The sequence below is a fragment of the Drosophila serrata genome, unplaced genomic scaffold (genome assembly GCF_035046125.1).
Source record: "Drosophila serrata isolate PLE 108 unplaced genomic scaffold, ASM3504612v1 contig_95, whole genome shotgun sequence".
In the NCBI taxonomy this organism is placed as follows: domain Eukaryota; kingdom Metazoa; phylum Arthropoda; class Insecta; order Diptera; family Drosophilidae; genus Drosophila; species Drosophila serrata.
The window spans coordinates 1-72,089 of NW_028256993.1; the positions used below are offsets into that span (position 1 = coordinate 1).

Here is a 72,089-nt window from a genome sequence, read left to right on the forward strand (position 1 = left end):
ATATAATTAAATACTTGTTATTTTGTAAGTTAAAAAAAATATATTTTATTTTTATTTAACCAAAATAAGTTACAAGATATTTGTATGTATGAAGAACACCGACCGAATAATTTCGTGTCTCAAACTGAACTCAACTTATTGAACTAGGATGGGTGACGATCAAACCTCGGTTTCGAGCTTTTGTGGATCTTGATTGATTTCGAAAGATTCTAAGAGAGAGCTTAATTGATTATTTAATTTCTCTTGGATTCAAGTGCATTCGCTCTTGGATACAAGTGCTCTTTTGAAATTTGATAATTTTGTTTTCGAGCTAACGGGTCCGAACTTTGAGCGTGTGAACGCGACAAATAGGAAAGGATGTTTAGACAATAAAATTGTTTAGTCTACTACTGGGGACTTGTGTTTATTCTACTGTCGAACTCGTGTGGAGTTGTGGTGTCCAATGACTTTATGGTCATTCGATGATGATTCATGGGTGTACATATATGTGGAATAAGTAGGCATGTGCTAAAGTCTATGGGATATGTGGATATGTCACTCCCCCAACCTTTGAATTTAGCCTGTCCTCAGGCGGATAACGTGGGATAAATCATAATGTTATTTTCCGGTATGATCTGATCATTTACAATTTGTTCCGGGATCGGTTGTTCTTCTTGTGTTTTCTTATATTTAACAATGAGTTTCTTAGGTATACTCTTAAATTTATAACTGACATACAATATTAAACTTAGGATTGTAATAACAAAGGATGTAAGACATATGATTTGAAACATGCTGTAATATTTTACATGGGATTCAATTATATCTCTTGTCTGGATGTATGCCAAAGGTTCTATTTTGGTAATGTTGTTTACAATATAAATTGACTGTGTAAAATCTGCAAGGTTGTTTGAAATTATGAATTCATCTATTTGCATAGTACAATTCTTTATTTTAATAATGTTGTTTCCATGTATAGAAACTCTATTGTTGATACAATTTTGATTAACAATTGTTTCCGGAATGTTCCAAGTGACTAATATGTTTGGTTCAACATAATTGATTTGGAAATCTTTGTGTGTTTTAGTGTATTTACATTCAGTAGGTTCTTGTTTAATAATGCCTATTAAACACTTATCGAAAATAGGTTTACCTGTGTGTGTATTATAGACCTTATCTTCGTAAATATAAAACTTATCAAATATGGATTCAGTAAGGATGTAGTTGGACTCATCAGGATATGGAACTATATTGAATATTGGGACTTTTGTTATCTCGGTAGGAACATGGGAAATTATTAAAATTTCGTTTGTATCTGTTTTTAGCCAAGTGGATGTTTTAATCTTTAGCATTTTCTCAGAATTTACTTGTTTTAAATAATCATGCTTAAGTAATTTCGGATTGAAAATTCCCAGTCTCGTGAGTTGCATACCCATTTCTATGTCTTCAATATACTCAGTGAATTGTTGTAAATTGAAAATAAGTACTGCTACCTGTTGTTGTTGTTTGTTTTCAATTTCCAATTTGTTAATGATATCTATCCCGCTGTTAATTACATCAATAATCATATTCAAATCATGATTCTGAACGGAATTTTCTGACAAGTTATTAATTTTGCTTTCTAACTCATCTCTGTCGTCTTGATCTAGTGTACCAAATAAATATTTGTATGCTGTTCCTACAATATTTACTAGACCTCGTTTGGTTCTCTTGATTATTCTCAAACCATTTATTTCCCTTTTTAGTTTTTCAACTAAGTAATCTATTTGGATTACGTCAGGAAAATGTTTCGCTTCATCCAACAAGTTTTCAAACATTAACATGGTTTTAGTTATGTTTATGCTTAAGTAATGATATTCGTAACTCGTGGGTATCTCCGTAACTCCTGTCTGAAATAATAGGTATCCATTCTTAGCACTTATTGTGTTTACTTCTATGCTATTGCCTTGGACTACGGTGATGAGAGCGATGATTGCCAGACTTATAATCATTATGGGGAATACGGGGCATCTTTTAATCTTCTTCGACGGGTCTGGAATTATCGTATTTACTTTTGTTAATTTTCTTTTGTTTTTTGAACTTGGACTTGTAATGTACGATTTTCCTGCCTCTGTTTGTTTCCTCGAAGTGTTTATCGTCCACTTGTCTAATCTGACCTGTTTTCTTAAACGGGTTGGTCACCTTACTTTTGACTAATGGTGATTGCCTGTATTTTGTATCAACATCATAACTATGTCTGTTTTTGTTTAGCTGGTCAATTTTGTTAATTTTGTTTTGTTGTACGTTAAAATCGGGGCTACCTGCGTATAGAAAAATGTCTGCTGGAGTTCTCTTGGTGGTATTGTGCTTTGTTTTGTGATTATAAACGTATAGGATCGTTTCAAATTTTGTGCATCGATCTTCTATATTTTGTTCACTACCAATAATTCTCAGCTTCTCATTTACTGTCTTATGGAATCTTTCTATATCGGATACGCCGTTTTTGCTTGTTGTGATGGTTATATTTACACCTTCTGATTTTAGCCAGTTTTGCAATGCTATACACATAAACGCTGAATCTTTATCTGCTTTTATTTCTTGCGGTTTTCCCATGTCATTAAATATCTTCATGAGGGCTCTTTTTGCTTCTAGCCAATCTCTACTCTTTACTTCGATTAGGGTAGCAAATTTCGAATACATATCTATGCAGGATAGGAAGATTTGGTTTCCTGTTAGATAAAAATCAATCACGTATTTTTCTCTAGCGTTTAGGACTTCGGGTGTCGTTTCGAATACAAGTTTTGTATTTCTATGTTCAGTTTTAGCTATATTGCAAACTTCACATTCATTGATAATATTCTGAATGAGTTTCTGACTGTCAGGATAGTAATATTCTTCTTTAAACCAATTAATGGTTTTTTCTATACCTGGGTGTAAAAGTTCCTTATGTTTCTTTAAGATTAGATCTTTAAATTCTGCATACGTCAGAATATCAGTTAACTTCTGAGTACATCGCAGCAATTTTGTGAAACAATTAGGGCTTATGATTTCGATATATGCCCTTTGGAATATTAGAAAGTCGCCGTCATCTGGGAAATAAATAGTGCTTTTCTTTGTGCAAAAATATTCCTTGATGAGGTTTTTAGCTAACTCGACTGTCATTTCTTTATATGTGATTTTAATTTTTAATTTCTGAAAGTAATGACTCGTGTTAACTGCGTCTACATCTCCTTTTACCATTTCTATTTGTCTGGAGAAATAGTTTAGTGGTCTTTCGGTGATGGAGATGTAATTTAAGTTATCTTCGGCAGCGCTATGAATTGTTGCATCCATGCTATCAGCAATTTCGCCAACCATGGCTTCCTCTATTACTGTGCGGGAAAGAGCATCCGCTACATAATTTTCTTTGCCTGGAAGATACTTAATTTTGTAATCAAATTCATTCAATTTGATTTTCCACCTTTGTAGTTTCATGCTAGGTTCCTTTATGTTGTTAAGCCAGACCAATGGTTTATGATCACTTAATATTTCAAATGGCCTTCCGAATAGATATGACCTAAAATATTTAGTTGCCCAAACTATAGCTAACAATTCTTTTTCGATAGTAGCATAGTTTATTTCGTGTTCGTTAAGCGTTCTACTTGCGTAACATACGGGCTTATGGTTTTGTGACAAAACAGCACCAATTGCTATATTGCTAGCGTCAGTTGTTAAGGAAAAAGGTTTTGAGAAATCAGGGTAGATTAAAATCGGGTCTGAAGTTATCAATACCTTTAGTTTTTCAAATGATTCTACATAATCTCTGCATTTGGTGTCGATTACCGCTCCTTTTTTCAACTTTAGGGTCATAGGTTTAACTACCTTAGCAAAGTTAGGAATGAACTTGCGATAGAATCCACATAATCCTAGAAATGATTTTATTTGTTTAGGAGTTTTTGGTAATGGGAATTTTGTGATTGCGTTCGTTTTGTTTGGGTTAGGCCGAATTCCGTTAGTAGTGACAATGTGTCCTAGGAATTCTGTTTCCTTCTTCATGAACTCACATTTATCTAATTGCAATTTTAAATTCGCGTCCCTTAATTTTCCAAAGACTTTCTTCAATGATAAAATATGTTCCTCCAATGAAGTGGAGTAAATTATGATATCATCCAAGTATACCAAACAATCCTTGTAGATTAAATCTTCTAACAAGTTGTTCATGCATCTCTGAAAAGTTGCCGGTGCATTTTTAAGGCCAAAGGGCATGCGGGTATATTCGTAATGCCCATGTTTGGTTGAAAACGCTGTTTTTGCAATAGATTTTTCCTCCATCTGAATTTGATGAAAACCTTTAGCTAGATCGATAGTAGTAAAATACTGACATCTTCCCAGTTTGTCAAGTATTTCGTCCATTCTAGGAATCGGAAATTTATCATTTATTGTTATTTCGTTAAGATTCCTATAGTCGACTACTAATCTGAATTTCGGTTTACCTGAGGCGTCTGCCTTCTTTGGAACTACCCAAATGGGTGAACAATAGGGGGACTTAGATTTTCGGATAATGCCCTGCTCTATCATTTCCTTAATTTGTTTATTTACCTCCTGATCAACACTCTGGGGGTATTTGTATGGTTTGCGATAAACTGGATCTTCATGTTGAGTTTGGATAACGTGTTTAATAGTACTAGTGAAAGTCAAATTCTCACCTTCTCTGTACTGAATGTCTCTATATTGGTATAGGACCTTCTTTAAACATTCCTTTTCTTCAACATTGAGGTGTTCGAGCCTAAACTCGTTACATTCGCGTAATTCATTATTGATTGCGAAGTTAATTGTTTCGTCAGCAATCGATGTAGGGTTGGATTGCATTGCATCTAAATCCTCAGCATCTTTACTGCTTTTGGGAGTAAGGCACTTTAGGGGTGCGGTCTTCTCCACTTTTTGTTTGATTTTGGGGTTAACCTTTTTGTCTTTTAGACTGGGACACTTTTTTAGTGTGGTCTCACCCTTTTTGATTGGGTCAAGGCATCTATTTGATGCGGTCTCGCCCTTTTTTATTGGGTCAAGGCATCTAGTTGATGCGGTCTCGCCCTTTTTGATTGGGTCAAGGCATCTAGTTGATGCGGTCTCGCCCTTCTCATCCTCGTATCTGAATTTATAGGTTTTTGAACCTAAGGTTACAGTCTCCTTCTCATAATCAATCTTTGCTTTGGTATCTTCTAAGTATTGACGACCTAACAGGAAATCATATTTTTGAGAAAAATTATGCACATAGAACTTTTGTTCGAACGGACATACTACATTGGGTTTAATAATTATGCTTTTCGTTAGTATTATTGGACCCTTAATTGTGTATACCTTGAGGTTTTCTTTAGTTTCCTTCAAATTTGCAAAATTCTCCCTAATGATATTGATGGACGAACCTGTGTCAATCATACCTTTGTAAAGATTGTTCTCATATGTAATTCTTACATATGGACTGATTCTACCTCTTCTCCCGTGTCCGAGATTTCCGAGGCAGTTTGATGAAAATTTACATCTACCTCCATTTTAGTCTGTCCACTACTACTTTCTCTTTGTCTTTTAACGGGACCGTTACTACTCGGGTGGTGTGAAGTAGAGGGCTGATGGTTTAGTGGATTATTCTGCCTACCTTGATTTAACTTGTTCCTAAAATTGTGATAGACTTGTGGGTCAACAATAGTAGAATTATTTCGATTCTGGGTGTTTCGATTCGAGTTACTGGCTTGATTATTATTTTGATACGTAGACGAATAATAAGAGTTTGTGTTATGTTTGTTATTGTAATATCTTTGATTATTATTTAAATTTTTATTTCCCTTATTCCTGCGATTATTATCGTGAGATTTTTGAAAATACATATCTTCTGGATTTGCGTCATAAAGACCTAGTTCCATAGTGGCTTGTTTCAACTTTGGGATAGTGTCAATATCCTTGCGAGCCAACGACATGTACATTCGATCTGGTAATTTCTTATCGATAGTAGACTTGATAGTCCATTTTAGCATATCGGAATAATTGCTCTTAATTACGGGATTACATTCTAGTTCTAGCTTATCGAAGATATTACGATGCTGTGCTTCCAGCATCTGGATAAACTTACTGATACTTCCTGAATATGATGTCTCCTCCAGTTGTTTCATCAGTGTTACGTATGGCCTGTGATCCTTGAACGAAGTAGAAAGGGCTTCTCGGATCTCTCTCCATGTTGTTGCTCCTGCTTGGATTACTGCTTCTAAGGCGTTGTCCACTATAACTCGTTTTATAGCGCCGTAGATTATGTGAGCTTGCCGATTATCTTGTGTTGGGTACAGACTTAGCAGCTGATCCACCTGGTTGATGAATATTGAAAGTTTCCCTGGTGTGCCATCATAATAATGCAGTTCCTTAATTTGGTGCAGCAATTGATTTAGGTGTAGTTCGGAGAGTTGTTGCACTGTTGCCATTTTGGTTTAGTTTTAAAGTCACAGAATTAAAAATTCGGATTTGAACTTTATTTCTGACCTCACGGGATTTTGGTTTGGTTGTATTAAAAGTCACAGAATTAAAAATTCGGGTTTGAACTTTATTTCCGACCGCACGGGATTTTTTTTTTTCGATTTAGAATGCTACTTGCACGTAGATTCTTTTGCGGATCAATTTTTTAATCACTATATCAATTCGTTGGTCTGGATAGCTAGTTGTATAGCTTATCCTTTAAGTTGACCAATACCGTACTGAAAGGATTATTTTAATTTTTGATCCTACCGACTGCGCCAATTAAATACTTGTTATTTTGTAAGTTAAAAAAAATATATTTTATTTTTATTTAACCAAAATAAGTTACAAGATATTTGTATGTATGAAGAACACCGACCGAATAATTTCGTGTCTCAAACTGAACTCAACTTATTGAACTAGGATGGGTGACGATCAAACCTCGGTTTCGAGCTTTTGTGGATCTTGATTGATTTCGAAAGATTCTAAGAGAGAGCTTAATTGATTATTTAATTTCTCTTGGATTCAAGTGCATTCGCTCTTGGATACAAGTGCTCTTTTGAAATTTGATAATTTTGTTTTCGAGCTAACGGGTCCGAACTTTGAGCGTGTGAACGCGACAAATAGGAAAGGATGTTTAGACAATAAAATTGTTTAGTCTACTACTGGGGACTTGTGTTTATTCTACTGTCGAACTCGTGTGGAGTTGTGGTGTCCAATGACTTTATGGTCATTCGATGATGATTCATGGGTGTACATATATGTGGAATAAGTAGGCATGTGCTAAAGTCTATGGGATATGTGGATATGTCACTATATCTATATATTGCAATTCTCATTGCATATTTTAACAATATTTTAATTGTTAGTGATCCAACAAAATTTAAAAAATATTGTCAGAAAACCATATTACTATATATGCCTTTGTATTCATGGCTTTCAATGTCTGCAACAGTCCATAAAGTGTTAATTTTCGGCTACCAAAAAAGAGGAGCATCAATTCTTCCATTAGGTGTTCTCGGCGAGAACGCCTCAGAGGCTCGTAACAAATACTATAAGAGTGACAGGAGGTTACATGTTTGGAAGAGTTGTCGGCAGAACAACATAGCAGACGTTTTCCACAGAGCAATGGATTCCTCAGATCCTCTTGTGTCGAGCATCTATCTAACAAAAAGATTATGTCAGCAAAATAAACTACCCCTACCAGGGAGTCGTAATCAAATTTTGGAATCACCAAACTTCCTATATTGTTGTTACATGAACAATAATAAAAATGTTCCCGATTTTGATACTATCAATAGTGATAGTGATTCAAATTCTGACTCTAAAAATCCGTTTTCAAAGAAAATTAATTTCTACTAACTATAAGGACTGTTTTTAAAACCATTTTTAAATAAAAATACTTATTTATAACAATTTTGAATGCATTGTTATTTTTTACCTATTAATATTAAGGTTTTTTTTATTTATTATCTTAGAAGTATCAATAAGAGGAAACCTATTTCATATGGGCGGCTAGGGAGGCGTGGTCAGATCGTTCTGAAACTTGGATTTATTTGTATTTGCATCGACAATATCATATGTACCAAATTTGGAGAACCTAGCTTTTAAAAATCAGCTCGCTGGCCCAATGTCCATTAGTTCAATATCTAAATTATCATCATCACTGTAGTTCTCCGTTGAAGCCAATGATCTTCGTGCCTCACACGTTTTCTCAATAGGGCTCTTTCCCTTATATTTTTTGTCTTTCTTTGTTTAAGTTCTGTGAATACACGTCGTCCTTTTGGACTATAACCTCAAATGCACGATCCATATAATTAACACATTTAACTTACCACCTTAAAGACAAATGCCTACACTTTATTTATTTTATTGTTTTTAATTGAAATTTTAGGAAACGACTACTTGATATATTGGTTTGTAGTAAATGCTATATATCAGCGATGGATATCCCACTTTTCTGTCGAACGGGATAACAAGTATTCATATGTCCGTCTCCTGGCTCTAAGCTACCTGCCTACACTCATAAAAATATTTTTCTAGATTTAAGAAAAATCGCCCTAAAAAATAATCGCCTTTAAACTAAGAAAAATTTTCTAGAATTAAGAAAAGGTTTTCATACATTTAGGGAATGGCACCATAAAATCAAGACAAGCCGCCATAAACACAATTTTTATACCCTTGCAGGGTATTATAATTTCAGTCAGAAGTTTGCAACGCAGTGAAGGAGGCACCTCCGACTATATAAAGTATATATATTCTTGATCAGGATCAACAGCCGAGTCGATCTAGCCATGTCCGTCTGTCCGTCTGTCCGTCTGTCCGTTTCTACGCAAACTAGTCTCTCAGTTTTGAAGCTATCTGAATGAAACTTTGTAGTTAGCCTTCTATATACTCTCACTCGTATATATGTCAGAACGGGCCGGATCGGACGACTATATCATATAGCTGCCATAGGAATGATCGTAAAATGTTTAACTTTTTCAGTTTTCAATAGAATTGGATCAAATTTAAGATATAGCCATTTTACTATACTCTACAATTTTGTGTAAAATTTTATGAAAATCGGACTAATATATCATATAGCTCCCATAGGAACGATCGAGAAATTAATACAATTATTTATATTCGGACAATTGTACTACGTTTCATGGGGCTAAACGAATTATATGAAATGCAACGGATCGCAATTGCCCAAAGTCAAAATGAAAAAATTTCAAGCTTTTTCTCGACTCATGAAATTAATTGGCATTTCATCCCACCTTCTGCACACCATTTTGGAGGGATTTGGGAAACTGGAGTGCGATCTATAAAGCTGCACCTAAAACGAGTTACTGGCAGCAGTGCATTAACATTCGAGGAATATTCGACCCTGTTAATTCAGATAGAAGGACTTCTGAATTCTCGTCCTTTGTGCGCACCCAGCGATCACAGCCTTAACCCGCTAACCCCTTCTCATTTTCTAACAGGTCAGCGTCTTACTTCGGTACCAGAGCCATCTTTCCTGGATGCACACATTGACAGACTGCAGCGCTGGAGACAATTGCAGGCCAAGGTTCAAGGGTTCTGGAAATGCTAGAACTTAGAGTATCTCAGCACCCTTCAAACTCGCACGAATTGGCAACAAGAGGCTCCAAATGTTGCATTGGACACCCTTATGGTTTTAAAGGAGCCGAATCAGCCGCCAAGCAAGGGGCTGTTGGGAAGAGTTATTGAGGTTCATCCTGGCCAGGATCAGAGGGTTCGTGTGGCCACAGTTAAAACTGCCAGAGGACTTTACAAGCGCCCCATTACAAAAATTGCTGTGCTTCCTTTGAACTGAACCGTCGTTCAGGGGGGCCGGTATGTTGAGGAATTAATCGGTCGTTAATTATTACTTCTTTACTTGTTATTATTTTGCATATTATCGTACCTAGTTTAATGAACATAATTGTCTTGTTTACAACATAAAGCTTTAAGCTCACACTCATAGCCAAAATGCAGTATATGTGCATGAGTATTGGCACATCACGCGATCTTTATTTTTCTTCTGCACGTTTCTATATTTTCGCCAGTTAGATCTAGTTGGAATTTACCCGCAACCGCTCGCTTATCGCACCCGCTTATAAAACTTATTCTAGAATGCTACATGAATTAATAAACATAAAACACCTAAGACAAAATCAATACAGTCCACTGCATTTATAAACACGAGGAGAGTATGGTTAACAGAGTCAAATGCTTTACTGAAATCAGTATAGATTACATCTGTCTGAAAATTATATAGGAAGAGAGCTGCAAAAGAATTCTTCTTGTTGATCTTCGCATAATAAAACCATGTTGATATGGAGAAATAACTGATCTACAAAGGTGCTACAAGTGAGGGGTAATATTGTTTTTAAATAGTTTAGAGATGGCCGGTAACTTAGAGATTCCTCTATAATTGCTGGCATCCAATTTTCTACCTTTTTTGTGGAGAGGAATAATAATTATAATATATATATATAATATATATCTATATATTGCAATTCTCATTGCATATTTTAACAATATTTTAATTGTTAGTGATCCAACAAAATTTAAAAAATATTGTCAGAAAACCATATTACTATATATGCCTTTGTATTCATGGCTTTCAATGTCTGCAACAGTCCATAAAGTGTTAATTTTCGGCTACCAAAAAAGAGGAGCATCAATTCTTCCATTAGGTGTTCTCGGCGAGAACGCCTCAGAGGCTCGTAACAAATACTATAAGAGTGACAGGAGGTTACATGTTTGGAAGAGTTGTCGGCAGAACAACATAGCAGACGTTTTCCACAGAGCAATGGATTCCTCAGATCCTCTTGTGTCGAGCATCTATCTAACAAAAAGATTATGTCAGCAAAATAAACTACCCCTACCAGGGAGTCGTAATCAAATTTTGGAATCACCAAACTTCCTATATTGTTGTTACATGAACAATAATAAAAATGTTCCCGATTTTGATACTATCAATAGTGATAGTGATTCAAATTCTGACTCTAAAAATCCGTTTTCAAAGAAAATTAATTTCTACTAACTATAAGGACTGTTTTTAAAACCATTTTTAAATAAAAATACTTATTTATAACAATTTTGAATGCATTGTTATTTTTTACCTATTAATATTAAGGTTTTTTTTATTTATTATCTTAGAAGTATCAATAAGAGGAAACCTATTTCATATGGGCGGCTAGGGAGGCGTGGTCAGATCGTTCTGAAACTTGGATTTATTTGTATTTGCATCGACAATATCATATGTACCAAATTTGGAGAACCTAGCTTTTAAAAATCAGCTCGCTGGCCCAATGTCCATTAGTTCAATATCTAAATTATCATCATCACTGTAGTTCTCCGTTGAAGCCAATGATCTTCGTGCCTCACACGTTTTCTCAATAGGGCTCTTTCCCTTATATTTTTTGTCTTTCTTTGTTTAAGTTCTGTGAATACACGTCGTCCTTTTGGACTATAACCTCAAATGCACGATCCATATAATTAACACATTTAACTTACCACCTTAAAGACAAATGCCTACACTTTATTTATTTTATTGTTTTTAATTGAAATTTTAGGAAACGACTACTTGATATATTGGTTTGTAGTAAATGCTATATATCAGCGATGGATATCCCACTTTTCTGTCGAACGGGATAACAAGTATTCATATGTCCGTCTCCTGGCTCTAAGCTACCTGCCTACACTCATAAAAATATTTTTCTAGATTTAAGAAAAATCGCCCTAAAAAATAATCGCCTTTAAACTAAGAAAAATTTTCTAGAATTAAGAAAAGGTTTTCATACATTTAGGGAATGGCACCATAAAATCAAGACAAGCCGCCATAAACACAATTTTTATACCCTTGCAGGGTATTATAATTTCAGTCAGAAGTTTGCAACGCAGTGAAGGAGGCACCTCCGACTATATAAAGTATATATATTCTTGATCAGGATCAACAGCCGAGTCGATCTAGCCATGTCCGTCTGTCCGTCTGTCCGTCTGTCCGTCTGTCCGTTTCTACGCAAACTAGTCTCTCAGTTTTGAAGCTATCTGAATGAAACTTTGTAGTTAGCCTTCTATATACTCTCACTCGTATATATGTCAGAACGGGCCGGATCGGACGACTATATCATATAGCTGCCATAGGAATGATCGTAAAATGTTTAACTTTTTCAGTTTTCAATAGAATTGGATCAAATTTAAGATATAGCCATTTTACTATACTCTACAATTTTGTGTAAAATTTTATGAAAATCGGACTAATATATCATATAGCTCCCATAGGAACGATCGAGAAATTAATACAATTAAATTTATAACTTTTTCAGTTTTAAGCTGATTTTCATCAAATTTAAGGTATAGCCATTTTATATTAGTCTTAAATTTTGTGTCAAATTTCATGAAAATCGGATGACTATATCATATAGGTGCCATACAAACGATCGTTTGATGTAGAAGAAAAATGCAAGTCTGTGTATGTAAAACTGCAAATATAATATGTATAGGTGAATGAAATGAAAGCAGCTATTACTTCATTGTTTTTTAACACAAATATATATAATTTATATTGTTTGGATTCCTATTCATAGAAGTTCTATCTGCAAGGGTATATAAACTTCGGCGTGCCGAAGTTAGCTTTCTTTCTTGTTTAGGGTTAATTTACTTTTTTTTCTAAAATTTAGGGCGATTTTTCCTGATTTTGTTCGTTTGGCGTCTTTCTCAATATACGGGCGAATCGCCCTAGTTTTGACGGTCAATTTTTCGTGTAACCAAGTCGAACTCGCCCTAGAAGTACAGGATACAGATGTAAGTTTAAAGGGGAATGCATGAGAATGACGGAGACGGAGATATTTTCGGTATTCTTCGGGAGGGCTTCGGGTTTTCAGTTCGTGTAAAGGGTTAGCTTCGGGTTTTCAGTGCGTGCAAACAGATCAAATAGTGAAGTTGCGTGTAAAAAGTCCAGCGATGGAGACATTTAAAAAAAATTTGAACGGGGATATGTTGCTCAACATTTTTGAAGGTAAGTTTATTATTATTGTTTACTTAAAGGAATTTATATACATAGATATCTAATCCTAATCTAATAGAAGATGAAAAACGGAAATTCACAATTAGTGCAACTTGGGACCAACTTCGAGGGGAAATTTCAACGGAGCTTGTTAGTGTGGCCGTTGAGTTTTATAATCTTGAAAAAACTCAGGCGTAATGTAAGTAATTCAATATGAACCATATTATTTGTACAAATTAGCAAAAAAAAACATGTACATACATATACATGCATATATACATATATATGTACATGCATATACATACATATATACCTACAAACGTGTTGGTGCATGATTGCATCATCTTTTTTTGACACATGGAACCCTAACCAAAGACAATAGAATTTAAAATAAGCGTGCACACACACACACTCACACAAACACACACACGCGCGCACACACACAAACACATATTCACACACACATGCACACGTGGTCCCCTTATAAAACGTAAAAACTAGAGGAATATACAGTTACATACATACATGTACATATGTATATATACATATATATATAAAATTAAAAAATTTGTTAAGCCAAAATTGTATTTTAAGATTATATATTAATATCTGTACTTAATGTAAATAGCTAAGTGTAAATATCTTTATATAAGTATATATATGTAAATATTAATATAGTAAAATACAAATAAAAAAAACAGCAACAAAAAAATTGTGTTTTTTTCAAGGCCTTTAAAAATTAAAAATTCACCCCAAAATCAAAAAAATAGATTCTTATATCTTGGGCCAGTTTTCTTAATTCAAGATAGCTTGCCCTTAAATTTAGAAAAAAAAGTCGCATTTTAGTGGTCAAATAACCCTAAAACTAAGAAAAATCTTTCTAAATTTAAGAAAAATGTACCTTTTATTACAGAAAAATTTTCACATACTTAGGGCAAGTCGCCCTAAAAACAAAGACATTTTTTTCTAAATTTAAGAAAAATCGCCTTAGATTTGAGGAAGTTTCTTTCCCGATTCTAGGGCAAATTTTTCTTAAATTTAGGGCGACTCGCCTTTGGAGCCATTTTTAGGGCGAATTTCTAAATCTACGGGCGAAAAGTGTTCTTTTTAGGGCGATTTCGGGTTAACATTTTTATGAGTGTACCAGCTTTCACCCACGTATGACCACCCTAATGATGTACAACCCTTAGGGTGTCTGGGAGCTGAGCCAGCGAAGTGCACCGCTATGGGCCGTGCCTCTGTACCATTGGTGGCCAGAGATCGTATGACTTTAGCGATTTTGTGCATGGTCAGTGCAGATGCCACGGGCATCCGGCCACACGGTTTACTTTTTGTCAACGTAGTTTTAGTTCAATTTATGTTCCCAATGAATAAAGAGCCAAAGCTCCATAAATGAAACTCCGGCAACAGCCGTTAAAGATTTATTGATTTGATACCCAGTCTGAGTCTCAAGGCCAGCGGGAAATACAGGGCAGCTACCCTCTCAACCTAATCAACTAATCAATTTTTTTGACTGTTAAAACGTTAATTTTACCACTACTACTATTCGAACTACGAGTGACAAAACGGTCTACTCCACGCTATACCCCTATTCTATGGGGGCAGCAGATTTTGTAAACAAAGAAATAAAGGAGCAGCTGGAAAATAGCATAATTTGGCCGTCCAGATTCCCATACAAAAGCCTTACTTGGGTGGTTGACAAAAAAAGGGACTGACGATAATGGCATTACGAAGAAAGCGATTAGTAATCGACTTCAGAAAACTGAACGAGTGAACAGTCGCCAATCGCTACCCCATGCCAAGTATACCGATGATTCTAGCGATCTTGGGGAAAGCTAAATTCGTTACCACCCTAGACTTATAGTCAGGGTATCATAAAATATACCTGGCTAAGAAGGACCGAGAAAAGACCTCGTACTCAGTTGATGGTGGGAAATACGAATTTTACCGACTACCCTTCGGCCTAAAAAACACAGGGAGTATTTTCCAAAGAGCCGTCGACGATGTGCTGCGGGAAGAAATCGGCAAAATATGTTACATCAACGTTGAAGACGTTATCATTTTTCTGAAAATGAAACGGAACATGAAAAGCACATTGACACAGTGCTTAAGGGCCTACTCGATGCCAACATGAGGTTGGCACGGGAAAAGACAAAGTTCTTTAAAGAGATCGTAGAAGTTTTAGGATTCATTGTCACCAGAGGAGGAACAAAAACAGACCCAGAAAAAGTTAGTGCAATAATACAGTTCCCCGAACCAGAAAATCTGTTTAGCCTCAGGTCCTTCCTTGGTCTGGCATGCTATTACAGAAGTTTTGTAAAAAATGTTGCCTCCATTGCTGACCTCTTACCGCCATACTGAAAGGGGAAAACGGAACGGTCATCAAGAATATGTCGAAAAAAGTAGCTGTCAGGTTCAATGAAATCTAGCGAAATACATTCGACTACCTTTGTAACATATTGGCATCAGAAGATTCATATTGACTTACCCCGATTTCAAACTACCGTTTGACTTAACCACCGACGCCTCAGCGAGTGGAATAGGCGCGGTACTATCCCAAAATAAAAGACCTATTACCATGATTTCGCGCACGCTAAAGGACTGCGAACTAAACTACGCAACTAGGTTAGATTAGGTAACATTGATGAGGCCCGATACGAGGGTCTTCAATTAGAACTAAGCTGCTTTTTGTTCCACTTTCTCTGTTTGTTGTTGGTGGTCCAGATCGCTATCAGTACCAACCAGAGTCAGTGAAGAAACCTAGGATTGCCGAAACTTTCAGCTTTCCTATACTTCCCAGTGACTCCATTTGGTAGGCACCAATGTGGCGAAGTCTGATGTGATTCAGCGCTGGGCAGAAGCAGAGCATATGTTTCGGTGTCTCTTGCTCTGTAGTTTGCTTGTAGCTTCTACAGATTGTATTGTGTGGTAGTCCCATCTTCATTGCGTGCGATCCGATCACCCAATGTCCCATGGTGACTGCCGTGATTGTGCTGATATCCCGTTTTCTGTTGGATAGCAGTTCACTGGTGCGTTTTTTGACGTACCTCGGCCAACATTCTTTTGACCTTCTGCGCTCGCTCTTACTTAGCCATTCTTTGTTAGCTATCTGCTTTAAGTGATCATGGATCCTTGTCTGGATCGCGTTTGGGGAGATCGGTAAGTCGAAGTCTGTACTTAGCCCTGCCGAGTCTGCACGGGCTAGTTCGTCTGCCTTATCATTTCCCGGGATCTCATTGTGCCTCGGTACCCAGTATACTTGTACCTTATTTTTATCAGCAAGCCAATTAAGGACCTTCTTGCATTCTGCCACTTGCCGTGAGTTTGTTTTCACGGCAGCTAGGGATTTTATAGCCGCTTGGCTATCCGAGTAGATCCGAACTCTGGTGTCCCTGAAGTCCAGCCTTAAGGAGAGATCGACTGTTTCCCTAATGGTTAGTAACTCAGCCTGAAAGACCGTCTCTGAGTTTAAGGCATTGAAAGCCTTAAATTCCCAAATTCTCAGCGTATATCTCAGCCCCTTCGCCGCAGCTCATCTTGGAGCCATCGGTGTAGAGGGACACCTCGTCTTCTACCACCACTTTGCCCCTGTTCCTGTCTTCCCTTGGTGGATATGAGGTCGAGAATGCGTTCCCGAAGTTTAACTCCGCAATCGTTTAGTCAGTATTTCTATTTGTATTTATGCCGTTGCTCACAAGAATCTTGCCGTGCCCAGCGCCGTATTCCCTCCAGCAATTGCTTGCCATCAGTCTCACCACGCTCTGTGCTGCAATGTCCTTTACAAACAGTTCTATCGGCATTATATTCAGGATGGCGTTGAGGGCAGCCGCAGCGCAACTCGCTGCCCATTCTATCCGTATCAGCTTCGTTCTGTTGCATGCCCTAGTTAGTGCCGGTCACGATACTAGGGCCCCGTATGTTAATATTGGCCGTACCACTGCAGTGTAGAGCCATATTATTATCTTTGGGTGTAGTCCCCGTTTGTTCCCAATCATTTTCCTGCAGAAATAGAATGCAATGCTTGCCTTGAGAGCTTTTTGTCCTGAGTTACTCCTAGATACTTAGCTCGCTCCGCTAGTTTTAACTCCATGCCGTTTACACTATTCATGTTGAAGGGTAGTATCTTCGTTCTTCTTGTGAAGAGCATAAGTTCCGTCGTACGCCACTAGCGAAAGAGACTTGTTGGCGATAGCCTGGGCAATAGGGAAACTCCAAAATTACCTATATGGTACCAAAGAGGTACGGATCTTTACCGACCACCAGCCTCTCAAATACGCGGTATCCGACAAAAATACCAACGCCAAGATTAAGCGATGGAAAGCATTTGATTGATGAGAATAACGGGAAAGTGTTCTACACACCCGGAAAACAAAACCTGGTAGCTTACGCGCTCTCCCTGCAACCCCTAGATGCTGAGGCCCAGTCCGATTGGAAGAAGCAGGCCAACCGCTTCGGCGAGATTTTATAGTGTTCGGAAATAGAGCTTGCCATATCATTAACTTTAATAACAAGGACTCGCTTGTTGAATCCGCTTAAGACTTTATCCGTTTTCCGTTATCAACGCCAACGTTGTGAACGCGATTCATTTCCCTACCCTGTCTCGTATTTAACATACCTTGAGGCAAGAATTTCCTGCGTCAAAGTTTTGGCATTGTAAAACCTTCGTCAGCTACATTACCATCGCAATTAAACGGCTTGAAATCGCTTACACCGAGCACAATAGCGCCCATCGGGCTGCGCAGGAGAACGTAAAACAAATCCTCCGTGATTATAACTTCCCGAACATGTCTAAACTAGCTAGCGAAGTGGTCGCAAATTGCAAAGTCTGCAAGAAAGCCAAATGCGACCGTTATCCTAAGAAGCAGGAATTAGGAAATACGCATATCCCTTCATACGTTGGAGAAATGTAGCATATCGACATTTTTTCAACTGACAAAAAAACCTTAACCAGTATTGACAAATTGTTCAAATTCGCTATCGTACAGCCTTTAGTTTCTGGGGCAATAATAGATGTACGAGGACCTAATTTCCAATTGGTAAACTTCTACCCAAATATTAAAACTATATACTGCGACAACGAGGCCGCGTTCAACTCCGAAACAATCACATCATTGCTGAAAAACCAATACAGCATCAATGTTGTCAATGCGCCACCGCTACACAGTAACTCCAATGGCCAAGTAGAAAAATTTTACAGTACCCTGGCAGAAATCACCAGATGCCTTAAAATTGATAAAAAAAAATTCGGGGGTACTGTGGAACTTATATTGCGGGCTATGGTAGAATACAATAGGTCGCTACATTCGGTCACAGAGTTTAGGCCAGTGGAAGTCATCCACGCCAGCAGTGACGAGATCAAGCTGGCAATTAAAGCTAAAATTGGCAAGGCACAACAGTCTAATCTGGACAGGATAAACCCTTCGTGACAAAAACGAGTCTTCAAGTTGACGAAAAAGTACACCTACGTAACAACAAAAGATTAGGGAACAAATTGACGCCGCTTTATTTAGAAGAGCGTGTGGAAGCAGATCAGGGAACATATATTTGCTATAATTTCCATAGGATTTCCGTAATATGCAGCATACTGCTTTCCACCGCAAGCGCGGGAATCACCGACTTATCACATGCGAAATACATCTCGGTATTAGACGGCAATGTATTAGTATGGGAACAGTATGGCCTGGTTAGGCGCTCGACAAATCTGTCCGATTTTCTAGCATAATTGACTCCACGGTCAGAATGCTTCAACTGTTCCCACAATCCCACGTGAGGAAGCTGCTGGAATTTGACATCGAACATGCCCAGAACATTTTTGATGAGCTCAAGATACACCATAGAATGGCCAGGAGCCTTGATTTTTTGGGCTCAGTTCTTAAGGTCGTAGCGGGTACACCCGACGCGGATGATCTTAATAGAATTAAAACCAAACAGGTATCGCTTATCGAGGCTAACAATAGACAGGTTGTTATTAATACGGAAACACAAAAACACTTTAATTTACTCACAGACACAGTTAATAGGATCCTCAAGGAGAAAAGGGACAGGCTTGTTGATTCAGGTCATTTGTTCGAAACACTCCTCGCCAGGAATAGAATGCTAATATCCGAAATTCAAAATTGTATGCTCACTTTTACCCTCGCTAAAAACAACATTATAAATCCTACTATATTCAACCATAACCACCTAAAGGCTATCTTTGACGAGCAGCTCATTGAGGTCCCCATAGTTAGTCTCATGGATGTTTCTAAAATTAAGATTTTCCAATCTAATGCCGTTGTCCACATTGTAGTACAGTACCCTAAGGTTAAGTTTATTTTAACTAGATCCTGCTCTTTCCGGTCGCGCACTACAACACCATACTGCAGCTGGAGGACAACAATGTAGCGGAATGTGATGACGTGATATTAGCGGACTCCTCCACTAACTTGGCCCTAGCAATCTAGAATCCCTTATAGTCGTAGATGAAGGGGTAATAATCGTCAACAAAGAACGGACGAGGGTTACCGTCGACGACGGGCCCACTACTACCATTAAAGTGGCCCAACTCATCACCTTCGAGAGGACAGCGGTCATAAATGACTCTGTCTACCTAAACCTCAACAACTCGGTTAATACTAGTCCGGGGATTGCGACTTCACCCTTGCTGAATATTACGGGGCACGACAATATGCTGAGTCTTCCGCTACTGCAGCGACTGAACGAACACAACGTGCGCCTTATGCAGGAGCTCAGAGACGACGTGCCCGCCGGGGGATTCCCAAAGATTTGGTTCGCTGTGGGAGTCGCGGTTAGCCTTACATTGTGCGGCTTGATCAACAACGCTGGAGTAGAAAAAGAACCTTTCAAGTTGCAGAAGGCCATCGACGAATTGGTAATCACCGAGGACGGCGACAAACTTAAGGGGGAGTAGTTAATAACCAGCTCCCAGCATAAGCTAGTCAGGGCAATTTTATATTTTATTATCCCATTTTTAAAAACTTATATTTTACTAGCTGTACCCTGCCACGTTTCTCTGTGGCATATTGTGGTTGCACGCATAAGAAATATGACTTATAAACAAGAAAGGAAGCTAACTTCGGCACGCCGAAGTTTATATACCCTTGCAGATAGAACTTCTATGAATAGGAATCCATACAATATAAATTAGATATATTTGTGTTAAAAAACAATGAAGTCATACCTGCTTTCATTTCATTCACCTATACATATTATATTTTCAGTTTTACATTCACAGATTTGCATTTTTCCTCTACATCAAACGATCGTTTGTATGGTACCTATATGATATAGTCGTCCGATTTTTATGAAATTTGCCACAAAATTTAAAACTTATATAAAATGGCTATACCTCAAATTGGATGAAAATCAGCTGAAAACTAAAAAAGTTATAAATTTAATTGTATTAATTTCTCGATCGTTCCTATGGGAGCTATATGATATAGTAATCCGATTTTCATAAAATTTTAAACAAAATTTTAGAATAATATGAAATGGCTATATTTCAAATTTGATTAAATTCTGTTGAAAACTAAAAATGTTATCGCCACCGCGATTGTCAGTCTTCCGACAACAGCCACCGCCATTCTCATTCCTCTAAAATTTCTCGATCGTTCCTATGGGAGCTATATGATATATTAGTCCGATTTTCATAAAATTTTACACAAAATTGTAGAATAATATGAAATGGCTATATCTGAAATTTGATCAAATTCTAAAAATTTTATAATTTTTTTTGTAAAACTTTTCCGATCATTCCTATGACAGCTATATGATATAGTCGTCCGATCCGGCCCGTTCCGACATATATACGAGTGAGAGTATATAGAAGACTAACTGCAAAGTTTCATTCAGATAGCTTCAAAACTGAGAGACTAGTTTGCGTAGAAACGGACAGACGGACAGACGGACAGACGGACATGGCTAGATCGACTCGGCTGTTGATCCTGATCAAGAATATATATACTTTATATAGTCGGAGGTGCCTCCTTCACTGCGTTGCAAACTTCTGACTGAAATTATAATACCCTGCAGGGGTATAAAAATGACTTATGACTTACAAAAATAAATCATTTTCAAATTCATTTAATTCTGTAATACTTTTGGGTATGCAATATTCTTCGTTTCTCCATTCTCCGCGTAAATATAAAGACTATCTGGTTTTCCGACAGGGGAACACGCAACAAATAATTATCCGTGTGAAAAACAATCTGCATCCAAATCTACACCACACAACTCCATAGATTGACCTTGATCTTTATTAATGGTCATTGCGAACGCCAAACGAATGGGAAACTGCAATTTCTTGAACTGGAACGGTGTATCAGTCGGGATCAGAGGAATCCTAGGAATGAGGACATCTTCACCTTTGAAAGGACCTGTTATGATTGTTGCTTCTACTACGTTGTTCATCAATTTCTTGACTTCAAGTCGCGTACCGTTGCAGAGTTTCGGCTGATTTATATTTCGGAGCATGATAATCGGCACACCTATTTTTAATTTCAATATATGTGGTGGCATTCCAGGCAGATCAAGTGAGTTTAGAAATTCCGTAGGGTAATTAACGGCTTCCTCTGCCTCCACAACGGGGTCTATCGACTTATATGTAATTTCGTCAGTTTCTATGCTGGACTAGATTACATGATTGAGCTGGTATACATCTTTGTTCTTGGCAGCGAGAATCGCTCGTCCACTGAGCCAATCTTGATTCCTATAATTTATTCGGATATCGGGAACACTTTTTGGATAAGTCCTTCCTTCGATGTAAGTAAATTACAGAAATTCTCGGGTAATACTATTTTTCTCGACGTCTCATTGACTGGCAGTTTTCCGTTCCCCGTGTCCAGTAGCTGTCGTGAGAATACGTCGGCTGCGTTCTGTAATTGGACACGCATATTCGTCTTCAACTGTAATGTACGTACATGTTGCCACAATATAGAATATTTTAGGCAAGCATTTATCTCGTCAGCTGGTGTCGATCGGGAAATCACAGGCAACGTTTGGCTGAAATCCCCTGCGAGCAATATTAACGCATTCCCAAATGGTTGGACAGCTCCATGCAAATCCCGCAATGATCGATCGAGAGCCTCCAGCGATTTTTTGTGTGCCATTGTGCATTCATCCCAAACAATGAATTTACATCTTTGCAATACTTTTCCCATGCCAGATGCTCTGGAAATGTTGCACGTAGGAGTCTCGATGATTTGCATGTTCAACGGCAACTTCAGCGCTGAATGAGCAGTCCTCCCACCAGGTAACAATGTCGCAGCGATTCCAGATGAAGCAAGAGCTAAAGCTATGTCCTTGTTAGCTCGAACCGTAGCTAGAATCAATATAATGAGGAATGATTTCCCCGTTCCTCCTGGAGCATCCAAGCTTCAGCTACCCTTGCCCTGTCGCGTTCATTATTTTGAGATCTATTACCATGATTTCGCGCACGCTAAAGGACTGCGAACTAAACTACGCAACTAGGTTAGGTTAGGTTACATTGATGAGGCCCGATACGAGGGTCTTCAATTAGAACTAAGCTGCTTTTTGTTCCACTTTCTCTGTTTGTTGTTGGTGGTCCAGATCGCTATCAGTACCAACCAGAGTCAGTGAAGAAACCTAGGATTGCCGAAACTTTCAGCTTTCCTATACTTCCCAGTGACTCCATTTGGTAGGCACCAATGTGGCGAAGTCTGATGTGATTCAGCGCTGGGCAGAAGCAGAGCATATGTTTCGGTGTCTCTTGCTCTGTAGTTTGCTTGTAGCTTCTACAGATTGTATTGTGTGGTAGTCCCATCTTCATTGCGTGCGATCCGATCACCCAATGTCCCATGGTGACTGCCGTGATTGTGCTGATATCCCGTTTGCTGTTGGATAGCAGTTCACTGGTGCGTTTTTTGACGTACCTCGGCCAACATTCTTTTGACCTTCTGCGCTCGCTCTTACTTAGCCATTCTTTGTTAGCTATCTGCTTTAAGTGATCATGGATCCTTGTCTGGATCGCGTTTGGGGAGATCGGTAAGTCGAAGTCTGTACTTAGCCCTGCCGAGTCTGCACGGGCTAGTTCGTCTGCCTTATCATTTCCCGGGATCTCATTGTGCCTCGGTACCCAGTATACTTGTACCTTATTTTTATCAGCAAGCCAATTAAGGACCTTCTTGCATTCTGCCACTTGCCGTGAGTTTGTTTTCACGGCAGCTAGAGATTTTATAGCCGCTTGGCTATCCGAGTAGATCCGAACTCTGGTGTCCCTGAAGTCCAGCCTTAAGGAGAGATCGACTGTTTCCCTAATGGTTAGTAACTCAGCCTGAAAGACCGTCTCTGAGTTTAAGGCATTGAAAGCCTTAAATTCCCCAATTCTCAGCGTATATCTCAGCCCCTTCGCCGCAGCTCATCTTGGAGCCATCGGTGTAGAGGGACACCTCGTCTTCTACCACCACTTTGCCCCTGTTCCTGTCTTCCCTTGGTGGATATGAGGTCGAGAATGCGTTCCCGAAGTTTAACTCCGCAATCGTTTAGTCAGTATTTCTATTTGTATTTATGCCGTTGCTCACAAGAATCTTGCCGTGCCCAGCGCCGTATTCCCTCCAGCAATTGCTTGCCATCAGTCTCACCACGCTCTGTGCTGCAATGTCCTTTACAAACAGTTCTATCGGCATTATATTCAGGATGGCGTTGAGGGCAGCCGCAGCGCAACTCGCTGCCCATTCTATCCGTATCAGCTTCGTTCTGTTGCATGCCCTAGTTAGTGCCGGTCACGATACTAGGGCCCCGTATGTTAATATTGGCCGCTGCAGTGTAGAGCCATATTATTATCTTTGGGTGTAGTCCCCGTTTGTTCCCAATCATTTTCCTGCAGAAATAGAATGCAATGCTTGCCTTCCTTACTCTTTCTGCAATGCTTTTTTTTTCCCTGATAGCTTTTTGTCCTGAGTTACTCCTAAATACTTAGCTCGCTCCGCTAGTTTTAACTCCATGCCGTTTACACTATTCATGTTGAAGGGTAGTATCTTCGTTCTTCTTGTGAAGAGCATAAGTTCCGTCGTACGCCACTAGCGAAAGAGACTTGTTGGCGATAGTCTGGGCAATAGGGAAACTCCAAAATTACCTATATGGTACCAAAGAGGTACGGATCTTTACCGACCACCAGCCTCTCAAATACGCGGTATCCGACAAAAATACCAACGCCAAGATTAAGCGATGGAAAGCATTTGATTGATGAGAATAACGGGAAAGTGTTCTACACACCCGGAAAACAAAACCTGGTAGCTTACGCGCTCTCCCTGCAACCCCTAGATGCTGAGGCCCAGTCCGATTGGAAGAAGCAGGCCAACCGTTTCGGCGAGATTTTATAGTGTTCGGAAATAGAGCTTGCCATATCATTAACTTTAATAACAAGGACTCGCTTGTTGAATCCGCTTAAGACTTTATCCGTTTTCCGTTATCAACGCCAACGTTGTGAACGCGATTCATTTCCCTACCCTGTCTCGTATTTAACATACCTTGAGGCAAGAATTTCCTGCGTCAAAGTTTTGGCATTGTAAAACCTTCGTCAGCTACATTACCATCGCAATTAAACGGCTTGAAATCGCTTACACCGAGCACAATAGCGCCCATCGGGCTGCGCAGGAGAACGTAAAACAAATCCTCCGTGATTATAACTTCCCGAACATGTCTAAACTAGCTAGCGAAGTGGTCGCAAATTGCAAAGTCTGCAAGAAAGCCAAATGCGACCGTTATCCTAAGAAGCAGGAATTAGGAAATACGCATATCCCTTCATACGTTGGAGAAATGTAGCATATCGACATTTTTTCAACTGACAAAAAAACCTTAACCAGTATTGACAAATTGTTCAAATTCGCTATCGTACAGCCTTTAGTTTCTGGGGCAATAATAGATGTACGAGGACCTAATTTCCAATTGGTAAACTTCTACCCAAATATTAAAACCATATACTGCGACAACGAGGCCGCGTTCAACTCCGAAACAATCACATCATTGCTGAAAAACCAATACAGCATCAATGTTGTCAATGCGCCACCGCTACACAGTAACTCCAATGGCCAAGTAGAAAAATTTCACAGTACCCTGGCAGAAATCACCAGATGCCTTAAAATTGATAAAAAAAAAAATTCGGGGGTACTGTGGAACTTATATTGCGGTCTATGGTAGAATACAATAGGTCGCTACATTCGGTCACAGAGTTTAGGCCAGTGGAAGTCATCCACGCCAGCAGTGACGAGATCAAGCTGGCAATTAAAGCTAAAATTGGCAAGGCACAACAGTCTAATCTGGACAGGATTAACCCTTCGTGACAAAAACGAGTCTTCAAGTTGACGAAAAAGTACACCTACGTAACAACAAAAGATTAGGGAACAAATTGACGCCGCTTTATTTAGAAGAGCGTGTGGAAGCAGATCAGGGAACATCTGTTCTCATTAGGGGGAGGGTGGTCAACATAAGATAAGCATTTCATCTGCCACGTTCGCCCTTATACTAAAAATGCAATATTTGCTATAATTTCCATAGGATTTCCGTAATATGCAGCATACTGCTTTCCACCGCAAGCGCGGGAATCACCGACTTATCACATGCGAAATACATCTCGGTATTAGACGGCAATGTATTAGTATGGGAACAGTATGGCCTAGTTAGGCGCTCGACAAATCTGTCCGATTTTCTAGCATAATTGACTCCACGGTCAGAATGCTTCAACTGTTCCCACAATCCCACGTGAGGAAGCTGCTGGAATTTGACATCGAACATGCCCAGAACATTTTTGATGAGCTCAAGATACACCATAGAATGGCCAGGAGCCTTGATTTTTTGGGCTCAGTTCTTAAGGTCGTAGCGGGTACACCCGACGCGGATGATCTTAATAGAATTAAAACCAAACAGGTATCGCTTATCGAGGCTAACAATAGACAGGTTGTTATTAATACGGAAACACAAAAACACTTTAATTTACTCACAGACACAGTTAATAGGATCCTCAAGGAGAAAAGGGACAGGCTTGTTGATTCAGGTCATTTGTTCGAAACACTCCTCGCCAGGAATAGAATGCTAATATCCGAAATTCAAAATTGTATGCTCACTTTTACCCTCGCTAAAAACAACATTATAAATCCTACTATATTCAACCATAACCACCTAAAGGCTATCTTTGACGAGCAGCTCATTGAGGTCCCCATAGTTAGTCTCATGGATGTTTCTAAAATTAAGATTTTCCAATCTAATGCCGTTGTCCACATTGTAGTACAGTACCCTAAGGTTAAGTTTATTTTAACTAGATCCTGCTCTTTCCGGTCGCGCACTACAACACCATACTGCAGCTGGAGGACAACAATGTAGCGGAATGTGATGACGTGATATTAGCGGACTCCTCCACTAACTTGGCCACGACACCTGCGCCCGTCAATTGCACGCAGTCGGGACGGCAGCCTGCCCTAGCAATCTAGAATCCCTTATAGTCGTAGATGAAGGGGTAATAATCGTCAACAAAGAACGGACGAGGGTTACCGTCGACGACGGGCCCACTAATACCATTAAAGTGGCCCAACTCATCACCTTCGAGAGGACAGCGGTCATAAATGACTCTGTCTACCTAAACCTCAACAACTCGGTTAATACTAGTCCGGGGATTGCGACTTCACCCTTGCTGAATATTACGGGGCACGACAATATGCTGAGTCTTCCGCTACTGCAGCGACTGAACGAACACAACGTGCGCCTTATGCAGGAGCTCAGAGACGACGTGCCCGCCGGGGGATTCCCAAAGATTTGGTTCGCTGTGGGAGTCGCGGTTAGCCTTACATTGTGCGGCTTGATCAACAACGCTGGAGTAGAAAAAGAACCTTTCAAGTTGCAGAAGGCCATCGACGAATTGGTAATCACCGAGGACGGCGACAAACTTAAGGGGGAGTAGTTAATAACCAGCTCCCAGCATAAGCTAGTCAGGGCAATTTTATATTTTATTATCCCATTTTTAAAAACTTATATTTTACTAGCTGTACCCTGCCACGTTTCTCTGTGGCATATTGTGGTTGCACGCATAAGAAATATGACTTATAAACAAGAAAGGAAGCTAACTTCGGCACGCCGAAGTTTATATACCCTTGCAGATAGAACTTCTATGAATAGGAATCCATACAATATAAATTAGATATATTTGTGTTAAAAAACAATGAAGTCATACCTGCTTTCATTTCATTCACCTATACATATTATATTTGCAGTTTTACATTCACAGATTTGCATTTTTCCTCTACATCAAACGATCGTTTGTATGGCACCTATATGATATAGTCGTCCGATTTTTATGAAATTTGCCACAAAATTTAAAACTTATATAAAATGGCTATACCTCAAATTGGATGAAAATCAGCTGAAAACTAAAAAAGTTATAAATTTAATTGTATTAATTTCTCGATCGTTCCTATGGGAGCTATATGATATAGTAATCCGATTTTCATAAAATTTTACACAAAATTTTAGAATAATATGAAATGGCTATATTTCAAATTTGATTAAATTCTGTTGAAAACTAAAAATGTTATCGCCACCGCGATTGTCAGTCTTCCGACAACAGCCACCGCCATTCTCATTCCTCTCAAATTTCTCGATCGTTCCTATGGGAGCTATATGATATATTAGTCCGATTTTCATAAAATTTTACACAAAATTGTAGAATAATATGAAACGGCTATATCTCAAATTTGATGAAAATCTGTTGAAAACTGAAAATGTTATACTTATTAATTGAATTAATTTCTCGATCGTTCCTATGGGAGGTATATGATATAGCCGTCCGATTATCATAAAATTTTACACAAAATTGTAGAATAATATGAAATGGCTATATCTGAAATTTGATCAAATTCTAAAAATTTTATAATTTTTTTTGTAAAACTTTTCCGATCATTCCTATGACAGCTATATGATATAGTCGTCCGATCCGGCCCGTTCCGACATATATACGAGTGAGAGTATATAGAAGACTAACTGCAAAGTTTCATTCAGATAGCTTCAAAACTGAGAGACTAGTTTGCGTAGAAACGGACAGGCGGACAGACGGACAGACGGACATGGCTAGATCGACTCGGCTGTTGATCCTGATCAAGAATATATATACTTTATATAGTCGGAGGTGCCTCCTTCACTGCGTTGCAAACTTCTGACTGAAATTATAATACCCTGCAAGGGTATAAAATGACTTATGACTTACAAAAATAAATCATTTTCAAATTCATTTAATTCTGTAATACTTTTGGGTATGCAATATTCTTCGTTTCTCCATTCTCCGCGTAAATATAAAGACTATCTGGTTTTCCGACAGGGGAACACGCAACAAATAATTATCCGTGTGAAAAACAATCTGCATCCAAATCTACACCACACAACTCCATAGATTGACCTTGATCTTTATTAATGGTCATTGCGAACGCCAAACGAATGGGAAACTGCAATTTCTTGAACTGGAACGGTGTATCAGTCGGGATCAGAGGAATCCTAGGAATGAGGACATCTTCACCTTTGAAAGGACCTGTTATGATTGTTGCTTCTACTACGTTGTTCATCAATTTCTTGACTTCAAGTCGCGTACCGTTGCAGAGTTTCGGCTGATTTATATTTCGGAGCATGGTAATCGGCACACCTATTTTTAATTTCAATATATGTGGTGGCATTCCAGGCAGATCAAGTGAGTTTAGAAATTCCGTAGGGTAATTAACGGCTTCCTCTGCCTCCACAACGGGGTCTATCGACTTATATGTAATTTCGTCAGTTTCTATGCTGGACTAGATTACATGATTGAGCTGGTATACATCTTTGTTCTTGGCAGCGAGAATCGCTCGTCCACTGAGCCAATCTTGATTCCTATAATTTATTCGGATATCGGGAACACTTTTTGGATAAGTCCTTCCTTCGATGTAAGTAAATTACAGAAATTCTCGGGTAATACTATTTTTCTCGACGTCTCATTGACTGGCAGTTTTCCGTTCCCCGTGTCCAGTAGCTGTCGTGAGAATACGTCGGCTGCGTTCTGTAATTGGACACGCATATTCGTCTTCAACTGTAATGTACGTACATGTTGCCACAATATAGAATATTTTAGGCAAGCATTTATCTCGTCAGCTGGTGTCGATCGGGAAATCACAGGCAACGTTTGGCTGAAATCCCCTGCGAGCAATATTAACGCATTCCCAAATGGTTGGACAGCTCCATGCAAATCCCGCAATGATCGATCGAGAGCCTACAGCGATTTTTTGTGTGCCATTGTGCATTCATCCCAAACAATGAATTTACATCTTTGCAATACTTTTCCCATGCCAGATGCTCTGGAAATGTTGCACGTAGGGGTCTCGATGATTTGCATGTTCAACGGCAACTTCAGCGCTGAATGAGCAGTCCTCCCACCAGGTAACAATGTCGCAGCGATTCCAGATGAAGCAAGAGCTAAAGCTATGTCCTTGTTAGCTCGAACCGTAGCTAGAATCAATATAATGAGGAATGTTTTCCCCGTTCCTCCTGGAGCATCCAAGCTTCAGCTACCCTTGCCCTGTCGCGTTCATTATTTTGAGACCTATTACCATGATTTCGCGCACGCTAAAGGACTGCGAACTAAACTACGCAACTAGGTTAGGTTAGGTTACAGTGATGAGGCCCGATACGAGGGTCTTCAATTAGAACTAAGCTGCTTTTTGTTCCACTTTCTCTGTTTGTTGTTGGTGGTCCAGATCGCTATCAGTACCAACCAGAGTCAGTGAAGAAACCTAGGATTGCCGAAACTTTCAGCTTTCCTATACTTCCCAGTGACTCCATTTGGTAGGCACCAATGTGGCGAAGTCTGATGTGATTCAGCGCTGGGCAGAAGCAGAGCATATGTTTCGGTGTCTCTTGCTCTGTAGTTTGCTTGTAGCTTCTACAGATTGTATTGTGTGGTAGTCCCATCTTCATTGCGTGCGATCCGATCACCCAATGTCCCATGGTGACTGCCGTGATTGTGCTGATATCCCGTTTGCTGTTGGATAGCAGTTCACTGGTGCGTTTTTTGACGTACCTCGGCCAACATTCTTTTGACCTTCTGCGCTCGCTCTTACTTAGCCATTCTTTGTTAGCTATCTGCTTTAAGTGATCATGGATCCTTGTCTGGATCGCGTTTGGGGAGATCGGTAAGTCGAAGTCTGTACTTAGCCCTGCCGAGTCTGCACGGGCTAGTTCGTCTGCCTTATCATTTCCCGGGATCTCATTGTGCCTCGGTACCCAGTATACTTGTACCTTATTTTTATCAGCAAGCCAATTAAGGACCTTCTTGCATTCTGCCACTTGCCGTGAGTTTGTTTTCACGGCAGCTAGGGATTTTATAGCCGCTTGGCTATCCGAGTAGATCCGAACTCTGGTGTCCCTGAAGTCCAGCCTTAAGGAGAGATCGACTGTTTCCCTAATGGTTAGTAACTCAGCCTGAAAGACCGTCTCTGAGTTTAAGGCATTGAAAGCCTTAAATTCCCCAATTCTCAGCGTATATCTCAGCTCCTTCGCCGCAGCTCATCTTGGAGCCATCGGTGTAGAGGGACACCTCGTCTTCTACCACCACTTTGCCCCTGTTCCTGTCTTCCCTTGGTGGATATGAGGTCGAGAATGCGTTCCCGAAGTTTAACTCCGCAATCGTTTAGTCAGTATTTCTATTTGTATTTATGCCGTTGCTCACAAGAATCTTGCCGTGCCCAGCGCCGTATTCCCTCCAGCAATTGCTTGCCATCAGTCTCACCACGCTCTGTGCTGCAATGTCCTTTACAAACAGTTCTATCGGCATTATATTCAGGATGGCGTTGAGGGCAGCCGCAGCGCAACTCGCTGCCCATTCTATCCGTATCAGCTTCGTTCTGTTGCATGCCCTAGTTAGTGCCGGTCACGATACTAGGGCCCCGTATGTTAATATTGGCCGTACCACTGCAGTGTAGAGCCATATTATTATCTTTGGGTGTAGTCCCCGTTTGTTCCCAATCATTTTCCTGCAGAAATAGAATGCAATGCTTGCCTTGAGAGCTTTTTGTCCTGAGTTACTCCTAGATACTTAGCTCGCTCCGCTAGTTTTAACTCCATGCCGTTTACACTATTCATGTTGAAGGGTAGTATCTTCGTTCTTCTTGTGAAGAGCATAAGTTCCGTCGTACGCCACTAGCGAAAGAGACTTGTTGGCGATAGTCTGGGCAATAGGGAAACTCCAAAATTACCTATATGGTACCAAAGAGGTACGGATCTTTACCGACCACCAGCCTCTCAAATACGCGGTATCCGACAAAAATACCAACGCCAAGATTAAGCGATGGAAAGCATTTGATTGATGAAAATAACGGGAAAGTGTTCTACACACCCGGAAAACAAAACCTGGTAGCTTACGCGCTCTCCCTGCAACCCCTAGATGCTGAGGCCCAGTCCGATTGGAAGAAGCAGGCCAACCGCTTCGGCGAGATTTTATAGTGTTCGGAAATAGAGCTTGCCATATCATTAACTTTAATAACAAGGACTCGCTTGTTGAATCCGCTTAAGACTTTATCCGTTTTCCGTTATCAACGCCAACGTTGTGAACGCGATTCATTTCCCTACCCTGTCTCGTATTTAACATACCTTGAGGCAAGAATTTCCTGCGTCAAAGTTTTGGCATTGTAAAACCTTCGTCAGCTACATTACCATCGCAATTAAACGGCTTGAAATCGCTTACACCGAGCACAATAGCGCCCATCGGGCTGCGCAGGAGAACGTAAAACAAATCCTCCGTGATTATAACTTCCCGAACATGTCTAAACTAGCTAGCGAAGTGGTCGCAAATTGCAAAGTCTGCAAGAAAGCCAAATACGACCGTTATCCTAAGAAGCAGGAATTAGGAAATACGCATATCCCTTCATACGTTGGAGAAATGTAGCATATCGACATTTTTTCAACTGACAAAAAAACCTTAACCAGTATTGACAAATTGTTCAAATTCGCTATCGTACAGCCTTTAGTTTCTGGGGCAATAATAGATGTACGGGGACCTAATTTCCAATTGGTAAACTTCTACCCAAATATTAAAACCATATACTGCGACAACGAGGCCGCGTTCAACTCCGAAACAATCACATCATTGCTGAAAAACCAATACAGCATCAATGTTGTCAATGCGCCACCGCTACACAGTAACTCCAATGGCCAAGTAGAAAAATTTCACAGTACCCTGGCAGAAATCACCAGATGCCTTAAAATTGATAAAAAAAAAATTCGGGGGTACTGTGGAACTTATATTGCGGTCTATGGTAGAATACAATAGGTCGCTACATTCGGTCACAGAGTTTAGGCCAGTGGAAGTCATCCACGCCAGCAGTGACGAGATCAAGCTGGCAATTAAAGCTAAAATTGGCAAGGCACAACAGTCTAATCTGGACAGGATTAACCCTTCGTGACAAAAACGAGTCTTCAAGTTGACGAAAAAGTACACCTACGTAACAACAAAAGATTAGGGAACAAATTGACGCCGCTTTATTTAGAAGAGCGTGTGGAAGCAGATAAGGGAACATCTGTTCTCATTAGGGGGAGGGTGGTCAACATAAGATAAGCATTTCATCTGCCACGTTCGCCCTTATACTAAAAATGCAATATTTGCTATAATTTCCATAGGATTTCCGTAATATGCAGCATACTGCTTTCCACCGCAAGCGCGGGAATCACCGACTTATCACATGCGAAATACATCTCGGTATTAGACGGCAATGTATTAGTATGGGAACAGTATGGCCTGGTTAGGCGCTCGACAAATCTTTCCGATTTTCTAGCATAATTGACTCCACGGTCAGAATGCTTCAACTGTTCCCACAATCCCACGTGAGGAAGCTGCTGGAATTTGACATCGAACATGCCCAGAACATTTTTGATGAGCTCAAGATACACCATAGAATGGCCAGGAGCCTTGATTTTTTGGGCTCAGTTCTTAAGGTCGTAGCGGGTACACCCGACGCGGATGATCTTAATAGAATTAAAACCAAACAGGTATCGCTTATCGAGGCTAACAATAGACAGGTTGTTATTAATACGGAAACACAAAAACACTTTAATTTACTCACAGACACAGTTAATAGGATCCTCAAGGAGAAAAGGGACAGGCTTGTTGATTCAGGTCATTTGTTCGAAACACTCCTCGCCAGGAATAGAATGCTAATATCCGAAATTCAAAATTGTATGCTCACTTTTACCCTCGCTAAAAACAACATTATAAATCCTACTATATTCAACCATAACCACCTAAAGGCTATCTTTGACGAGCAGCTCATTGAGGTCCCCATAGTTAGTCTCATGGATGTTTCTAAAATTAAGATTTTCCAATCTAATGCCGTTGTCCACATTGTAGTACAGTACCCTAAGGTTAAGTTTATTTTAACTAGATCCTGCTCTTTCCGGTCGCGCACTACAACACCATACTGCAGCTGGAGGACAACAATGTAGCGGAATGTGATGACGTGATATTAGCGGACTCCTCCACTAACTTGGCCACGACACCTGCGCCCGTCAATTGCACGCAGTCGGGACGGCAGTCTGCCCTAGCAATCTAGAATCCCTTATAGTCGTAGATGAAGGGGTAATAATCGTCAACAAAGAACGGACGAGGGTTACCGTCGACGACGGGCCCACTACTACCATTAAAGTGGCCCAACTCATCACCTTCGAGAGGACAGCGGTCATAAATGACTCTGTCTACCTAAACCTCAACAACTCGGTTAATACTAGTCCGGGGATTGCGACTTCACCCTTGCTGAATATTACGGGGCACGACAATATGCTGAGTCTTCCGCTACTGCAGCGACTGAACGAACACAACGTGCGCCTTATGCAGGAGCTCAGAGACGACGTGCCCGCCGGGGGATTCCCAAAGATTTGGTTCGCTGTGGGAGTCGCGGTTAGCCTTACATTGTGCGGCTTGATCAACAACGCTGGAGTAGAAAAAGAACCTTTCAAGTTGCAGAAGGCCATCGACGAATTGGTAATCACCGAGGACGCCGACAAACTTAAGGGGGAGTAGTTAATAACCAGCTCCCAGCATAAGCTAGTCAGGGCAATTTTATATTTTATTATCCCATTTTTAAAAACTTATATTTTACTAGCTGTACCCTGCCACGTTTCTCTGTGGCATATTGTGGTTGCACGCATAAGAAATATGACTTATAGACAAGAAAGGAAGCTAACTTCGGCACGCCGAAGTTTATATACCCTTGCAGATAGAACTTCTATGAATAGGAATCCATACAATATAAATTAGATATATTTGTGTTAAAAAACAATGAAGTCATACCTGCTTTCATTTCATTCACCTATACATATTATATTTGCAGTTTTACATTCACAGATTTGCATTTTTCCTCTACATCAAACGATCGTTTGTATGGTACCTATATGATATAGTCGTCCGATTTTTATGAAATTTGCCACAAAATTTAAAACTTATATAAAATGGCTATACCTCAAATTGGATGAAAATCAGCTGAAAACTAAAAAACTTATACTTATTAATTGAATTAATTTCTCGATCGTTCCTATGGGAGCTATATGATATAGCCGTCCGATTTTCATAAAATTTTACACAAAATTGTAGAATAATATGAAATGGCTATATCTGAAATTTGATCAAATTCTAAAAATTTTATAATTTTTTTTGTAAAACTTTTCCGATCATTCCTATGACAGCTATATGATATAGTCGTCCGATCCGGCCCGTTCCGACATATATACGAGTGAGAGTATATAGAAGACTAACTGCAAAGTTTCATTCAGATAGCTTCAAAACTGAGAGACTAGTTTGCGTAGAAACGGACAGACGGACAGACGGACAGACGGACAGACGGACAGACGGACATGGCTAGATCGACTCGGCTGTTGATCCTGATCAAGAATATATATACTTTATATAGTCGGAGGTGCCTCCTTCACTGCGTTGCAAACTTCTGACTGAAATTATAATACCCTGCAAGGGTATAAAAATGACTTATGACTTACAAAAATAAATCATTTTCAAATTCATTTAATTCTGTAATACTTTTGGGTATGCAATATTCTTCGTTTCTCCATTCTCCGCGTAAATATAAAGACTATCTGGTTTTCCGACAGGGGAACACGCAACAAATAATTATCCGTGTGAAAAACAATCTGCATCCAAATCTACACCACACAACTCCATAGATTGACCTTGAGCTTTATTAATGGTCATTGCGAACGCCAAACGAATGGGAAACTGCAATTTCTTGAACTGGAACGGTGTATCAGTCGGGATCAGAGGAATCCTAGGAATGAGGACATCTTCACCTTTGAAAGGACCTGTTATGATTGTTGCTTCTACTACGTTGTTCATCAATTTCTTGACTTCAAGTCGCGTACCGTTGCAGAGTTTCGGCTGATTTATATTTCGGAGCATGATAATCGGCACACCTATTTTTAATTTCAATATATGTGGTGGCATTCCAGGCAGATCAAGTGAGTTTAGAAATTCCGTAGGGTAATTAACGGCTTCCTCTGCCTCCACAACGGGGTCTATCGACTTATATGTAATTTCGTCAGTTTCTATGCTGGACTAGATTACATGATTGAGCTGGTATACATCTTTGTTCTTGGCAGCGAGAATCGCTCGTCCACTGAGCCAATCTTGATTCCTATAATTTATTCGGATATCGGGAACACTTTTTGGATAAGTCCTTCCTTCGATGTAAGTAAATTACAGAAATTCTCGGGTAATACTATTTTTCTCGACGTCTCATTGACTGGCAGTTTTCCGTTCCCCGTGTCCAGTAGCTGTCGTGAGAATACGTCGGCTGCGTTCTGTAATTGGACACGCATATTCGTCTTCAACTGTAATGTACGTACATGTTGCCACAATATAGAATATTTTAGGCAAGCATTTATCTCGTCAGTTGGTGTCGATCGGGAAATCACAGGCAACGTTTGGCTGAAATCCCCTGCGAGCAATATTAACGCATTCCCAAATGGTTGGACAGCTCCATGCAAATCCCGCAATGATCGATCGAGAGCCTCCAGCGATTTTTTGTGTGCCATTGTGCATTCATCCCAAACAATGAATTTTCATCTTTGCAATGCCAGATGCTCTGGAAATGTTGCACGTAGGAGTCTCGATGATTTGCATGTTCAACGGCAACTTCAGCGCTGAATGAGCAGTCCTCCCACCAGGTAACAATGTCGCAGCGATTCCAGATGAAGCAAGAGCTAAAGCTATGTCCTTCTTAGCTCGAACCGTAGCTAGAATCAATATAATGAGGAATGTTTTCCCCGTTCCTCCTGGAGCATCCAAGCTTCAGCTACCCTTGCCCTGTCGCGTTCATTATTTTGAGAGTGAATCAAATCGATTGCTGCAGAACGCGACTTCCTAACTCTCAATCGTTTTCTCTCAAGCCTTTCTGCTCGACTTTCTGCTGATACCGCGTTGTGCATCTGCATTGCTCTCAGCCGCTCAGTCTCTCGGATGGAGGCCCGTTCTTCGTCAGTCATATTCGTAATCTTACGTCTTTTTGTTTCTGTATTGCGAGTACGACGACCGAAACTCGACTTCTTGGGTGGCATGACTTCGTTTCTTACTGAACCTGAACAAAAAAATAAAATTTTAATCTCCAATTTCTTCTTTCAATATGTTTTGAATGTTAGACAGGAAATGCTTCGATTCAGCTGGCTGCCTGTAGAGGGCGGAGCAGTAGGGGACTGGGAAACGCGAAAAAAAAACTGATATATTCCCAAACGCAGGTAAGCTATCAACATCAAAAGTAGACAATAACCGAGCTGGAACCTCAACGCATGTTGTGTCAAAATTTGGGCTTAAACGGTTCAGAACTTTTGAAGTCTATAAAGGAAGTAGACACGAACAGAGCATTTTTATATATATAGATTTGAAAAATAATGGAGCCACTTTAACTTTTTCACTTGCGCAGCACAATCCCGCCGTTTCTCTTTTGAACTTTAACGCATTGCAATATCGGCATATAGTCATCATTGCACATTGGGCCAGCGAGCCGATTTTTCGACGAAAATTAAAATTTTTCATAGGCATTAATAATATAATATTTTAATAATAAAATTTTAATAGTATATACTTTGACCAAAGTGAATCAAAGGATCTTAATTGTTTTGATGCATCCCTGAACATTTAGCAGCCTTTTAAAGTCAGCTATTTGATTACATGCGTGCGAAACTAAAAAGCGCGAGAAAAATTTTGTTTACTTGCAAGCTTGCCAAAATTGTTGTGGCCTAAGCAATTTTTATTAAAATTATGGAAAAGAAAGACAAAGGTATGTTGAATATTTGTATTAAAAAAGATTTTGTTCATGTTTGTTGTGTTTTTTTGTGTACGTTTATTGGTGTTGTCCAAAAGTAGAAAAAAGCTAACCTGCCTTCTGTTGTGGATTATAACCAATTTTGTGCCAACTTGTGCCAAAAAGTAACTGTGTGTCATTAAAGTGCAAAATGTATATAAACTTATTTAATTATTTAATTAATTAATTAATTAATTTTTGCTCCATTTTTCACCGATATGTATAAACCCCACATATTGTAGCTGTGGTTGAGTTCGCCTATGAGCAACTGCTTGATATCTATATACAAAACAGTCGTAGCGCATCTGGTATTGATGCAATTCTCATTGCATATTTTAAAAATATTTTAATTGCTATTGATTCAACAAAATTTAAAAAATATTGTCAGAAAACCATAACACTATATATGCCTTTGTATCTATGGTTTTCAATGTCGGCAGCAGTCCATAAAATGTTAATTCCCGGCTATCAAATAATAGAAGCATCAATGCTTTCATTAGGTTTTTTCGGCGAGAACGCCTCAGACGCTTGCAACAAATACTATAAGATTGACAGGAGGTTACATGCTCGGAAGAGAAGAGAACAACATGGCAGACGTTTTCCACAAAGCATAGATTCCTCAGATCAGAGCAAAATAAACTACCCCTACCAGCAGACTTAATCGAACTCTGGAATCACCAATCTTTCTATATTAATGTAACGTGAAGAGTAATAAAAACGTTTCCGATTTTGATACTATCAATAGTGATAGTGTTTCAAATTCTGACTCTGAAAATCCGTTTTCAATGGAAATTAATTTCTACATTAACTATTAGGAATATTTTTAGGAACATTTGTAAATGAAAAATTCTGATTTATAGTAATTTTTAATGCACTGTTATTTTTTACCTATTAATATTAAGGTTAAGTGTTAAAAAAGTGAATTAAAAACATTTGTTGAATTTAATGAGTATTACAGTACAAGTATCAATAAGAGGAAACCTATCTCATATGGGTGGCTGGGGAAGGCGTGGTCAGATCGTTTTGAAACTTGGATATATTTGTATGTGCATCGACACTATCATATGTACCAAATTTTAAGAATTTTATAACTTTAATTTTCCTCGAAAAATCGGTTCGCTGGCCCAATGTGCATTGGTTCAATATCTAAATTTTCATCATCACTGTAAATCTCCGTTGATTCCAATGATCTTCGTGTCCCCACGCGTTTTCTCAATAGGGCACATTCTTTTATAATATTTTTTGTCTTTCTTTGATGTAGTTCTGTGAATACACGTCGTCCTTTTGGGCTAAAACTTCAAATGCACAACACCTAAAGACAAATGCCTACACTTTATTTTTCAATCTTTCTGAGAGATTTATTTCTGTAAGAACCTTGTACAGAGTATTAGAAAACTAAAAAAAAAAAAAAAAAAAAATCGGTCAAGCCGTTTTTATGGTATGTGGCGACAAAGAAAAACGGGTTTCATTTTTATATATATAGACAATTAATAATTTTTATTAAAACAGAATGAATAGTCTTTAACTTATATATAATTCCTTTGACCACAGTTTAACAAATCCAAGCACACCCGTGGCTCTATTCACCAAGAACGAAATATGATCGATAAAGTCAAGTTTAGGATCCAATCATCAACTGACTTTATCTAAAATTTAATGAAAGTTTGTCGAAAACTGGAAGGGAAAGTATATAGACGAATAATTGAGACTTGTTTGAGTATAAACGGATAGATGGACGGACGAACAGACGGACAGATAGACATGGCTTTATCGCCACGGCTGTTGTTGTGGATCAAGAATATGAATACTTTATAAGATCGGAGGTGCCTCCTTCACTGCGTTGCAAACTTCTGACTGAAATTAAAATATTCTTTAAGGGTATACAAATAATATTCTGTTGCCAAAGCATCAGCAAACATTATGCACTTTTTTTGAGGCATTTGCCCTATGTTAATGAGAATTTATTCGAGAGTCTTCAATCGTCATCTCAATTATTTTAAATTTTGTGTAAAAAAGTGAAGCTGCGGTTTATTGGTCATCTCGATTAGTGATTTTACGGTTTTGGCAAAATTAACGTACCAAATTCATCAATGATTATGTTGTTCTGGTAAGCCCAATAAATGTACATACATATGTTATTATAGAAACATATGTTATTTTAATACAGATTCTGGCCTGTCGTTTTAGAGAAGTAGCGCAAAATACGCCCCTATGGTTTGTTTCAAGAAATTGTACATGGCTGATTTTTGCGACAAACGTCCGTACCCAGAAAGTGATGCATTTTCCCGTTATCGCGACTCTCAAATTTCTCCTACAGCTTCTTAATATTAACCAGGTCATCATTGTCGGAAGAGGCTACATAGATTTTTATAAAGGGTAATTTATAAAGCTCAACTGTATATGGACATTTGGTTTTTCATCATCATCGTTCGTTTTCGCTTGCTTTGCTATTTAAATACGTATTTGGGACGTCCATCTGATGAAAATGTAGTCCCTTCTCAGCTGCTATAGCAAAAAGTAAACATACATATGTTTTCATACCGATTTACTGGCGAAAACGTTTTAGTTTAGTTCACACCGAACTGCTGGATGTATCCTTTGGCGACCAGCCTTGGTCTTTCAACATTGCCATCGCGTATGATACGGAAGACCCACATCGACCCAATGGCTTTGACGTTAGGAGAAAGATCGACAAATGACCACATTTTTTAATCGAAAAAGGGGTATTGTACTCACGCCTCAAAATAAACGTCCCTAACGAACTCTTTGACACCATTTGCTCTACCAAATTTTGGGCAGAGTGCGTTATTGTCAAGAAGTTCGAAGCTAAGAAAAAAAAGCGGCATTTAGAAATAACTCTTCCCATCCCTGATCAGAACACTGCGCCTTCTACGTCTACGAATCCCGACCCAAAAAACTAACCCAGTCCCTAAGTATTTCCTATCAGAATGCGAGAGGCTTACGTAACAAGCTTCTTAACTTGTTTTCTGATAGCCTTTCGTTTGCTTCTCAGGTTATTGTGCTCACGCAAACCTGGTTAAAGCTTCTCTGCTTCAGGTACTAGTTAAAATCTTCCTCTATGTATGTATTGTGATGAGAGGGATCATTATTTTAAAAAATGCGCTCGATTTTTAAATTTGAGTCCGAATCTTCGATTTAGACAAGCAAAGAAGTAGCACCTGTGCCTAAATTGTTTGCGCAAGGGGCATAGTTTGCAGCAGTGCAAATATTGTCAATTGAAGCACCACTCATTGTTGCATATCAATCAAGACCCATCTGTGCCATCTCTCCATCTCCGGAGGTCTCTCCCCGAGCCAGTTCGGTTTCCGGAATGGGAGGTCCACGCTCGGTGCCATTGAGATGGTCAAGGACATAGCTAGTTTGGCCATCGCGGGTAAGAGGTGGAAAGGCGGCTCCAAGAGCTACTGTCTTGTAGTAACGCTGGACATAAGGAACGCCTTCAACACCGCGGTCTGGAACCGAACCTTGGAGTCCCTCGTCGCCCTGAATATCCCAGGGTACTTACTAAAAGTAGTAAGGAGCTACTTTAGTGAGAGAGTGCTCTTAGTGGCGTCAGCTATGGGTTCCAGAGCGTACGAAGTCTCTGCCCGAGTACCCCAGGGCTCCGTTTTGGGACCCCTGCTCTGGAACACCATGTACGACGAGGTTCTGCGACTACCTATGCCCAGTGGTACAACTGTCGTCGGGTTCGCCGACGACGTGGCAGTGGTCGTAACCGCCAAGGAGCGTACCGTTGCGGAAGACTTGGCGAACGAAGCGATCGGAAAGATCGAGGCATGGCTTACGAGCGCTGGCCTGGAACTAGCGGCGCACAAAACGGAGGCAGTCCTGATCTCGAGCAGGAAAGCGGTGGAAACGGCCGAGATCCGGGTCGGTGGAACCGTGATCAGATCGTAGAGGGCGTTCAAATACCTCGGCGTCCTAATCGACACACGGCTGTCATTCAGGGAGCACCTGGAGTATGCCTAGAAGAAGGCCAGCGGTACGGCAGGAAGTCTCGCCCGCATATTGCTCAACACTAGAGGGCCCAAGCAGATCACCAGGAAGCTGCTGACGAGCGTCGTAACGTCCCAAATCTTGTATGCGGCGCCGGTGTGGGCAAAACCAGCCGCGAAGAAATCGTACATGCGGGGCGTAGAGGCCACTTATAGACTGTGCGCTGTTAGGGTGGCAAGCGCTTTTAGGACGGTTTCGGACGACGCCGTTCTGGTGATAGCCGGCATGGTCCCCCTGAGGGAGCTGGTCCGTGAGAAGGCGGAGATTCGGTGTGCGCTGCGAAGTCACGAAGGACCAGGAGGCGGCGCTAAGGCCGAGGCGAAGAGCGCGGCTAGAGGAATGAGCTACGAGAGCTGGCAGGCGAAGTGGGACGCCTCGTCCAAAGGGCGTTGGACGCACAGGCTGATCCCCAACCCAGTGGCATGGATTTAGCGGTTCGGCCATGACGACGAGGATGGTTGCCCGGAGTGCGGACCTGGAGTTGCGGAGGATGTGCACCACATAGTGTTCGAATGCCACTGATTCGACGATGAGAGGGGCGCCCTGGAGGAGGTAGCAGGAGCGGAGATCAGGGTGGACACGCTGATGCCGCTGATGATGGAGACTCCCAGGATGTGGGAAGCGACAGCAGCATTCTCGTCCAAGGTGCTGAAGGCTCTCAGAGTGCTGGAGAGGGGTAGAAGGGAGCGGACGGGCTAAGAGGCCTACTATTGTGCGAAGCATTGCTTTGCGGCCGTACCGCACAATATGGGTCCTTGCCTCGTTCCTAGTTTTTAATTATTTATGTTACTTTAGGTGTTGTTTCTAGGAATAAAGTCGAATATAAAAAAAAAAATCTGTACCATCAAACGTCTCATCTCTATCATCCGATCCACTTCTAAATTCTCAGCCATCAACATCATTTTCATCAGCACTATTGTCATGTTGACATTCGTCATCCCAACCTGATCTCCATTCATCAAACCCTTCACCAAAACCCAAAGATATTCTGCCCGTTGATTACGTGTTGCTGCCAACCGCTATTATATATGTGATAAATAAGGCTTGAGAATTTATGCTTTGCCGGGCAATCTTAGACTCGGCGTCTCAGCTAAACTTTATAACTTCTCGTCTAGCAAACCAACTAAATTTGAATTATCGAAAGATCCATACACTAGTCTCAGGGATTGGTGAATCTTCCTTGAATTCTGATAAGTCAGTCGACATTCTAGCGCAGCTCCGGGATGCAAACTATCGTGCCTCATTCTCTGCGGTCGTGACTACTAGTATTACTGATTATCAGCCCCATTTCAATATAAATACATAATGAAAAATTCCGCAAAAATATATTGCTCGATGATCCTTATTTCAACCGATCAGAAAGAATAGATCTTCTAATTGGTGCTGGCCTCTTTTCGAAAATTGCTAAGGGACAAATTCATTTGGATAGCGCGTTGCCAACACCAAATTTGGTTGGATCGTGTCTGGAGGGCTGCCGAGTGCGTCAACTCCTCAGTCTTTCTTAGCTGCCATCGTCAAGGATCCTAGTAATCATTCTGATGATGACACACACACCAGCTGCCTTCATAGCTATAAGAGCAATGTAACAGCTCTCTTACGATAAGAGAAAATATTCATATGCAGGATCACAAGCGTTGCTGACCACCTTGCGGAAAGGTTATTGGCCAATTGGAGGCCGTAAATTCGTACCAAGGCGTTCTGCCCCACGACGCAAATGTAGTTGGAACAGTACCTCTTCCAACGAGGGAAGTATGTTCGGAGTAACCCGCTGGGGCCTAATTATGCGCGCATAAGTGTAAGGCTGCGCTCTTAGCTCTTCTCTTTCGTTACATATTTTCTCTATCTCTTCTTCTTCTGTCGCCTTAAGCCTTTAAGCTAAGCTACATTGTAAGCTTATGTATTGAAGGCAAGCGTTCGATCGGTTGTTGCAGTTCCGACGAGAAAACAGACAAGAAAATAAATACGGCATATAATCGACCTATTAGTGCGTTAGTTATTATTACTTAAGGGTGGCAAATTCGATGTCTTCCCCATAAGCAGAAACTTTTTATATCGTTCTACAGAAAAGCGAGATATCCATCGCTGATATATAGCCTTTACTACAAACCAATATATCAAGTAGTCTTTTCCTAATATTTCATCTAAAAACAATTAAAATAAGAAAGGAAGCTAACTTCGGCACGCCAAAGTTTATATACCATTGCAGATAGAACTGTAAATAGAAATCAATACAATATAAATCTATATATATATATAAATGCTCTGTTCGTGTCTACTTCTTTTATAGACTTGAAAAGTTCTGAACCGTTTAAGCCCAAATTTTTACACAACATGCGTTGAGGTTCCAGCTCGGTTATTGTCTACTTTTGATGTTGATAGCTTATCTGCGGTTGCGAATATATACATTTTTTCGCGTTTCCCCGTGCCCCTACTGCTGCGCCCTCTAAAGGCAGCCAGCTAAATCCAAGCAATTCCTGTCAAACATTTAAAACACATTAAAAGAAGAAATTGGAGATAAAAATTTTATTTTTTTGTTCAGGTTCAGTAAGAAACGAAGTCATGACACCCAAGAAGTCGAGTTTGGGTAGTCGTACTCGCAATACAGAAGCAAACAGACGTAAGATTACGAATATGACTGACGAAGAACGGATGCACAACGAGGAATCAGCAGAAAGGCTTGAGAGAAAACGATTGATAGTTAGGCAGTCGCGTTCTGCAGCAATCGATTTGATTCACTCTCAAAATAATGAACGCGACAGGGTAAGGATAGCTGAACCGCGTTTAAAGCTTGCAGAAGATCAAAACCTGCAATACAATCGTCTTGCATTCCAATATAATACAACTGTTGTTTATAGCTCGAATCGCAATGTCGTTATTGGCCGGATGCATCAGGTGTGCACATACTGTCAGGCTCTCAAATTCAAAAACGAACCAAAAGGATTGTGTTGCGCTTTCGGGAAAGTGAAATTGCTTCAACTTGAAGCACCACCAGAACCTCTGCACTCTCTATTCGCTAGATCTACTGTTGAATCGAAGCATTTCCTGTCGAACATTAGGAAATATAACTCTTGCTTCCAAACGACGTCATTTGGTGCGGAAATTATAAATGCGCAATTCATGCCAACTTTTAAAATCAAAGGACAAATCTATCACAAAGCAGGTTCCCTGCTTCCGTTCCCAGACAGCGAACACAAATTTCTTCAAATATACTTCATTGGTGATCATGGAGATGAAGTAGATGAACGCTATGGAATCAATACCTCGCTGAAGAGGCACATTATTTCGCAGCTACAGAAGCTTTTTCACGAAAGGAACAATTTTGTGAGTTTGTTCAAAACAGCAATCTATATGATAAAATTGTCATTCATGCAGACAAAACGCTTGCTGGAGAACATATCAGGAGATATAATGCTCCAACAATAGACGAAGTGGCAATTGTCATAGTCGGGGATCAGTTCCAACCTCGAGATATTATTCTCCATCGACGAAACGATCGATTGGTAAACGTCGCAGAAACTCACCGTTGTTACGATGCTTTGCAGTATCCACTCATCTTTTGGGATGGTGCCGATGGATACCATTTCAATGTGAGGATGGTAGATCCAGTCAATGGTGTAGAAACGAAAAAAAATTGCAGCGCGATGAACTTTTACTAATACCGATTAATGGTTCGGAGGACCGATGACAATCATATATTGAAATGTCGTCAGTTGTTTCATCAGTACATTGTCGATATGTATGCAAAAATTTAAACAGAACGTTTGCTGTTCCTCCGATTGAATCAGATGAAACTTCGGTCCGAGGAATATATCCATTTGCGGGATGCTGTGATGAATGACCGTAATACAACCAACGTTGGAAAGTTCACGATTTTGCCATCCTCATACATAGGTAGTCCACGCCACATGCATGAATATGCTCAAAATGACATGGCATATGTTCCTTGCTACATGCAATCCAGCTTGGGACGAGATAGTACAGCTGTTATTTCCTGGACAATCGTATAGGGATAGGCATGACATCACAGCCCGTGTTTTCAGACAAAAGCTCAAGTCACTGATGGATTTCATTGTGAAACATGGAGTTTTTGGATCTGTGCGGTGCTGGATGTATTCAGTAGAATGGCAGAAGAGAGGATTGCCGCATGCGCACATACTGATTTGGCTGTATGATAAAATTACTCCAGACGAAATCGACGATGTTATATGCGCTGAGATTCCACGAGCTGAGGTTGATACGGAGTTGCATGAAGTTGTCATCAAGAACATGATCCATTGCCCATGTGGTACCCTCAACCGAAGTTCACCAAGCATGGTAGACGGGAAGTGTTTCAAGCGATATCCTCGAGCATTTACAGCCAACACCGTAACAGGGGACGATGGATATCCTATGTATAGGAGGGAATTGGTGATATTGAGGTAGACAATTGTCAATTGCCACTATTGTCAAAATCATACAAAGCGCACATCAACGTAGAATATTGCAATTCCGTGAAATCGATTAAATATAAATATGGATAAAGGCAGCGATATGGCAGTTTTTGGTGTTCAGGCAGAAAATGGTGACAGCAATGCAGTACGAGTTGTCGATGAAATCTCTCAATACCAGGCTGGAAGATACATAAGCAGCAACGAGGCTGCATGGCGAATTTGTTTGTTTCCAATTAATGAACGCTATCCAGCTGTAGTTCACTTGGCAGTCAATTTGGAGAATGGTCAACGTGTCTATTTCACAGAACTAAATGTGCAAGAAAGAGTCCTGAATCCGCCTACGACAACTCTGACTGCCTTCTTCACCTTATGCCAGGAAGATGCTTTTGCCAGAACCTTGATGTATTCAGAAGTGCCCTCTTAACCACAATATGCCACAGAGAAACGTGGCAGGGTACAGCTAGTTGTTTATAAAAAATAAAATAATTATTGGAAAGAAAAAATCCAAATTTTTAGTAAATTACTAAAAAATATTTTTAAGAAGGTCGTGTTAAAATTTAAGACACCATTTTGAGTAAAACACATTTCAAGTTTGGAATGCACTTTATATAGAAATGCCTTTCCAAATTTACTTATAACTCAGGAAATATTCACCAGAACTAAATCAAACTCTCTCTGTATATTCTTAAATATATTTACATAAAAAAAATATAATAAAAAAATCGATTTTTTTTTTTTAATTCTAACTGTATGCAACCCCTTAAGGTTCATGCAAATGCTATAGCAAGAAATCAAAATGGAAATTCTAATATGAATTTCCTTGATTTGCTAGAGGAATTTTACCGCTAAGGTCGGATTGCGCAGCTCGTACGGATGATAAAATCTTAGTATGACAATATAATTTAAAATCGGAAAGGCAAGAGGCTCTATCATTAGCTTATGAAAATGAAAGTCACTTTAAACTAAAAGGCTTAAATGTGTACCACATAACGGGCTATTCTTAATTAATTATATGAATAATTATTGTACTAATTTTGATTCTATATTCGTTAAGTGTAAGTAATATAAAGTTTAAAAGTTTAGCGTTGCCACCCCTTCAAGAGAATATTTCTCCTCCCTTTAACCAAGAGCAGCCTTCCACGTCACATGTTATGCATGCTACGTCATTGGACAGGGTGATCTTGGCTACGTCAATCGTAAGCGTGCGCACCAAAAGCGTCGAATACGTTTTAGCCCGAGCACTTCTGGACTCTGGGTCTCAAACGAATAACAGAAAAATTAGCGAACCGCTTACAGATTCGTAGAGAGGAGTCGTGTATCAACTTACTTGGTATTGGCGAGGCTAATTCTCAAGTCAAGAAAAAGATACACACCGTGGTGAAGTCACGAATCAATGGGAGTGAGTTCTCGTTCTATTTCTGGATCTTTAAATCGATCACCGGTTATCATCCCGATCAATCGGTGAACGTCAGCGATTGGAAGATCCCAAAGAACCTAACATTAGCTGACCCCTACTTTTACAAGTCCCAAAAAATGTATATGATAATCGGAGCCGAATCATTTTTCGAATTGCTAGCTGTTGGTCAAATTAAACAAGGTCCTGACTATCCAACTCTTCAAAAGACCCTTCTTGGTTGGGTTGTCTCGGGGAGATATAAATCTGCAGTCCCGAAGCAAGTTGTGAATAATTTCAGTTGTAGTGAAGAATCGTTAGTGTCGATCGACACCACGCTACAGAAATTTTGGTCACTGGAGGAAATGCCAAATCCAAAGAAAATTCTTTCGCCTGAGCACAAATTATGTGAAGAGTACTACAGGAAGACTACTCAGGTATTGCCGTCAGGTCGGTTTGAAGTAAGGCTGCCGTTTAAATCTGACCCTAAGGGGTTAGGCAATTCTTTTGAAGTTGCAAAACGGCGGTTTTTGTTGTCTCGAGATCCTGACATAAAGACCATGTACTTGGAATTTATGGAAGAATATCTCGCCTACAGACAACAAAATTCCTTCCACTCCACATTATGTCGTTCCCCATCAATGTGTGTTGAGGCCCCAGAGTACGTCAACAAAGTTGCGCGTTGTTTTCGATGCATCGTGCAAAACATCGACTCAGGTGGCCTTAAATTACATCTTGATGGTGGGACCGACAATCCAAGAAGAGTTGTACTCCACTCTACTCCGCTTCCGGCTGCACAGGTATGCCCTGACTGCCGATGTAAAAAAGATGTATCGCCAAGTGATGGTTAACGAAGCGGATAGGCAGTTTCAACTCATAGTGTGGAGAAGGATCCTTGAGGAAGGATCCTCTGAATCCTTGAGATTATACAAGCTCAACACCGTTACATATGGTACTGGACCAGCCCCTTTTCTTGCTATTCGGTGTTTAAAAAGGATGAGTGAATCTGCGAAACTTTCAATCCCTAGAGCTGCCGACATAATTGGATCCGATTTTTACGTCGATGACATGCTAACTGGTGCTGCATGCGTAGAGGGGCTACGGACAATCAAGTCCAAAGTGTCTCAGGTTCTTCAAACAGCAGGTTTTGAATTGACAAAGTGGTTTTCAAACTCACCTAAAGTCACTGCATCTGAGAGCACATTAAGTCGATACCTATCTCGGACTCAGAGTCAACTAAGGCGTTAGGAATATCTTGGTTGCCTAGCGAAGATGCCTTCAAATTTCAAATTGACGATTCTGTCATGGGTCTCCGAGCGACAAAACGGAACATTTTATCGGTAACATCCAAGCTGTTTGACCCCCTCGGTTTATTAAGTCCCATTATAATAAAAGGAAAGATCCTATTGCAGGAACTGTGGCTTAAGAAGTTAGACTGGGATGAGTCAATTCCGCTGCAATTAGAAACTGCATGGAATATGCTAAAAAACACCTTGTCACAATTGGATAAGATAGCTATTCATCGGTTTGTGCATACTGATCCGATGTCACCGGTGCAATTACATGCCTTTGCCGACGCATCCATGAGAGCCTATGGAGCTTGCGTCTACATTCGTAGCAAATCTGCTGAAGGTTACAAAATATCGTTGTTGACTTCAAAGTCGAAAGTAGCGCCGCTCAAGACAAAAACGCCCCCAAGGCTTGAGTTATGTGCCGCTCACCTTCTCGCAGATCTCTGCCAGAGAATCAAACCGCTAATAAATGTTCCTATCGAGCGAATCGTTTACTGGTCGGATTCGGAAGTCACTCTCCATTGGATCCGATCTCATCCATCGTCGTTGTCGACATTCGTTTCGAACAGGGTTGCGGAGATTCAAGAATGGTCAGGACAGGCTACATGGCGGCATGTTCCAACGAATCAGAACCCAGCAGATATAGTGTCTAGAGGTTGTGACGTCGACGAAATTGGACAGTCGATCTGGTTCACGGGGCCTCAATTTCTGAAGGACGAGGAGGAGAACTGGCCCAAAAATGTTCATTTCGAACCGGATGAGGAAGTCTTGCGGCAGGAATCAAGAAAGACTGTGGTCGGACTGACCGCTGCGGTGCAAACTTCCGATTTGCTAGACGTCATCGAGGGATTCTCGTCACACCTGAAACTGCTGAGAGTGTTCGCTTATATGTTCCGCTTTATAAGAAAATGTAAAGACAAGAGTATAGTTTTCGAAAAAACTCTGTCACCGACTGAATATACTGAAGCATTAAATAAGATCGTCGAAATAATTCAGAATCACGAGTATCAAGTAGAAATAGTAAAAATTCGTAAAGGTTCCAAGGTCGGCCCAAGTCTTCAGCGATTGAACCCATTCATCCATGAAGACACCGGCACTTGGTGCAATTTTTCGTTGTTGCGAGTTGGGGGGCGACTAGCAAACGCTCCTATATCTTACGATGCCAAGTTTTCCTTGCTGTTGACGAAACGCTCCCAATTTGTGCAGAGCTACGTCCGGCATCTGCACCACACAAATTTTCATGTCGGTCCTCGAGCACTTGTGAGCATCCTACGACAGCGTATTTGGACCATAAACTCTCAGGAACTCTGCAGTCAGACAGTTCGATCGTGTGTGCGCTGTTTTAAATACAAGCCCCGACTGATGACTCAAATTATGGGAAATCTTCCCGCAGAAAGACTCCGTGCTCTCCGCCCATTTGCAATATGTGGCGTTGATTTTTGTAGCCCTGTTTATACGACATTGAAAATACGAGGAAGGCCCCCATATAAGTCCTACATTTCCTTATTTGTTTGTTTTGCGTCCAAGGCGGTTCATTTAGAATTTGTTTCAGACCTAAATACTGACTCTTTTTTATTGGCTTTTCAAAGGTTTATTGGTCGCCGAGGATGTCCCCAGACCGTACATTGCGACAACGCGACGAACTTCGTCGGAGCGAGTCGCCACTTCCAGGCTCTTCGCGAGAGGCTCGAGGAGCAGGCGGACGCGATTCGCGAATTCGCATCAAAAAGCGGATGCGAATTTGCGTTCACACCTCATCGGGCTCAGCACATGGTCGGACTATGGGAGGCAGGTGTGCCAGGCACCTACTCCTACGAGCGGTGGGCAGCGCACTCCTCAACGCAGAAGAGCTGGGGACAGTCTATTTCTCAAAAGAATAGATTATAGGATATCCTTTACCGCATCGTTTTACGAATTATATGTTTAGTTCAGTATTGCAAACTTGATGATACATTTAGTTTGCTTTATTTTTTGTTGTCTATGCGATATTCATGTTCGCTACCTAAACTAAGTCTTTACGAAAATAAAATCACTTTGAAATTATAACTCAGACCATGAACACGTGTTTTATTTGGCACAGCTCTTTTATTAGTGATCTTTTTAAGTGACAGGATTAGTAATGAAACGGGATGTTCGGGATCTTTGATGTCGGCAAAAGGGGTAATAAAAGTGCAATTAATGGGTTCGCTGTCAAAAAATGTAATTGCTTTGAGTAATAAAAATGCAATAAATGAGGCTCAGCTGTCAACCTGTCAATGGATGGGGTAATAAAGATGCAATCAATTAGGGTCAGTGTATGTAAAAGGACACTTGTGAACAAGTGTTCAAGCGCCCCATCAAGGATGTGGATACGAGTGCGACAGGGAGGGGAGCGATCCCGAGCGATCCCGGAGAGCACTTGTACGTTCACACGACCCTCACTTAAAGAAAGGGACGGGGAGGCATTTGAAAAGGTCGCACCACAGCGATCCTGGCCCGCATCGATCCCATTCACGTTGACCCTCAATCCTCACTTAAAAAAGGGACGGGGGTGGAATTGAAGATGGGTGCTAACGGAAAAATCCACGCCCACGCTCTGCTAGATCCCGTTCACGCACGTGGACGTTCACCCAAGATCCTCACTTAAAAAAGAGATGGATGTGATTTTCCTTGAGAGATACATGAAAAGGTCATTTGTTTTCCCATAGAAGGATGAGAGGAAGGGGTTTTCCCACACTCATTGCATCTGGAGTTGTTCGAATCCGTGTGATGACATATACAATTAGCTTATCTAAATAGGGGTGGCGGGTGAAAGGGATACACTTGTAACGGTTTCACAGTGAAGGGGGAGCGGGCTTTAAAAAGGATGGAAAGGGTAAGAAAAAAGAAAATAAATATTAAATTAAATAAAAATAAAAAAATCATACAACAATCAACAAAAAACAAAATCATCATCTTCATCTTTATCTTTATCTTCATCATCATCAACATCAACTCCATCACCACCAAAATGTATGCCAACAACATCAACTACAACAACAACAATACAAGGGACGTATCCTTCAATATATGTTTACGAAAGAGGAAGCAGCTCTAAGGATTCCTGGTGAATTTTTGAATGAAGCGGGCCAGGCGCTGCTCCCTCATATTGAAAGGGTCCTCAGTTTCCATACAGCTTCAAAAATAAATTTTGAGGTGTTTGCGGAATACATGTTATTAAAAGAACATGAAACGCAAGTGGAAATTAAATCGTTCCAAAGTAAGATGAGTTTGGTTACGATATCATCCAACTTATTTGATTTATACGATTCCCATACGGATAGTATAAAATCGAAAATGGATGAGTTCCAAGAGGTAGGACAGTGAATGGACCCTAACACGCATACTTAGGGTGGAGTTGAACATGCTTCAATGTGTTCCTTTCAAAGGATCGGAATATTTCGATCTACCTGAACGCCTTAAAGCCCGTAGAGCATGCGTCAATGTACAGAACAAGGATGTTCTCTGTTTTGTATGATGTTGATATCAAATCAACCATCATACACACAAACAACATCAGGATCGATTTCACTGGGTTGACATTCCCAATGAAAACGGATAAAATAAATGTATTCATCCTACAAAACCCTCACATAAGTCTTAATGTGTTTGGGTATGACGAGAATAAGGACACTATTTTTGGACCCCTATTTACAAATGGAACGGAGAAGCAACATCACGTTAATTTACTATATCTGGATGGACCAACCACCGATATTCACGGACATTATGTGTGGATCAATAATATTTCCGGGTAAGGACACTCAAACAAAAAAAAATAAAAATAATAATAAATAAAAAAATTAATAAATTAATAAATAAATAAATAAATTAATAAATAAATAAATTAATTAATTAATTAAAATAAAAATGAAAGAAAAAATAAATAAATATATAAATATATGGTATGATGATAATTGACTAACTCAATTTGTAATTGTTAAATTCCAGCCTCCTATCTTCACAGTTAGGAAAAAAGGAAATAGGCGATGGTTCTGCAACAAGTGCCTCTCCTTTTCAACAAGTGAGGAAAGGGCATAGTGATATAGCATATACCTGTTTTCTTCTACAACCTATCCAAACACGATTCACACTTGTTGTTGTTGTTGTGAAAGAACTCGGGGAGATTGATAGAAAAATTAAAATAATTCCTTTGAATAAGGAATTATATATTTCCATTTCAAAATATATTTCATTAGGGAAAAATAAGATGGAAATTAGATTTTTAGATACCATTCGCTTCATGCCCTCTAGCCTAGACACACTTGCAGGAAATTTAAATGAAGGGGATTTCAAAGTTCTTCGTAATCAATTTCCAAATATAAAAGAATTCTCCCTACTTTATAGGAAAGGTGTATTCCCATATGAATACTTGGATTCTGATAAAAAATTATTAGAAACCTCTCTCCCACCTCGAGAAAATTTTTACAGTAAATTAACAGACTCCGAATGCTCTGAAGCTGATTATCTTCATGCCGTTCAGGTTTGGAGTCACTTCAAGTGTCAAACACTTAGAGATTATTTGGAACTCTACTTAAAGACAGATGTTTTGTTGCTCACAGACGTTTTTCAGAACTTTAGGGCTATTTGTTCAAATATCTACTAACTCGATCCTGCCCATTATTATACAACTCCAGGCTTGTCATGGGATGCGATGTTGAAAACTACAGGAATATCCCTCGAATTGCTGACTGATATTGATATGATAACATATATTCAATCTGGAATTCGAGGGGGACTTGTTCAAAGTAGTCATAGATATACCAAAGCAAACCACAAATATCTTCAAGATTTTGACCCGAGTAAGGAGTCAGAATATTTAATGTATGTGGATGCTAATAGTTTATATGGATGCGCAATGTCAGAAGCACTCCTTTATGGAAATTTTAAATGGTTGAATCAACCAGAAATAAAAATGTTTAATATTAATTCTATTTGTGAGGAAAACGAGTATGGATATATTTTAGAGGTAGACTTGAAATATCCATACTCGCTTCACGACAAACACAATGACCTGCCTTTCTGTCCTGTAAACCGGCTCCCTTAAAAAAACCTCAAAGACTCCAAAATTAATAGCCGATCTTTGTGATAAAACCAAATATATAGATACACTATAATACTTTAAAGCAGTGTATAGATAGTGGCTTAAAGCTCAAAAAGGTAAATAGTATCCTCAAATTCAAGCAAAAACCTTGGCTTAATAATTATTTTGAGAAAGACTTTTTTAAGCTTTTAAACAACAGTGCCTACGGGAAGACGATGGAGAATAGCTTAAAGCGCAAGGACATTCGCCTAGTAAGAGAATGGGAAGCCCCACCTGTGGGTCACAAAAGTGGTAGTCCTAGATTATGTGCGAGGGACTTAATAGCCAGGTCCAATTTCCATAGTGCAACAAAGTTTAGTGAAAACATGTATGCAATTCAAATGAATAGACTTTATAACGTTTGTGATAAGCCAACATACCTGGGTTTCAGATTCAAGGGCTTGGCTTAGCCGAATGTCTGCTCTGGGAAACACCCCAAATTATGAGGGTGAGAGAGGAACTCTTAAAAGAAAATTAGAAGATACTGAAAGTGCGCTCGACGAATTCAAAGAAAAATTAATTTGGCATTATATTTCGATGGATAAAATGAGAGATCCAAAAATTGTATTTAAATAAAAACATCATTTTTTTATTTGTATTTCTAGTATTATAATTTATTTTAAAATACTTACTTTAGGACTAAAAATAAATTCAATCTAATGTGTATATAATATTAATATAATATTATAATTGAATCAATGAAAAAAAAAAAAAAATAACAAAATAAATATAAATAAATATCCAAAGGAAAACATAAAACTGCTTGTGTCTTTATTTTATTATAAAATTTCAGAGTTATTTAACCAGCTGTCGTCGGTTTTCGAGAAACCCAACCCAATTTTTATAGTCCTGTGTATTTTGTTGTTGTAAAAGTTAATTAATTTTTTGTAGATTTCAACCCACTTATAGCTCCCGTTGTAAGAAAACTCTTTCCACATAAGTTCTTTTAATGTTCTGTTGAATCTCTCAACAATTGAAGCCTTTAAAGTACTAAATGTTGAATAATGATTTATTTGATGTCGTTTCATCAAAGACTTATATTGATCGTTAAAAAACTCTTTTCCATCATCTGTTTGAAGATGTTTTGGTACTCCACGCCCAGATTTAAATATTTTCTCCATTGCTTCAACAACATCTTTTGCAGACTTAGATTTAAGTGCTTCACCCCACGCAAATTGCGAGAATGTGTCAATTACTGTTAGTAGGAAGCGATATCCATTATTCGAAGCGGTGTACTTTCCCATTTCCACCAGATCAGCCTGCCATAACGAATTTATTCCCTTTGTAATAACCCTCCGACGTAGAAACTGTTTGTGTGCAGGAGTCGCCTACTCATTATCAGGTAAAAGACTATCAAATTATTTCGAAAATCTTATTTTTTCAATAATACAATAACATCATCTAATCGATCTTCAATATCTGCAGTTTTCTCAACAGGAATACTAACAATTAATTCTTGTTGATGTGAAATAATAGAGTCCCTCAGCCTCTTTACAGACTTGTCGACATATTCCTTCTTCGCTATATCTATAGCTTCTTTGGGAATCCCAACATCTTTTTCACGTTGAAAATTAAAATTACCCTCTGTATCAGTATCGATTGCCGCAACACCATCAAAACTTTGACCAATTCCTTCTTGAAATTTTGTAATCAATGATTTTAAGGATACTCTCAACTCATGAATAGCTTTATCAACATATTCTTTGATGACGATGTCTGCGTTCTCTTTTGGGAAGCCACCATTTTTATACGCCTTTTTTGTATATTAAAGTTTCCATCAGTAGCTAGGTAGAGTCCCGTCTCATTTTTCTTATATCGTTTTAAATTATTAGTGTTCTGCTTTTCATGAATATAACGTCCAAACTTGTCAACGGTCATGATGAGTATAATCTCATTTGAATATTACAACATAAATATATACTAAATTAGAATATAATTTTGGCCTCTCGGAGCTCTTCAATTATCGATGTAATTTCGTTTGCGTGATTTGTATTTCCAGCTGTTCCAAAGCCATTAAAAGTTAAAGTCGTTCCACTAACTCATTTGGATCGTCCCAGTATACATAATTAGGTTTATTCCTTTCAAGTGTCATAAAACCAGACCCGGTTACGTTTTCTTTATCGCGTTTGGGTGTAGACTTGGTGACGGGTAAATTAGCTAAAAGTGGTTTGATAATTTGAGAATATTTTAATGCTCTCGTTCCTTTCACTTGTCCGTTTGGTAGAAAATTTCTTCGGTAGGCATTCGTTTTTTGTAAAATTTCTCTATATAACTCCAGATCATCTGTATTATAATTTTTTGGAAGATGATGGAATATTAAAGAATATAATCCGCTAGTGAGTTTCCAGTTTTGCCCATCCTCAAACTCAATCGTATTATTTGATACATTTATTTGATTATTCCCCAACATTAATTGACCAGAGTCATTTTTGTATGGTCCATATGTTTATATTTATATCCAAAATATGATCTGGTGCTAGTTCACTAACATTAAAATTTTTTGAACTCTCTTCAAGCACTGAGGGTGGAGATCTCATCAATGGTGATGTATGGGGGGAGGTTTGAGTTGTGTGAGCAGTTGCTTGGTTTGATAATACTGGCGATGATTGATGTGAGTGATGATCCGGTGGTGAGAATGAAGAATCGTCATATATAGCTGATTGGGAATAAAATTGATCGTTCTCGTCCACCTCATCCCCACCAGAAATATTATCATAATCATCATCACTTTTAAATCTCCAATCCAATGGTTTGTATGCATCATATTTAGGTTTTGAATTTTGTTGTTGTTTAATTTTTGTAGCTGCAGTGTAAAATGTTAGTTTCATTTTTTCATAAACGGAGTTTTATTGTATTGTATTGGACAGGAAGTTTTTGTTAATATTATTATTATTATAATTAACAAGTTCATTTAATGGATCTGTTATGGGTTTAAATGTTTCTTCCAAACCCATAATATTCTGGGTTTTAAATTGTTTTAACTCAGAAAACTTTTTTTTCAAAGCATTTCGAGTTTTATTTAATTGTGATAAAATATTTTGGTTCATTGTGATGTAATTTGAAAATATTTAAATTCGAAGAGTAAGAGTGGTTATTTCAGTCTTGGGGCTGGGAATGTACTGAGAAAAAATTTATTTATCATAAACATATATGCTTATTATATATATATAATCAGACCTGGTATTAACAGGTCTGATAAACAGACCTGGTTGTAAGAAGTAGTAGTTTTTTTGATTGCGTTTTTGTTTGTTGGTATTATTATTTTTTGAAAATGATATACCGTAACGTTTCTTGTATGGATGTAAATACAATCCCTCGCCTAACGCTACCGATTCCATTTTTCTATTATGCCTCTGGTTTTCCTCAAGTTTTCCCTTTGCCATCTTTGCATTGTTAATAGACTTTACAATTGCAGCGCTACCTGATGCTAAACTACCCACAGCGCTAAGGGCTGTTAAAATAGGTACCAATGGTAAAAAAACCACCAATTTTAGGGACTGTTATAACCCGTGAAATTACAACATTTTTCCTACACCCCATAGAGTTAGATACTGCAGAGCGAGCCACTTTTACTGCATTCAATAAATCAAGAGGTTTATTCTTTCACAATTCGATTGTTGCCTTTCTGATGATTGAGGCAAGAGTTTTTTTTACAACTTTCTTTTTTTGCTGCTTTGTTCCCATCCCATATTTTTTCTTTAGCTTCATCACGTTGCTCACAAAATATGCTGCAGCTCTTTCACTAATGCTGCTATTCAATGCTTTTACACGATCCCGAGCCCTATCAATTAAGATGGAATCTGCTTTATGTCGTTCACTCAAGTCCTTGCTATTTAAATATGCTATGTCGTGTTCCCGACAAGCCTTATCTAACCCATTGATCCCTCAGTCACCACGAAGTAATCCTTTCCCAAGGTTTGTGCCAGGTCAGTAGTATAAAAACGGGATTTTCGGGACCTTTGATGTCGGCAAAAGGGGTAATAAAAATGCAATTAATGGGTTAGCTGTCAAAACATTTATTTGCTTTGAGTAATAAAAATGCAATTAATGAGGGTTAGCTGTCAACCTGTCAATGGATGGGGGTAATAAAGATGCAATTAATTAGGGTCAGTGTATGTAAAAGGACACTTGTGAACAAGTGTTCAAGCGCCCCAACAAGGATGTGGATACGAGTGCGAAAGGGAGGGGAGCGATCCCGAGCGATCCCGGAGCGCACGTGTACGTTCCCACGACCCTCACTTAAAGAAAGGGACGGGGGAGGCAATTGAAAAGGTCGCACCGCAGCGATCCTGGGCCGCATCGATCCCGTTCACGCACGTGGACGTTGACCCACAATCCTCACTTAAAAAAGGGACGGGGGTGGAATTGTAGAAGGGTGCTAACGGAAAAATCCACGCTCTGCTCGATCCTCGAGCACACTTGGACGTTGACCCTCAATCCTCACTTAAAAAAAGGGATGGGGGTGAAATATGGAAAATTCCACGCCCACGCTCTGCTCGATCCCGTTCACGCACGTGGACGTTCACCCACGATCCTCACTTAAAAAAGGGATGGATGTGATTTTCCTTGAGAGATACTTGAAAAGGTCATTTGTTTTCCCATAGAAGGAGAGAAACACACAATTCCCTCCTTGAAAAAGGATGAGAGGAAGGGGTTTTCCCACACTCATTGCATCTGGAGTTGTTCGAATGCGTGTGATGACATATACAATTAGCTTATCTAAATAGGGGTGGCGGGTGAAAGGGATACACTTGTAACGGTTTCTCAGTGAAGGCGGAGCTGGCTTTAAAAAGGATGGAAAGGGTAAGAAAATGTCAAGTGTTTGCTATACATTTTCTGATTTTCGTGGGTCCGCGTATGGACTAGTTGAGTACTAAGAATCACTTCTAGTTGGCGGTTTGATCTATCCAGAGTGGAAAAATTAATAAATTTTTAAAAGTTTATTCAAAATTTATAAAGTTTACAGAAAATTACAAAAGTGCAAACGTGCAAAAGTGCAAAAGTACAAAAGTGCACAGAACAAAAAATAAAAATTAAATAAAATTAAATAAAAATAAAAAATCAAAAAACAATCAAAAACAAAAAACAATCAACAAAAAACAATCATCAAAAATCAAAATCTTCATCATCATCATCATCTTCATCTTCATCTTCATCTTCATCTTCATCTTCATCTTCATCTTCATCTTCATCTTCATCTTCATCTTCATCTTCATCTTCATCTTCATCTTCATCTTCATCTTCATCTTCATCTTCATCTTCATCTTCATCTTCATCTTCATCTTCATCTTCATCTTCATCTTCATCTTCATCTTCATCTTCATCTTCATCTTCATCTTCATCTTCATCTTCATCTTCATCTTCATCTTCATCTTCATCTTCATCTTCATCTTCATCTTCATCTTCATCTTCATCTTCATCTTCATCTTCATCTTCATCTTCATCTTCATCTTCATCTTCATCTTCATCTTCATCTTCATCTTCATCTTCATCTTCATCTTCATCTTCATCTTCATCTTCATCTTCATCTTCATCTTCATCTTCATCTTCATCTTCATCTTCATCTTCATCTTCATCTTCATCTTCATCTTCATCTTCATCTTCATCTTCATCTTCATCTTCATCTTCATCTTCATCTTCATCTTCATCTTCATCTTCATCTTCATCTTCATCTTCATCTTCATCTTCATCTTCATCTTCATCTTCATCTTCATCTTCATCTTCATCTTCATCTTCATCTTCATCTTCATCTTCATCTTCATCTTCATCTTCATCTTCATCTTCATCTTCATCTTCATCTTCATCTTCATCTTCATCTTCATCTTCATCTTCATCTTCATCTTCATCTTCATCTTCATCTTCATCTTCATCTTCATCTTCATCTTCATCTTCATCTTCATCTTCATCTTCATCTTCATCTTCATCTTCATCTTCATCTTCATCTTCATCTTCATCTTCATCTTCATCTTCATCTTCATCTTCATCTTCATCTTCATCTTCATCTTCATCTTCATCTTCATCTTCATCTTCATCTTCATCTTCATCTTCATCTTCATCTTCATCTTCATCTTCATCTTCATCTTCATCTTCATCTTCATCTTCATCTTCATCTTCATCTTCATCTTCATCTTCATCTTCATCTTCATCTTCATCTTCATCTTCATCTTCATCTTCATCTTCATCTTCATCTTCATCTTCATCTTCATCTTCATCTTCATCTTCATCTTCATCTTCATCTTCATCTTCATCTTCATCTTCATCTTCATCTTCATCTTCATCTTCATCTTCATCTTCATCTTCATCTTCATCTTCATCTTCATCTTCATCTTCATCTTCATCTTCATCTTCATCTTCATCTTCATCTTCATCTTCATCTTCATCTTCATCTTCATCTTCATCTTCATCTTCATCTTCATCTTCATCTTCATCTTCATCTTCATCTTCATCTTCATCTTCATCTTCATCTTCATCTTCATCTTCATCTTCATCTTCATCTTCATCTTCATCTTCATCTTCATCTTCATCTTCATCTTCATCTTCATCTTCATCTTCATCTTCATCTTCATCTTCATCTTCATCTTCATCTTCATCTTCATCTTCATCTTCATCTTCATCTTCATCTTCATCTTCATCTTCATCTTCATCTTCATCTTCATCTTCATCTTCATCTTCATCTTCATCTTCATCTTCATCTTCATCTTCATCTTCATCTTCATCTTCATCTTCATCTTCATCTTCATCTTCATCTTCATCTTCATCTTCATCTTCATCTTCATCTTCATCTTCATCTTCATCTTCATCTTCATCTTCATCTTCATCTTCATCTTCATCTTCATCTTCATCTTCATCTTCATCTTCATCTTCATCTTCATCTTCATCTTCATCTTCATCTTCATCTTCATCTTCATCTTCATCTTCATCTTCATCTTCATCTTCATCTTCATCTTCATCTTCATCTTCATCTTCATCTTCATCTTCATCTTCATCTTCATCTTCATCTTCATCTTCATCTTCATCTTCATCTTCATCTTCATCTTCATCTTCATCTTCATCTTCATCTTCATCTTCATCTTCATCTTCATCTTCATCTTCATCTTCATCTTCATCTTCATCTTCATCTTCATCTTCATCTTCATCTTCATCTTCATCTTCATCTTCATCTTCATCTTCATCTTCATCTTCATCTTCATCTTCATCTTCATCTTCATCTTCATCTTCATCTTCATCTTCATCTTCATCTTCATCTTCATCTTCATCTTCATCTTCATCTTCATCTTCATCTTCATCTTCATCTTCATCTTCATCTTCATCTTCATCTTCATCTTCATCTTCATCTTCATCTTCATCTTCATCTTCATCTTCATCTTCATCTTCATCTTCATCTTCATCTTCATCTTCATCTTCATCTTCATCTTCATCTTCATCTTCATCTTCATCTTCATCTTCATCTTCATCTTCATCACCACCATCAGTACCAAAATGTATGCCAACAACAACAACTACAACAACATGCAAGGAATTTTCTGTAACTCCTGTCAGCAGAACCTTCGCATTAATGTGCAATGGCATCACCATGTTCGCACAGAACAGCACAAATATTTTGCTACCCGACCCCTAGATGGACAAGTAAAACAAATTATTGATGGATACAAGGGACGTATCCTTCAATATATGTTTCCGAATGAGGGAGCAGCTCTAAGGATTCCTGGTGAATTTTTGAATGAAGCGGGCCAGGCGCTGGTCCCTCATATTGAAAGAGTCCTCAGTTTCCATACAGCTTCAAAAATAAATTTTGAGCTGTTTGCGGAGTACATGTTAGCAAAAGAACATGAAAGGCAAGTGGAAATTAAATCATTCCAAAGTAAAATGAGTTTGGTTACGATATCATCCAACTGAATTGATTTATACGATTCCTATACGGATAGTATAAAATCGAAAATGGATGAGTTCCAAGAGAAGGACAGTGGATGGACCCTAACACGCATACTTAGGGTGGAGTTGAACATGCTTCAATGTGTTCCTCTCAAAGGATCGGAATATTTCGATCTACCTGCACGCCTTAAAGCCCGTAGAGCATGCGTCAATGTACAGAACAAGGATGTTTTCTGTTTTAAGTGGGCAATCATATCCGCATTAAACCCAAAGGAAAAGGGAGAGCGGTGTTGTGTGTATGATGTTGATATCAAATCAAGCATCATACACACAAACAACATCAGGATCGATTTCACTGGGTTGACATTCCCAATGAAAACGGATAAAATAAATGTATTCATCCAACAAAACCCTCACATAAGTCTAAATGTGTTTGGGTATGACGAGGATAAGGACAGTATTTTTGGACCCCTATATACAAATGGAACTGAGAAGCAGCATCATATTAATTTGCTGTATCTGGATGGACCAACCACCGATATTCATGGACATTATGTGTGGATCAAAAATATTTCCGGGTAAGCACACTCAAAAAAAAAAAAAAAAATAAATAAATAATAAAACAAAAAATAAAAAAATATATAAATATATGGTATGATGATAATTGACTAACTCAATTTTTAATTGTTAAATTCCAGCCTCCTATCTTCACAGTTAGGAAAAAAAGGAAATAGGCGATGGTTCTGCAACAAGTGCCGATTCTTTTCAACGAGTGAGGAAAGGGCTCACAGGCACTCTGAAAGATGCAGCAACATTGTGAGTCAACAGCCTAAGGAAGGGGAAAATGAGGTCAAATTTAAGAATGTCCATCGCCAGCTGGAGGTGCCCTTCGCTGTGTATGCAGACTTCGAATGCATACTTGAGCCCACAACAATAGATGTAAGTGAAAAAACCCAATTAGTAAATAAGCATGTCCCGATAGCCTTTGCATACTATATAAAATGTTCATTCGACCCCTCTTTAGAAAAATTTGTATCTAAGACCGGACTAAATGTCGGGCGCACTTTTGTAGATAGTTTAACATCCGATTTGTCCGCTATTTACCAAAACTACATGAATTATGTAGTACCACTCCAAATGAGTCCACAGGATTCATATGATTTTGACGAGGCCCTCGATTGTCACATATGTAAGGGAATTTTAGGTAGCGATAGAGTCAGGGATCATTGCCATTTTACTGGGCAATTTCGAGGTGCAGCACATAGTGAGTGCAACCTTAAATATAAGACAGGAGATTTTATACCTGTTTTCTTCCACAACCTATCCAAATACGATTCACACTTGTTTGTGAAAGAACTCGGGGAGATTGATGGAGAAATTAAAATAATTCCTTTGAATAAGGAATTATATATTTCCATTTCAAAATATATTCCATAAGGGAAAAATAAGATGAAAATTAGATTTTTAGATACCATTTGCTTCATGCCCTCTAGCCTAGACAAACTTGCAGGAAATTTAAATGAAGGGAATTTCAAAGTTCTTCGAAATCAATTTCCAGACATAAAAGATTTCTCCCTACTTCGTAGGAAAGGTGTATTCCCATATGAATACTTGGATTTAGGGCTATTTGTTCAAATATCTACCAACTCGATCCTGCCCATTATTATACAACTCCAGGCTTGTCATGGGATGCGATGTTGAAAACTACAGGAATATCCCTCGAATTACTGACTGATATTGATATGATAACATATATTCAATCTGGAATTCGAGGGGGACTTGTTCAAAGTAGTCATAGATATACCAAAGCAAACCACAAATATCTTCAAGATTTTGACCCGAGTAAGGAGTCAGAATATTTAATGTATGTGGATGCTAATAATTTATATGGATGGTCAATATCAGAAGCACTCCCTTATGGAAATTTTAAATGGTTGAATCAACCAGAAATAGAAATGTTCAATATTAATTCTATTTGTGATGAAAGCGAGTATGGATATATTTTAGAGGTAGACTTGAAATATCCATACTCGCTTAACGATGAACACAATGACCTGCCTTTCTGTCCTGGAAACAGACTCCCTTCAAATACATCAAAGACTCCAAAATTAATAGCCGATCTTTGTAATTAAACCAAATATATCATACACTATAAAACTTTAAAGTAGTGTATAGATAATGGCTTAGAGCTCGAAAAGGTACATAGTATCCTCGAATTCAAGCAAAAACCTTGGCTTAAGAAATATATTGATATTAACACAGAGCATAGGACTAGGGCTAAAAGTAATTTTGAGAAAGACTTTTTTAAGCTTTTAAACAACAGTGTCTACGGAAAGACGATGGATAATAGCTTAAGGCGCAAGGACATTCGCCTAGTAACAGAATGGGAAGCCCCACCTGTGGGTCCCAAAGGTTTGCGTCCTAGATTATGTGCGAGGGACTTAATAGCAAGGTCCAATTTCCATAGTGCAACAAAGTTTAGTGAAAACATGTATACAATTCAAATGAATAGACTTCATAACGTTTGTGATAAGCCAACATACCTGGGTTTTGTAGTGTTGGAGCTATCCAAATGGAAGATGGATGATTTTCACTACTCATATATGAAACCCAAATTTCAGAATGCAATTAAATTAAACTATATGGATACAGATTCATTTATCTACTCTATTAAAACAGAGGATTTATATAGTGACATTCGTGAAGATGTTGCTTTAAAATTTGATACATCTGAATATCCAGATCAATTGGCTAGGCTATATAATTTCCAGCAGTGTAATAAGAAGCGCTTAGGGTTCTTCAAAGACGAACTGCAGGGTATGTCAATGACTGAGTTTGTGGGTCTTCGCTCAAAAATGCATGCCTACACAGCAGCGGGTGTAGGTAGCGAGCCTGAAACATGTGTTAAGAAAAATAAGGGAGTGAAACGAAGTTGTTTGGAGAAGATTACTTTTAACAATTATAAAAATTGTTTGTTCACAGGACAACAAGAAAGTGATAGCATGTACATATAATAAGGATGACAAAAGAGTTAAAGGTGATGATGGAATATCCACTCTAGCAATAGGTCATTATAAAACAGTTCGTAGGGAAATTGAAGGTTGTATGGCAGCTCTAGAAGCAGTTTCAAGGGTTTGGCTTAGCCGAATGTCTGCTCTAGGAAACACCCCAAATAATGAGGGTGAGAGAGGAACTCTTAAAAGAAAATTAGAAGATACCGAAAGTGCGCTCGACGAATTCGAAGAAAATTTAATTTGGCATTATATTTCGATGGATAAAATGAGAGATCCAAAAATTGTATTTAAATAAAAATATCTTTTTTTTTTATTTTGTATTTCTAGTATAATAATTTATTTAAAAATACTTACTTTAAGACTAAAAATAAATTAAATCTAATGTGTATATAATATTAAGATAAGATTAAAATTGAATCAATGGAAAAAAAAATATATAAATCTTCTATATATATAAAAATATACAGCTGTTCGTTAGTCTCGCTAAAACTCGAGAATGGCTGAACGGATTTATCTTATCTTGGTCTTGAATTATTCGTGGAGGTCTAGGGAAGGTTTAAAAGGTGAGAAAAATTCGATTAATTGCCGGGAAAATCCTCAAAACAGTATTTTTCTATTTCCCATACAAACGTTTTCTAAATAAAATGTACAGGCAGACAGCTGAATCAAAGCATTTCCTGTCAAACATTCAAAACATATTGAAAGAAGAAATTTAATAGATTCTGTATACCCTGATATCGAGAATTTGCACGAAAGAGACGTCCATTGGCTGTGTTCTCGGGCTATAGTATCACCTAAGAATGATACTGTCAATGAAATAAATAATCTGATTGTTCAAAAAGTCCCCGGCCAAACAAAAACATACAAATCGATCGACACTGTAACGAATATTGAAGATGCAGTCCATTATCCACAGGAATTTTTAAATTCGTTGAACCCTTCTGGACTGCCACCCCATGAATTGACGTTAAAAATCGGAATCCCAATCATGCTTTTAAGAAATTTAAACCCTCCAAGCATGTGTAATGGGAGGAGGCTGCTTATTAAGGAGTTAAAGGACAATTTAATTGTAGCAACTATTATCACTGGCCCAGCAAGTGGTCAACTAGCTCATATACCGAGGATACCGATGATCCCAACTCATCTGTCAATCCCATTTAAACGGCTTCAATTTCCGGTAAAAACATCTTTCGCATTAATAATTAACAAGTCCCAAGGCCAAACCTTCGAATTAGTAGGGATCGATCTGCGAAATAAATGTTTTACTCATGGTCAACTGTATGTTGGTCTATCGCGAGTCGGAGCCCCTGAAAATCAATTTATTTTGCTGCCACAAAATAAAACAACATCAAATATTGTTTACAGAGAAGCTCTAACAAAATAAATGTATTTTCTTTTAGGGTTATGACCTCAATAATTGAAAAAATAAAATAATAATAAAGGATGAATTTGTGTCATATTATTATTATTATTATGAATGTGTTAAAATTGACAAATCTAAATGTAATGTTTAATGCCCGTGCGAAGCCGGGACGGGCCGTGAACAGAACCTTACAGGATCTAAGGAACTCCTCTGCAGTCATGGGCGGGATTACTTTTGTATTTGCGTACGACACTTTGATAGAAGCTGTGAACAGTGGATCTGGTGGAATTTATTTCCTTGATGCTCCCGGAGGAACCGGAAAAACGTTTTTAATTTCATTGCTTTTGGCGAGGATCAGATCGCGAAATGATGTTGCTCTAGCGTTGGCTTCATCTGGAATAGCTGCAACTCTGCTAGAAGGCGGGCGGACTGCACATTCTGCCTTGAAATTACCACTAAACATGCAAATCACAGAAACACCAATTTGCAACATCGCCAAAAATAGCGCAATGGCCAAGATCCTACAGGTATGCAAATTGATTGTTTGGGATGAATGCACAATGGCCCATAAGAGGTGACTGGAGGCACTGGACCGAACGTTGAAAGATCTTCGTGACAACCAAAATATTTTTGGTGGGGCCATGATTCTGTTGTCAGGTGATTTTCGTCAGACTCTTCCAGTTATTCCCCGATCAACTGTTGCTGTTGAACTAAATGCATGCCTAAAATCATCAAATTTGTGGCAGTACGTAAAGACACTCCACTTAACAACTAACATGCGAGTATTTTTGCAACAAGATGAAACTGCATATGTGTTTGCGAAGCAGTTGTTAGACATTGGAAATAATAAAGTTGCAGTGGACACCTCGACCGGATTCATCACATTACCTACAGATTTCTGTCACATCACAGACTCAAAAGTGGAACTTATTCAGCGAGTTTTCCCAGATATAGCGCAAAAGTTCAATAACCATAATTGGCTGGGTGAACGAGCAATATTAGCAGCGAAAAATAAAGATGTCGAGGATCTTAATGCGACCATTCAGAATTTTCTTCCAGGACAGTTGGTTTCCTTCAAATCAGTCGACACCGTAATGAACCAGGATGACGTAGTCAACTATCCCACTGAGTTTTTAAATTCACTGGAATTGCCTGGATTACCACCTCACAATTTGCAGTTAAAAGTGGGATCAGTTGTCATCATGCTGCGTAACATTAATCAACCTCGACTATGCAATGGAACAAGACTGGCTGTGAAAAGACTGATGAATAACGTCATTGAGGCGACAATCATAAAAGGAAAATACAAAGGAGAGGATGTCTTGATCCCGCGGATACCGATGATTCCAACGGACTTACCATTCGATTTTAAACGGTTACAATTTCCAGTGCGTCTGGCCTTTGCAATGACCATAAATAAATCGCAAGGACAGTCGTTAGAAGTTTGTGGAATCAACTTGGAGTTTCCCTGTTTCGCGCATGGACAATTATACGTCGCGTGTTCGCGCGTCGGAAAACCGTCTTCTTTGTTTATTTACGCACCACAAAACAAAACAAAAAATATAGTTTATGAGAAAGCTTTAAATTAATTAACAGACTGTATTTTAACAGTGTGTGTCTGTGAATATCAAATTTAAACCTTATAAATAGCCAGTATTTCAGGATGAGGCAGTACGAAGTCTGCCGGGTCAGCTAGTATATAAATAAATATCCAAAGGAAAACATAAAACTGCTTGTGTCTTTATTTCATTATAAAATTTCAGGGTTATTTATCCAGCTGTCGTCGGTTTTCGGGAAACCCAACTAACGTACAAGACATATTTTTCCCTCTCTTTTAAGTACCTTCTCAACTAGGTAAGTATTGGGAAATCTAGTTTTCTTTAGCTCTTCCTTATAGAATCCACCCTTAATAGGATTTCCATTTAAGTCTTCTAATAGATATGTGGTTGGATATGTATTTTGAACTTTGTATATCCTAAAAATTTCAACATTCCAATTAGGTGTGTACGATTTCTCAAATACTCCCTTATATTTTGAAATTCGAACATTGTCACCAATTTTCAGTTTGCTACCTGTAAACATTTTTATATTATTGTATACCGTTCCCAAGATGTGTTTCTCATTCTCAACATTCACATCGATAGAAGCCATTTTTATAGTCCTGTGTATTTTGTTGTTGTAAAAGTTAATTAATTTTTTGTAGACCCACTTATAGCTCCCGTTGTAAGAAAACTCTTTCCACATAAGTTCTTTTAATGTTCTGTTGAATCTCTCAACAATTGAAGCCTTTAAAGTACTAAATGTTGAATAATGATTTATTTGATGTCGTTTCATCAAAGACTTAAATTGTTCGTTAAAAAACTCTTTTCCGTTATCTGTTTGTAGATGTTTTGGTACTCCACGCCCAGATTTAAATATTTTCTCCATTGCTTCAACAACATCTTTTGCAGACTTAGACTTAAGTGCTTCACCCCACGCAAATTTCGAGAATGTGTCAATTACTGTTAGTAGGAAGCGATATCCATTATTCGAGGCGGAGTACTTTCCCATTTCCACCAGATCAGCCTGCCATAACGAATTTATTCCCTTTGTAATAACCCTCCGACGTAGAAAATGTTTGCGCGCAGGAGCGTGTAATTCATTAATAATTCCTCGCCTACTCATTATCAGGTAAAAGACTATTCAATTATTTCGAAAATCTTATTTTTTCAATAATAGATGAGACAACAACCTCAAGTCTCTCTATTCGATCCTCAATATCTGCAGTTTTCTCATCAGGAATACTAACAATTAAATCTTGTTGATGTGAAATAATAGAATCCCTCAGCCTCTTTACAGACTTGTCGACATATTCCTTGTTGGCTATATCTATAGCTTCTTTGGGAATCCCAACATTTTTTTCACGTTGAATATTAAAATTACCATCTGTATCAGTATCGATTGCCGTAACACCATCAAAACTTTGACCAATTGCTTCGTGAAATTTTGTAGTCAATGATGTTAAGGATACTCTCAACTCATGAATAGCTTTATCAACATATTCTTTGATGACGATGTCTGCGTTTTCTTTTGGGAAGTCACCATTTTTTATACGCCTTTTTTGTATATTAAAGTTTCCATCAGTATCTAGGTGGAGTCCCGTCTCAGTTTTCTCATATCGTTTTAAATTATTAGTGTTCTGGTTTTCATGGATATAACGTCCAAACTTGTCAACGGTCATGATGAGTATAATCTCATTTGAATATTACATCATAAATATATACTAAATTAGAAGATAATTTTGGCCTCTCGGAGCTCTTCAATTATCGATGTAATTTCGTTTGCGTGATTTGTATTTCCAGCTGTTTCCGAAGCTATTAAAAGTTGAAGTCGTTCCACTAACTCATTTGGATCGTCCCAGTATATGTACATAATTAGGTTTATTCCTTTCAAGTGTCATGAAACCAGACCCGGTTACGTTTCCTTTATCGCGTTTGGGGGTAGACTTGGTGACGGGTAAATTAGCTAAAAGTGGTTTGATAATTTGAGAATATTTTAATGCTCTCGTTCCTTTCACTTGTCCGTTTGGTAGAAAATTTCTTCGGTAGGCATTAGTTTTTTGTAAAATTTCTCTATATAGCTCCAGATCATCTGTATTATAATTTTTTGGAAGATGATGGAATATTAAAGAATATAATCCGCTAGTGAGTTTCCAGTTTTGCCCATCCTCAAACTCAATTGTATTATTTGATACATTTATTTGATTATTCCACAACATTAATTGACCAGATTCATTTTGGCATGGTCCATATGTTTTATCCAAAATATGATCTCGTGCTAGTTCACTAACATTAAAATTTTTTTAACTCTCTTCAAGCACTGAGGGTGGAGATCTCATCAATGGTGATGTATGGGGGAGGTTTGAGTTGTGTGAGCAGTTACTTGATTTGATAATACTGGTGATGATTGATGTGAGTGATGATCCGGTGGTGAGAATGAAGAATCATCATCTATAGCTGATTGGGAATAAAATTGATCGTTCTCGTCCACCTCATCCCCACCAGAAATATTATCATAATCATCATCACTTTTTAATCTCCAATCCAATGGTTTGTATGCATCATACTTGGGTTTTGAATTTTTTGTAGCTGCAGTGTAAAATGTTAGTTTCCTTTTTTTCATAAGCGGAGTTTTATTCTCTTTGTAAAATTCAAATTGATGATTTTGATTGTCTCCCTCTGACCTGGTATTAACAGGTCTGATAAACAGACCTGGTTGTAAGACCTGATCTGATAAACAGACCTGGTATTAACAGGTCTGATAAACAGACCTGGTTGTACGACCTGATCTGATCTGATAAACAGACCTGGTATTAACAGGTCTGATAAATAGACCTGGTTGTAAGACCTGATCTGATAAACAGACCTGGTATTTACAGGTCTGATAAACAGACCTGGTTGTACGACCTCATCTGATCTGATAAACAGACCTGGTATTAACAGGTCTGATAAACAGACCTGGTTGTACGACCTGATCGGATCTGATAAACAGACCTGACCTGATGAAGAGAGCTTAAAATAAAATTGTGAAAAAAAAAAATATATATATATATAAATATATACCCAATTTCATTTCCCAATAATAAAAATTTTGAATTTTATTTAATTTAATTTATTATGATAATTTCTTCTTTTTTTTAATTTTAAAGAATCTGAAAAATAAATGGTGAAAAAATAACCCCAATTCCCAATAATAAAAAGTTTATGTTTTAAGTTTAAAAATTGTTTTTTATTTATTTATTTTTTAATTTTTAAAAGCTGTTCGACATTTTTTAGATTAAAGTCGATATTGCCATCATCCCTTTTGATAAGGGTGTAGCATTTAGAATTAAAGAAATAAATTAGGCTATCTTCAATAGAATTGTATCTATCTGGAAGATAGACCAATACATTGGCAAGATCGAGCATTATATTTTGCCCAAACTTGCCAGCTACCCGTCGTCCCTTAACCCTACAACTGTTAAGGGCAAGCATCAGCGGGTCCTGCTCAATGTCCCTCATCAGGGCATTGACGTCCTCCTCTGTTACCCCTTCGGGTAAATTGGTGATGATGGTGGAGGCGGTGGAGTTGGTGTTGGTGCCGGTGGAGCTGTTGGAGGCGGTGGAGCTGGTGGAGGCGGTGGAGATGGTGGCGGTGGAGCTGGTGAACATCTTCATGTTGTGGCTGGTGTTGAGCTGGTGGCTGGTGGCTGGTCTTGGCGGTTGTTCTTCGCTGAATAATATTTTTCCTAGACGAGGTCCCTGATTTTATACTCAACGAGGAGAACATTTCTCCTCCTCCGACTACAAAGCATGTGTGGAATGGGAGGGGATTCTAAGAAACGTCTATTGAGTCATATTGTCCACTTCATGTAAAGTGAAGGTTTGGCAGAACATGGCTTGAATTGCACTCTAGTAAAACTTTTATACATAAATGCCCACAGTTAAAAGTACCAAATTTTTGGAAACGATTGTAATTATATTTTAAATTTTTACCCAAATATCTTATTACTTCTAATGGAGGTTGTAAATTCTCAAAACTATCAAAGTAAAACGAGTGTGTTCCCTTTTTATAATAGGCTACCCAATGCGATCCTTCTGATGTCGAGTCTGCTAAATTTATTATTCCACATTCAGAATGATGAAGAAATTTCGGTATCTCATCTTTCATATAAACTCCTCAAAAATGAGGAATATTTTTAAAGGCAAACTATCAAAATTCGATAACGCTCTGTTAGGTAGCTCATTTAGTAGTTTTTTTATTGCGTGTTTGTTTGTTGGTATTATTATTTTTTGTAAATGATATACCGTAACCTTTCTTGTATGGATGTAAATACAATCCCTTGCCTAACGCTACCGATTCCATTTTTCTATTATGCCTCTGGTTTTCCTTAAGTTGTGCCTTTGCCATCTTTGCATTGTTAATAGACTTTACAATTGCAGCGCTACCTGATGCTAAACTTCCCACAGCGCTAAGGGCTGTTAAAATAGGTACCAATGGTAAAACACCACCAATTTTAGGGACTGCTATAACGCGTGGAATTACAACATTTTTCCTACGCCCCATAGAGTTAGATACTGCAGAGCGAGCCACTTTTACTGCATTCAATAAGTCGAGAGGTTTATTCTTTCGCAATTCGATTGTTGCCTTTCTTATGATTGTGTACCCATGTATATGAACCTCAAAGGGCAAAGTGTTTATTACATTACTTATGAGACCAGTTCCCTGTTTCACATGTGATTTATGACTGATTATATTATAAAAATGTTTCCGCATTTTATATCGTATATATCGAGATCATGTTAACAGCGATATGGATTATAATTCATTCATGA

The 72,089-nt window shown here is 38.8% G+C and overlaps 2 long non-coding RNA genes across 2 annotated transcripts; both read right to left on the minus strand.

The window, feature by feature from the left end:
• Window positions 1-7,835: 7,835 nt before the first annotated feature.
• On the minus strand, window positions 7,836-8,338 carry LOC147644796 (uncharacterized). Its single transcript, XR_015273394.1, has 2 exons — window positions 8,271-8,338; window positions 7,836-8,215 (listed from the first exon to the last, which is right to left on the minus strand). It is a non-coding gene; the product is annotated as an uncharacterized LOC147644796 (long non-coding RNA).
• A 2,672-nt stretch (window positions 8,339-11,010) lies between these two features.
• LOC147644797 (uncharacterized) lies at window positions 11,011-11,513 on the minus strand. Its single transcript, XR_015273396.1, has 2 exons — window positions 11,446-11,513; window positions 11,011-11,390 (listed from the first exon to the last, which is right to left on the minus strand). It is a non-coding gene; the product is annotated as an uncharacterized LOC147644797 (long non-coding RNA).
• Between the last annotated feature and the right edge of the window lie 60,576 nt (window positions 11,514-72,089).